Source organism: Rutidosis leptorrhynchoides, chromosome 11 (assembly GCF_046630445.1).
Source record: "Rutidosis leptorrhynchoides isolate AG116_Rl617_1_P2 chromosome 11, CSIRO_AGI_Rlap_v1, whole genome shotgun sequence".
Lineage (NCBI taxonomy): Eukaryota > Viridiplantae > Streptophyta > Magnoliopsida > Asterales > Asteraceae > Rutidosis > Rutidosis leptorrhynchoides.
This window is the reverse complement of record NC_092343.1, coordinates 81,190,988-81,263,076: the sequence shown is the minus strand read 5'-3', so window position 1 is coordinate 81,263,076 and position 72,089 is coordinate 81,190,988. Positions and strand designations below refer to the sequence as shown.

At 34.2% G+C, this 72,089-nt stretch overlaps 2 protein-coding genes and 1 non-coding gene across 3 annotated transcripts; 2 read left to right on the top strand and 1 right to left on the bottom strand.

Moving 5' to 3' along the window:
* Nucleotides 1-25,853: 25,853 nt before the first annotated feature.
* LOC139876470 (DNA mismatch repair protein PMS1) lies at nucleotides 25,854-37,655 on the bottom strand. The gene is made up of 11 exons (XM_071863786.1): nucleotides 37,344-37,655; nucleotides 36,934-37,257; nucleotides 35,296-36,714; nucleotides 34,458-34,711; nucleotides 34,238-34,364; nucleotides 28,208-28,276; nucleotides 27,985-28,058; nucleotides 27,806-27,871; nucleotides 27,057-27,160; nucleotides 26,740-26,921; nucleotides 25,854-26,287 (listed from the first exon to the last, which is right to left on the bottom strand). Exons 1-11 carry the CDS (start codon nucleotides 37,590-37,592, stop codon nucleotides 26,165-26,167), a joined length of 2,991 nt encoding a protein of 996 aa, XP_071719887.1. The 5' UTR covers nucleotides 37,593-37,655; the 3' UTR covers nucleotides 25,854-26,164.
* Nucleotides 37,656-37,815: 160 nt separating this feature from the next.
* Nucleotides 37,816-37,889, top strand: TRNAV-AAC (transfer RNA valine (anticodon AAC)). The gene has a single exon. It is a non-coding gene; the product is annotated as a tRNA-Val (tRNA).
* Nucleotides 37,890-40,711: 2,822 nt separating this feature from the next.
* Nucleotides 40,712-41,335, top strand: LOC139876290 (translocator protein homolog). Its single transcript, XM_071863594.1, is given in 2 exon segments — nucleotides 40,712-40,988; nucleotides 40,991-41,335. Coding segments are annotated over 2 exon segments (564 nt in total). The 5' UTR covers nucleotide 40,712; the 3' UTR covers nucleotides 41,279-41,335.
* Nucleotides 41,336-72,089: the final 30,754 nt, after the last annotated feature.

Sequence of the window (72,089 nt, the reverse complement as noted above, 5' to 3'; positions counted from 1 at the left end):
TTGCTAAACTTCCACATCCCACCAATGTTAGAGGAGTTAGGAGTTTTCTGGGGCATGCCGGTTTTTACCGACGTTTCATAAAAGATTTTTCTAAAATTGCCACTCCTATGAATAAACTCCTAGAAAAGGATGCTCCATTCATCTTTTCAGATGAGTGTATCAAATCTTTTAATATTCTTAAAGAGAAACTCACTAATGCGCCGATCATGATAACACCAAATTGGAATCTACCATTTGAACTTATTTGCGATGCAAGTGATTTTGCAATGGGAGCCGTTTTAGGACAAAGGATTGAAAAAATATTTCAACCTATATATTATGCTAGTAAGACGTTACAAGGAGCACAAACAAATTACACAACTACTGAAAAAGAACTCCTTGCTATTGTCTTTGCTTTTGACAAATTTCGATCATATCTCGTTCTAGCAAAAACGGTGGTCTATACTGACCATTCTGCTCTTAGATACCTATTTTCGAAACAAGATGCCAAACCAAGATTAATCCGTTGGATCTTACTCTTACAAGAATTCGATATTGAAATCCGAGAAAAAGGAGGAGCATAAAATCTCGCCGCTGATCATCTTTCTCGTCTTGAAAATCCCGAATTAGAAGTTCTAAATGAATCAGCCATACAAGGCAACTTTCCTGATGAATATCTATTGAAGATAGATTATAATGAAATACCATAGTTTGCAGACTATGCAAACTACTTAGTATGTAGATTTCTTGAAAAAGGATTATCGTACCAAAAACGAAAGAAATTCTTCAGTGATATAAAACACTATTTCTGGGAAGACCCACATTTGTTTAAAAGTTGTCCGTATGGAATAATATGCCGATGTGTATTCGGAGATGAAGCTAGTAAAATCTTAAACCATTGTCACACAGGACCAACAGGAGGGCATTATGGGCCTCAACTAACAGCGAGAAAAGTTTATGATGCTGGATTCTATTGGCCTACAATTTACAAAGACGCACACCTTCTTTGCAAATCCTGTAATGCTTGTCAAAGGGCCGGAAAAATAAGTCAACGTGATGAAATGCCACAAAATGTCATTCAAGTATGTGAAGTATTTGACATTTGGGGTATTGAATTTATGGGTCCATTTCCAAAATCTCATAATAATCTCTATATTCTCGTAGCCATTGATTATGTATCTAAATGGGCGGAAGCACAAGCTCTCCCAACTAACGATGCACGAGTTGTAGTCAACTTTTTAAAACGTCTTTTTGCAAGGTTTGGAACACCGAAAGCTTTAATAAGTGATCGGGGAACTCATTTCTGTAATAATCAACTTGAGAAAGTTCTTAAAAGATATGGAGTAACTCATAAAATCTCCATCGCATATCATCCACAAACAAGTGGACAAGTTGAAAATACTAACCGAACTTTAAAACGTATTCTAGAGAAAACCGTAGGATCAAATCCGAAGGAATGGTCCATTAAATTGGAGGATGCACTCTGGGCTTTAGAACAGCCTACAAAACTCCAATTGGAACCACACCTTTTAAACTCGTTTATGGAAAAGCATGTCATCTTCCAGTAGAAATTGAACACAAAGCATTTTGGGCTTTGAAGACATGTAATCTTGATTTACATGAAGCTGGACGTCTACGGTTAAGTCAATTAAACGAATTAGAAGAATTAAGACATGAAGCATATAAAAATTCGTTAATCTATAAGGAAAGAACAAAGAAATGGCATGATAAAAGAATCAGAAGTTCAAAAGAATTCAAAGAAGGAGACAGAGTTCTTCTTTTCAATTCATGATTCAAGCTATTTCCTGGAAAATTGAAATCAAGATGGTCTTGACCATTCATAGTCAAAAGAGTTTTCCCATACGGAACAGTAGAATTAATAAATTCAAATGGGATTGAATTTAAGGTTAATGGTCACAGAGTTAAACACTACATAGATAGTCCAATGGAAGTCGACAACGAAGTTAATCACAATTTCGATACCACAACTAACTAAGTGTGGGGAGAATCAAGTCTTTTAAAGGATAATATGTATTTCTGTTAGAGTTAGATTTTCTGATTTCGTGTAGTTCTCAAAAATGGAACCCGAATGGTCTTTCCCTAGCAGACCCTAAAGAACTAGTCTTCTCCCCTCATTCTGAATTTTTATTTTTTTTAGGTTTTTACGAAATGAAGACTTCATGTGAATTAAACCATGGTCTAATGCTACACGCTTTGATCACTAAACGTAATAATGACACACTTCCGAGTGAAATAGTATCATTAATCAGATGTAAATTGGATGGAGTAAGAAAAGAATCCAGATGCGAAGATAATAAGTTACAATTTGGTAAAGGAAAATCAAAATCCGCAGCGAAAAGAAGAGCACGACACTTTGAAAAATGTCACAAATGCGGAAAATGGTCACATGGAGGTAAATGTTCAAATAATCAAACCTATTCAAACACCGAATTTGCTACTTTATGCAGAGATGGACCGTTCATATGTTTAGAAGAAAAAACACTGAATGCTCGAGGTTACGCCTATGTAGCCATGGAAAATCAATTAAACCGACTATCTTATGAATGAGATAGATCATATCACTAAGAATACTATCTCACAGGTAAGTCTATACAGTTTTTATTTTTATTTTTATTTTTAACCTTTTGATAATAAACGCTAATTTATTCGCTATAAAGTATTAAATTGGTATTGAATAAAATTAGGTTTGGCGACCGAAATTATTGATATCATTCAAAAATTTATTACATCACTGCGAAATTTAATGTTTATTCTTAAGGTATAAATATCTTTAATCAATCAACCCAAAATATTTCAAAAATTCGTCATGAGTTAAATTAGGTCATTGAACCGAAATTACTTTACCGAAAAGAGAGGCATATATTTTTGATAATATTTGATTGATTAAAGTGGGATAAAAGACCAAAAAGATTTTTAATTTTATTTTTACCATTTTTTTAAAATTAATATATAAATATTAAATTAATATTGTAAACTTTTTAAATTAATATATTTAAAATTATAAATATTTGAACAATTGATATTTTTAAGTTTGTATGTATAAAAACAAAAATATAATATAAGTTTGGAGTGAATTTATAATATGAATTTTTAATTAAGTTTGGTGTGAATTTTTAATTTTAAATATGAATTTTGAATTTTATATTTAAGTTGTGTGAATTTAAAAACAAAAATTTACTTTATTTCGCTAAGTTAAAAATATGATTTTTAAAATTCGTCGTAAGTTGAAGACTAGGTCGTTGAACCGAAATTGCTTTACCCGAGGGAGGGACGAGAACTTTTATTATCATTATTTTTAATCTTATTAAATTAAAGTATGCCAAAAACATTAAAAAAAAAAAACCAAAAATCTTATCCTTTAAAACAATCGCTACAAAAAGACAAATTTTAAAATTTTGTCGAGGGACGGACTAGGACATCGTTCCGAAACGACCTCGTCCTAAATAACAAGGGAAACAAAATTTTAAATTAATTAATTGTTTTATAAGTTAAGATTTTTATATAATAAAAAAAAAGGCCGCGACTCGCGGAGTTTGTAAAGGGCAAACACCGCAAGTCGCGGAGCTTGAAAAATCCAGAAAAAAATAAAAACGCTGGATCAGATCAGTTTGCACACCACAACTCAAAAAACTGCGAAAATACACACACAAACACACAACAAAATCGAATTTTTTTCACCATTTTTCATCAAATCTTTCACAAAATCAAGTTGAGAAGGATGCTATCAAGGAATTACTAAAAATAAACGGTAAATTTCTACACCTAAACACCATTTAATCCGAAAATTAGTGTTCTTGAGCAATTTTATACCCAATTCGATTTTGATGCTTTTTAGTGTAATTATGCTTAAATTGTTTATGTATTATGCTTGTATAACCTAGATTGATGCTATTTAACATGATTAGAAGCCTTAAACTTCAAATTTTGAGTAATCTAGGGTTTGTGTTCTTGAGCAAATTTGGGGCTTTTTGATATAAACAGGTTATGGCCGATTTTTGTCATGAATTGTTGCTAAATTAAGTAGTGTAACATGTTTAGGTAGTTAAATGATCCAAACTTTGAGCCTAAATATGATTTTTGAGAATTAAAGTGGACTTTTTCAAGTCTAAAATTCATGAATTTGATTTTTGAGAGATAATGCCATTTGAAACTTGTTTAATTGCTAGTAATGATTATTTTGACATGTTATTTGAGTTGAATGCTTATGAACTTGGCGAACATTTTCGTATATGCTTATTTGAAAAAGTGTAGATTTGATAAAAATATGAAAATAAGCGTAAGTTTGATATAAATTGAACATGTCATTGTAATTATTTTGATTGATGATTTTGCTGACACTAATGCATATTTGGATGCACAAAAATTGTGTTTGATGTGTTTTGCAGACTGAAAGGGGTGAATCTTCATCCCAAGCTCGCAATGCTCCTCCTGAGAATGCGGAACAATAGGATGTTGATAGCTATTATAAACATGATATACCTCATCCAGTTATGACATTTTCAGATATGCACTTGGAAGATTTGCACCCGAACTTGAGATTTGACAGACGTTGGATAGATTATCCAAAATACCAAAGGGGCTTGCATACTCTTCATTCTAAAGTTGTTGAAGTACCTAGGGTAATAGAATGGGCACCGTTAGAAGCTGTAGAATTAGCCGAGCCAATTAGGGAATTACTTGCACAGAGGTATGGTAATTCTACTTTTAACGATTGGGTACGTTTATTCAACATGCGTAGACCTGTATATAAAGTATGGTGTGAAGAATTATTGTGTAGTATAGAAATAAATGATCGGGTAGCTAGTTTAACCGATCGATCTTTTATTAGATTTTTGTTAGGAGGTTCGATGCGCCACATGTCTTTACTAGACATGGCTCAGGCCTTACGTATATATACGCCTGAGGAGTTAGCATCTGCCGACTGTAGAGGGTTGATATTGAATGGTAGGAAAATTGATGAAAATTTTGATACGCATGGTGTATGGAGTCAAATGACTAGCCATCACCGATTTAAAGGGGGAAATTACTCTTATTTGGATATAGATAGAGCAGAGTTAAGAGTAATTCATAGGTTTTTAGCTAACTCGATTACACAAAGAGGTAAGAATAAGGAAAAGGTAAATGAACAGGATTTGTTTTACCACATGTGTATTCGAGACCCACAAAGCGCTGTAAGTATATCTTATTGTGTGGGTTATTATTTATCAGCTATGGTTAGGGGGATGAGACCGCACAGTATAATAGGAGGTGGTATATTTATTACACTAATTGCCGAGTATCTCAATGTGGATATAAGTCGGGGGGGATTATTAGTCGAAGAACCAGAACCCCACGATACAATTGGTTTAAATGTATACCATGGTGCGAAGGTTTTGAAGAGGTGAAATAACGCCGCAGTACAATACCATGGTAGACATCCACAGGTTGAGAGAAATCAACATCCAGGTAATGTGGGAGGGGGAAATGAAATGACAGAAATGCAAAGGTTTATAGCTTCACAAGAGTATGAAAATGCTAGACATCGAGCATTTGAAGATTGGCAAGTTCATCAAAACCAAATCATAGCTCATTGCCAACATGTAGGTAGAAACTATATTCCTACTCCATCGCCCATATTTCCTCCCTGGTCTATAGAGATGCAACCACCGTATCCTACTTATAACCCAGCTGAAGTATTCTATAACACGTACGGTTATGCATGGAACCCCTACTGGTATCAGTATCATCCCTAGTCTACTTAGTTTTATTTATTTTATTATTTGTAATGTTGATACACTTAATACTTATGTTAATATTGTAATAGTTTTTATAATTTTCTAACTTTTATTTTTAGATTTTAATAATTTTTGAATGTGGGGTAATATACCAAACTTCAAAAATATGTATATATGTTTGCAGTTTATCTTATGTACACAACAGGGTAAAACAACGCATTTTCAAAGACTGGCATTAAGTTCAGCAAAAGCAACTAATTTTGACGACAAGATGCAAAATATATGTGAAATAACAACAAGACGGAATGAACAAATGATGTGCACCATTTATCATTCAACACAAACAACAATATGTTTAGAAACCTTGGTAAAATTTAATCATTTTTCTACACTAATCACCCTCAATAATTTAAAATGTTACTGATTTCTTGCAAATGAGGGCATTGCAAGATCTTAAGTGTGGGAAGGGGTTAAATTCTTTCGGATTTTTAAATTTTTTATCTTAAACACTTAGTTACCATTAAAAATACTAGTAGTAGTTGTATTAGAATCTAGTGCTCTCTGATAATAAAGAACAGCCCTAATCTTATATACTGACTACCCAATTCTAGTAAAATTTTTCAAAATTTTCAATTAAATGAACTCAAAATCATGTTTATACATATTTATGAACGATAAAACTAGGTGTTAACACCGAAATTATTGTTACCTCGGAAAGGACATAAATTGAGAAACAAACCAAAATGTTAGAATTCATTTAAAATGGAATAGAGGACAATAAAAAGGCAAATAAAAGAAAATAAAAGCCAAGTGTGGGAAAATTTACCAAGAAATTTTAAACATATGTCACATATTTCTGTAACAAATAACTGAAGATACTTTTGCTATGGACTAAACTAAACAGTTTTACCCGATTTACTGTAAGAAAGATGGATCTACACGATGAATCAATTCCATCATTTAAAGGAAGTAAAGTCTTCCGAAAAAGAAACGCGCTTCTTGATTTAGGTCATGAAGTTGTCGTCCAGACCAGCTGTAGGTTGACGAAAAATCTAGAAAAGTCATCACTAAAATCAGCAGAAAATCTACGGACCTCAGCATAAAACAGGGTCGCCAAGTGGTCAGATTTATCCTAACCATAAGAAGGATTTATCTCGTACAATGGGGGGGGGCACCATGCAAATTAGCTTGATAAGACTAATGAATCAGATCCCCAGAAAGGATAATCTCCTTAAAGATTAAAAATCAGCTTTTAAGCCTGATATTACTCAATCCTTGAGATTGACCTTAAAGATTGAGAATTACAAACTCATGGAATTCAATGATATCTAAACTCGAGCTTGAACGAGAAAATATTTTGATCAAAAATTACAAACCGATTTGTTTTCTGAAAACCTATTTTCAATGCGTTCATTACCATTGAACGTAAAATCCTAGGAATTCACCTGGAATTCATTAGGTCACCTGAACCAAATCGGGTGTCAACCATAAGAACGGTGGTTGCATAGTATGGTCAAAGACAGGACCTTGTGCCAGACCGGAAAATTATAAGGGTGAGCTTTACTATTGCTCCTACCAAGGATAGTAATTGCGTCCAACACGTTATAGACCATAATTAAAAGCATGTCAGGGGACATTGCCTTAACAGTTGCTTGTTCAACGCTTTCCTTTACAACCGGACGGTAATTTATCGAAAGGTAATATTCGGAGCAAGTAAACTGGACGTGTTGCTTTCCCAATACAAGGTTAGCAAGTGGGTGACACAAAACCTCAAGTTTTGAGCTAAAATTTTCAAATATGAAACCCACCAAACCCACAAAAAGAATTTGCAAACACCGGTGAAGGGTTATTCCGAAAAACTTATCTAGGGTAAAAGCTAGATTTAATTTTCAAAAAGATCAAATGTTTTCATAAAGATCCAATTTCCTTAATGGATCTAAATTTTTATAGTCATGTGAGACTGTAAACCACACCGTTACTACCATTGTTTATACCGCCATAAAGAAATCACTGATGTACAAAGTGTGAAGAATAAAAGTGATTCTAGTATTTCAAGACTATATTGCTTGAGGACAAGCAACGCTCAAGTGTGAGAATATTTGATAATGCTAAAAACGAACATATATTTCATAGCATTATTCCTCAAGAAAGACAAGCTTTTAGTTGCAATTGTTCTATTTACAAGTGATATTCATTTAAATAATAAAAGGTGAAGACAAAAGACAGATTCGACGAATTGAAGACGCAAAGGTCCAAAAAGCTCAAAAGTACAAAATACAATCAAAGTGGTTCCAATTATTGATAAGAAACGTCTCGAAATTACAAGAGTACAAGATTCAAATCGCAAAGTACAAGATATTAAATTGTGCGCAAGGACGTTCGAAAATCCGGGACCGGGACCAGAGTCAACTCTCAACGCTCGACGCAATGGACTAAAAATTACAAGTTAACTATGTATATAAATATAATATAATGTATAATTAATTATATAAATCATATATATTATATTTATATAAAAATCCGTCGGCAAGAAAGGAGCCAAAATGGAGTGAGCTGTAAAATCAAACTCCGCGACTCACGGAGTTTGAAGAGGAAAAGTGCCGCGAGTCGCGGAGATTCCCTAGACTCAAATCCCTATAAAAGGCAACGCAGTTTGATCATTTTTAATATCAATATATCCATCCTCTCTATATCTATACGTAATATTTATATTTATAATTTATATTTTAATTTTAATTTTAATTTTAATTTTAATTCTAATAATAAGGGTATGTTAGCAAATGTTGTAAGGGTGTAAGTCGAAATTATGTCCGTGTAACGCTACGCTATTTTTAATCATTGTAAGTTATGTTCAACCCTTTTAATTTAATGTCTCGTAGCTAAGTTATTATTATGCTTATTTAAAACGAAGTAATCATGATGTTGGGCTAATTACTAAAATTGGGTAATTGGGCTTTGTACCATAATTGGGGTTTGGACAAAAGAACGACACTTGTGGAAATTAGACTATGGGCTATTAATGGGCTTTATATTTATTTAACTAAATGATAGTTTGTTAATTTTAATATAAAGATTTACAATTGAACGTCCCTATAAATAACCATATACACTCAATCGGACACGATGAGCGGGATATTTATATGTACGAATAATCGTTCATTTAACCGAACACGGGAATGGATTAATAGCCACTATAGAATTATTAAAACAGGGGTGAAATTATGTTAACAAAGTATTAAAACCTTGGGTTACACGCAGTCGATAACCTGGTGTAATTATTAAACAAAGTATTAAAATCTTGTTACAGTTTAAGTCCCCAATTAGTTGGAATATTTAACTTCGGGTATAAGGATAATTTGACGAGGACACTCGCACTTTATATTTATGACTGATGGACTGTTATGGACAAAAACCAGACGGACATATTAAATAATCCAGGACAAAGGACAATTAACCCATGGGCATAAAACTAAAATCAACACGTCAAACATCATGATTACGGAAGTTTAAATAAGCATAATTCTTTTATTTCATATTTAATTTCCTTTATTTTATATTTAATTGCACTTCTAATTATCGCACTTTATTTTATTGTTATTGTATTTAATTGCACTTTTAATTATCGTACTTTTTAATTATCGCAATTTTATTTATCGAAATTTCATTATCGTTATTTATTTTACGCTTTAAATTAAGTCTTTTATTTATTTAATATTTTACATTTTGTTTTAACTGCGACTAAAGTTTTAAAAATCGACAAACCGGTCATTAAACGGTAAAAATCCCCCTTTATAATAATAATATTACTTATATATATATATTTGTATTTTTATAAATTAAACTAATATAGCGTTAAACTTTGTTTAAAGATTTTTTTCCCTGTGGAACGAACCGGACTTACTAAAAACTACACTACTGTACGATTAGGTACACTGCCTATAAGTGTTGTAGCAAGGTTTAAGTATATCCATTCTCTAAATAAATAAATATCTTATGTAAAATTGTATCGTATTTAATAGTATTTCCTTGTAAAATTTATAAGCTATTTTATATACGCCTTGTATAACACCAATTTCTATAGATCCTGATTCCTAGAATATACTTAGCTTCTCCAAGATCTTTCATGACAAAACATTTTCCAAGCCAAGATTTGACATCTTGCATAGTTAGAATGTCATTTTCAATAAGTAGTATGTCATCAACATACAAGATCAAGAAGACAACTTTGCTTCCACTAGCTCTAATGTAAACACAGGGCTCATCTTGGTTTTGAGAAAAACCAAACTCTTTGATTTTCTGATCAAACTTAAGATTTCAGCTCCTAGATGCTTGCTTTAATCCATAAATGGATTTTAGAAGCTTGCATACTTTAGTAGGATGCTTAGGATTCACAATCTCTTCCGGCTGAACCATATATACGTCCTCGCTTAGGTCGCCATTTAGGAAAGCGGTTTTGACATCCATTTGCCATATTTCATAATCATGAAAAGCAGCTATGGCAATAAGTATCCTAATTGATTTAATGCTCGCGACTGGTGAAAAAGTTTCCTCATAATCAATTCCTTGAGTTTGAGTATAACTTTTTGCCACCAACTGAGCCTTAAAAGTATTTACATTAGCGTCCATGTCAGCCTTCTTCTTAAAGACCCATTTACACCCCACTGTCTTGCAATTGGGTGGAAGATCAATCAAGTCCCATACTTAATTATCTTTCATGGACTGCATCTCTGCCTTCATAGCATCTCCCCATTTGTCAGATTGTGGATCTGACATGGCTTCACCATAGTTAGAGGGTTCATCATAATCCCCTAGATGAGGTTCATTTGAATTAATCAGAAGATTTAATCTCTCGGGTTGATGAAGAGTTCTACTAGATCTACGAAGTATAAGTGCAACACGTTCTGGCTCACCAACAGTGTGTTCAGCTTCAACGTGTGGTTGGCTAGTGCCTTCAGAAGGTATGTTACTTTGTGATTCTTGAATTTCTTCAAGATCTACTTTACTCCCACTGACTTCTTGTAAGAGAAGATCTCTTTCAAAGAATTCAGCAAATCGAGCAGTAAACACTTTGTTTTCAGCTTGGTAGTAAAAGTAGTAACCCATTGTTTCCTTTGGGTATCCCACAAAGTGACATTTGATACCTCTAGGTTCTAACTTGTTTGAAGTGTCACGTTTTACATACGCTTCACAACCCCAGACTTTCAAATAAGACAACTTAGGACTCTTTCCATGCCATAATTCATATTGAGTATGCGTGCAGCAGACTCTAATGCATAACCCCAAAAAGACATCGGCAGAGTAGTTAGATTCATCATAGATCGAACCATATCAAGTAAAGTTCGATTCCTCTGCTCCGACACACCATTGTGTTGTGGTGTGTAAGGTGGAGTGAACTGTGAGACAATCCCACGATTCTTCAGGTGGTCCAAAAACTCTTGACTCATATATTCCCCTCCCCGATCAGAGCGGAGGGCTTTAATAGTCTTTCCAAGTTGATTCTCTACTTCATTTTGGAAGATTTTGAATGTTTCAAAAATTTCATGTTTATATTTCAGCAAGTAAACATAACCATATCTACTATAATCATCAGTAAATGTAACGAAGTATGATTCACCATTTCTAGACATAGTTCTAAAAGGGCCACATACATCAGTATGTATTAGTCCTAAAAGATCTTTAGCTCTTTCACCTAAACCGGAAAAAGGAAGCTTTGTCATCCTTCCACATAAACATGACTCGCATACATCAAATGACTCAGAGCCAGTTGATTCCAAAATCCCATCAAATTGGAGTTTCGAAATGCGTTGTTGATTTATATGACCAAGACGACATTGCCATAGATAGGTCTTGTTCAAGTCTTGCTTGAATCATTTGGCAGTACAGGTATATACAGAATTATTATTTGAAATCACACCATGCATATCAATTTCAAAAATACCATCACGTGGAATAGCATTAAAATAAAATACATTATTCTTAGAAACTGAAATACCAAAGTGCGTAAATGTAAGTTCAAAACCAACATCTTTCAAAAGAGAAACTGAAATTACATTGCTCGTAATACTAGGAGCATAATGACATTGTTCCAACAAAACAATAAGACCACTAGGTAGAGTAAGCTCATAGGTGCCAATAGCTTCAACAGCAGCTCGAGCCCCATTGCCCACTCTTAAGTCTAGTGTGTCTTTCTTCAGTCTCTTACTTCTTCTCATTCCCTGCATATTGTTACAGATGTGAGTACCACAACCAGTATCAAAAATTCAGGAATCACTAGAAAAAGTATATAACTGTATATGAAATATACCTGATTTGCTGGTCTGGCCAGCTTTGACTTTTCTCAACTCAGATAGGTAGGAAGGACAATTCCTCCTCCAGTGGCCAACTTTTCCACAGTGGAAACATTCGGCGTCTTTCGCTGGGTTTTCTTTCTTGGGAGGTGGTGAAATTTTCTTCTTAGCAATTGACTTGCTTTTTCCTTTTTCTCAAGTTTTCGGCTTATTCTTTTTCACCTTACCATCCCTAATCATCAGGACAACTGGATTGGAAACCTTATATGGAATATCTTGTTCAGCAGTTTTGAGCATCGAGTGCACCTCTGCCAGAGATTTCTCCCAACCTTGCATATTGTAATTCATTACAAATTGGTGATACGATTTTGGTAGTGAAACCAAAACTGTGTTCACATCCAAGTTAGGCGGCAAGGTAGTTCCAAGTTTTTCCAATCGGTCAATGTAGCTTTTCATTTTCAAGACATGAGAGCTCACTGATTGACCCTCCTCCATTTTACATGTTTGAAGAAGCTTATAAGTTTCATATAACTCTTGACTAGCCTGTTTTTGAAACATATTTTTCAGCTCAATCATCATATCATATGCTGTACGATCTTCTATTTCCTTTTGGAGGTCAGAAGTCATACTAGCAAGCATGATTAAAGCTATCTTCTCTTGCTCATCAAACAACTTCTGATAAGCATTCTTTTGAGCAGCAGTAGCTATCTCAGGAGGAGCTTCGGGTAAGGGTTCTTCAATTTAATTCAACTTTCCTTCATATTTGAGAACAATTCTCAGGTTGCGGTACCAATCGAGGAAGTTTGAACCATTGAGTTTCTCCTTCTCCAACAAAGAACGAAGGGTGTTTTAGTTTACGTTTTGATTGTTTGACATATACAAAAGAACAAGGTTCAATTTTAGTATTTTCGATATAATACTTTAATAAATTAATTACCCAAGTTTTAATATATTTAAAAACAATTAATTTACGAAAGCCTAAGATCCACATAGAGGTTCCATAACTACATCTGTTGATCATCTAGCAGTTATAGAGTCTACTGGTAGGTAGCGAGTACCAATTGCATCACAGGTGCAACTCTTAGATCTTTATGAGACCTTGAGATATGTGTAGTCTAACAAACCACTATTATCTATTAGCATGTTTGTCCCATCCTTGCCTCGAACTCAGGTCTCACCGTGAATACGATTAAGTCGTCCAATTTAAAAACAGTGGAAATTCAGCCTAGTCTCACTCGTAACTGAAAATCCACCTCGTGGCTATAATTCGATTAGGTCTCACCGTAATCAAAAAATAACGAGGAGTGTTTGCAAGCTCATTGGATGGCATGACTTAAATTTGACGGGTATTTTTAAAAGAGTTTGTGTTAACGAATAATGCATGCACACAAGATTCGCTACACTATTTGTTAAAAATCATTTTAACCAGTTTTATATATGTCGATCATGTTTATGCGTCTAGTTTGTTATTTTATTTTATATATAAAAGTAACAAATACACAAACGTGTATCGTTTTAAAATAGTTTTAAAAGATGTCGCCCATATATATATATTATTTGAGTTTCAAAAAAAAAATATTTAACTTTAAACTCATTAGAGTTTAACTTTTTAAAATCATCAATTTTAACCTTTGAAACTCGTTACTAGTTTTATTTGATGTTTTCATCAAAAACATTTAGCATATATTATAATCAACAATTAAATATAAATGCGTAAAAATAAAACACAACCATACCATGCATCACACACACATAGCCTAGTCCAAAAATCATATGCTTGATCCCATGAGCCGACATGGGATCAAGAGGTCAAACTAAGGGTAATATCGTAGCTCCCACTTGATTCAAGAATCAAGTGAAAACTTGACAAACGCCATCGTTGTCAACTTGACCTGTTCGCCATCTTCTAAGCCAAAAGCATGTTGTATTTTATCTTCAATCTTCATCTTGTTACATTTATTCAAATTTGAAAATATAACTAAACTAGTACTTTTATAAATTGAAATAAACTTAAATACAATACTATGAAAATAAAAAATAAATATAATACAACTTTGGCTTCAAAATGGCCTTTCTAATAATACAAATAATCAACATGACATAATATTGCTGTAACCAATAATCACAACAATCATACATAGGTCGGGGCATTATGAGCTATGTGTGCAATCACAATTTTAATAACTACATTATCAAAACTTAAATATGGCTTGTCCATGGTTACAATGCATGTGTATAACCATGGAATAAAACAATCAACAATTATAATAAATATTCAAGCCATAACAAATAAATTCAAAATTTATAACAGTGATTTTTTTTTCCAGATCTTATTCGTGCGTCATGAGGTAATCAACAAAGTTGACTTTCAAAACCATAAAGGTTTTGACTGTTACCAATTCACCACAAAGCTAAATCTAAAGAAAATCACGCGACAATTAAGATGGTGTAAAAGCGGCTCGGATACCACTGTTGGAAAACCGTGTGTACTTTTACCAAAACAGATTAACGCAGCGGATAGTTAAAATAATAATCTTTTATTATTTTATGAACAAAATTTAACAAGATTAAATTTTCACTTATTTAATGAAATATGCACACGATTAATCTTTCCCAATGATCTAGTTACATCATTGATAATGCTAAAAACGAACATATATTTCATAGCATTATTCCTCAAGAAAGACAAGCTTTTAGTTGCAATTGTTCTATTTACAAGTGATATTCGTTTAAATAATAAAAGGTGAAGACAAAAGACAGATTCGACGAATTGAAGACGCAAACGACCAAAAAGCTCAAAAGTACAAAAGACAATCAAAGAGGTTCCAATTATTGATAAGAAACGTCTCGAAATTACAAAAGTACAAGATTCAAAACGCAAAGTACAAAATATAAAATTGTACGCAAGGACGTTCGAAAATCCGGAACCGGGACCAGAGTCAACTCTCAACGCTCGACGCAACGGACTAAAAATTACAAGTTAACTATGTATATAAATATAATATAATATATAATTAATTATATTAATTATATATATATTATATTTATAAATAAAAACCGTCGGCAGAGAAAGACTCCAAAGTTGTGAGCTGGAATTTCAAACTCCGCGACTCGCGGAGTTTGAAGGCAAAATATGCCGCGAGTCGCGGAGCCCCAAAATGAAAAACTCCCTATAAAGCAAACCGAAATCTGATCATTTTCATAATCTTTTTTCTCCTCATTCATACGATATATATATATTTATAATTTATATTTTAATTTTAATTTTAATTATAATTCTAATAATAAGGGTATGTTAGCGAATGTTGTAAGGGTGTAAGTCGAAATTCTGTCCGTGTAACGCTACGCTATTTTTAATCATTGTAAGTTATGTTCAACCTTTTTACATTAATGTCTCGTAGCTAAGTTATTATTATGCTTATTTAAAACGAAGTAATCATGATGTTGGGCTAATTACTAAAATTGGGTAATTGGGCTTTGTACCATAATTGGGGTTTGGACAAAAGAACGACACTTGTGAAAATTAGACTATGGGCTATTAATGGGCTTTATATTTGTTTAACTAAATGATAGTTTGTTAATGTTAATATAAAGATTTACAATTGGGCGTCCTTATAAATTACCATATACACTCGATCGGACACGATGGGCGGGGTATTTATATGTACGAATAATCGTTCATTTAACCGGACACGAGAATGGATTAATAGCCACTAGAATAATTAAAACAGGGGTGAAATTACATTCAAGGGTTATTGGTGTAATTGTTAACAAAGTAGTAAAACCTTGGTTTACACGCAGTCGATAACCTGGTGTATTCATTAAACAAAGTATTAAAACCTTGTTACAATTCGAATCCCCAATTAGTTGGAATATTTAACTTCAGGTATAAGAATAATTTGACGAGGACACTCGCACTTTATATTTATGACTGATGGACTGTTATGGACAAAAACCAGACGGACATATTAAATAATCCAGGACAAAGGACAATTAACCCATGGGCATAAAACTAAAATCAACACGTCAAACATCATGATTACGGGAGTTTAAATAAGCATAATTCTTTTATTTCATATTTAATTTCCTTTATTTCATATTTAATTGCACTTCTAATTATCGCACTTTTATTTATTGTTATTTAATCGCACTTTTAATTATCGTACTTTTTAATTATCGCAATTTTATTTTATCGCACTTTTATTGCAATTTCATTATCGTTATTTATTTTACGCTTTAAATTAAGTCTTTTATTTATTTAATATTTTACATTAAGTTTTAACTGCGATTAAAGTTTTAAAATCGACAAACCGGTCATTAAACGGTAAAAACCCCCCTTTATAATAATAATATTACTTATATATATGTATTTGTATTTTTATAAAAGTAAACTAATATAGCGTTAAGCTTTGTTTAAAGATTTCCCTGTGGAACGAACCGGACTTACTAAAAACTACACTACTGTACGATTAGGTACACTGCCTATAAGTGTTGTAGCAAGGTTTAAGTATATCCATTCTCTAAATAAATAAATATCTTGTGTAAAACTGTATCGTATTTAATAGTGTTTCGTTGTAAACTTCAATAGTATTTTATACCCCTTAGCTTTGACATCAATCATAATATTTGTCATGAATATAAAACAAAAGAGGAGTTAACGATATACCTTTCTTGAAGAATTGATGAGACGGAGAGAAACTTACGATCAAAAGTATGACCGTCTCTTTGGATAGTCCACATTACACTTTAAACGACCGTCAATGGATGCTAGTCCAAACCCAAGTAATAATAATCAACCTTTGGTTAATATTATGAAATCAAAATATGTAATATGTGTTTTTAGTTCACCGAAAGAAATACGATATGAATTAATTTGGTGCAATATATAAAGATATTTTTTCAAAACACCCGTGAACCTTTTTGAAAAATCCGTGAATCTAAATTAAAACGAATATATATCATAAAGTCGTATTTCTCAAATACTTCAGGGTATGTTATGTAACTTATAATTAATAATTTCTATCATGTCGCTTTCATGTGAATAGTAAATTAATTAATTTCGATTAATTTACTATTCATATGAATAGTAAATGAATTAATTTCGATTTACTATTTTGTTACTTGAGTAATATATATACATCATATATATATATATATATATATATATATATATATATATATATATATATATATATATATATATATATATTTTATTTGACTTCTCGGTGTATATGTGTGTGGCCCCGAAGGCTCAAATGAGGTTGGCCATATAGTTATATGTTGTACCTTGCACATTAATCCTACATGAAAACACTAACATAAAGATTGTAGGTGTGAGGAAATGGATGGTTTGTATAAAAATAATGTGTTGAATAGGATATATGAGCTATAATGAATAAATGAGATGAATTTTGGTTATCTAAGATTTGATTATTAATTTGGATCATGATATATAGCACCATTTATTATTATATCTAATCTACCAGACATATTTATTTTAAAGTAGTGAGTTTTTAATGATGTAGGAGTGGAATGGTTGTGATTCATTCATCAGAATTATGAATGATACGGGTCTTCTTATAACCCAAACTACTAACGTTAAATAAAGTTTATATGTGCAGTTTGACTGACTATAACGTTTGCGTTTTTTTTTAATGTAGGTGGAAGGATTGACATTTGTTCTTTACACAAAGTGATACAACTAACTTGATTAAGTTACCTGGGTTTAAAGTTGCATTTGGGTTCCTTTCTTAAACTTGATAGTGCTAAAATTCAGAGATGGTCATTTGCATCTCCATTTAAGGTTAATTATTTTCACTTTATACATAATAATATTAACTAATATTATATGTGATTTGTATTGAAATGCACTAAAAATAAAGAGGTTGAACCATATTACTCATATTAAGTACTTTAATGAGTTATAGATTGTTTTTGAATTTTATTTGCCTTGAATTGTTCGAATTTTTCTTATGATTCGTTTGGTTATGGCATGAGCTTAGTGTGTATACTAATTAACCGTTAACGTATTGGATGCTTAATGAACTTGAGGGTCAAAACTCCTAGTGCTATGTGTCTATGAATGGTACATTATGATGATACTTGTGATTATATATAGCTTTAAGTTCATATTTGCTTTTATGTGAACTAGATGATGTTAAATGCCGTGAATTTATCAAATTGGTAAATCATTTTGCAGCTAGCACAATACATTGGGCAAAAATGAGTTTCCAGCAAGCTATAAATGCATGTGGATTAATCCCTATTTAGCTTATTGTGAGTCGGATTTTCTTAAGTTTTTTTTATTTATTATTTTTGTTATAATTCAGTAGGCTTATAACTACCTTTAGTGGCCTGATTCTCCGATTTATTCATATTTCAAACATGAATGTGTTTGTGTGTTTCATGTGTGTGTGAGAGAGAGAGAGAAAAAGAATGTGTGTGTTAAGTTTGAGAAAAAGATGTGTATTAAGATGTATATATGTGTTTTTGTAACTTACATTACACATATATATATAGTACAAATTTTACTATCCATATTTGACTAATTACCATCCATATTTTACTACTAAATTTACAACACTCCCCCTTGGATGGTAATTTTTTTTTTTAAAGAGCAATTAATACTGCCTCGTTAAAAATCTTGCTAAAGAAAACCCAGTGGGATAAAACTTTAGCTAAGGGAAAAAGAGTGCAGCATAGAGTTGACTCCCCCTCAAGTAGACAATGCTGAGTCGTCACATCTTTTGAACTTGCCTCATGCCAATATTGTGAACGTATGTTTTGAAAACAGCGATTGACAGTGCTTTGGTATAAAGATCAGCAGAGTTGTTGATTGAACGTATCTCATTTTAATCTGGTTGTCTTTTACGAGCTCTTGAGTATATGAGAAGAATCTGAGGTTTTCATCTGAAACTGTATCATCTGAATCTTTTATGTACAAGTTTGGCCCATGTGATTTGTCTACAGTCTCCTTCATGGTTTGCTCAAACTGTTGTTTCAATTCCTATTCCCTTTCAGTCTTTTTCTGAGCCTTACCAATATACCATTCTTTTCCATCAAACTTATGACCGTTAAGACCGTTTATAGCTTTAGCGCCTCGTCAGCATTTACGTTTTGTTCTGTCATTTTTGATACTCTTCTTTCATTTGTACTATGTAAGCTGTATTATCTTCACAGATAGTTGTTGGGCTTTTATAGCGTTCTAGTCCACAAGAATCAATAATGATTTGTATCATTGATCTTAACTAAAATCATTCCCGAGTAGTTTCATGTAATGCAATCACTTCGGCATGATTTGATTATGTTTCAACAAGTGTTTGTTTTGAGAACGTCATGATATTGTGGTGCCTCCATTTAGGAATACATATCCAGTTTGAGATTTAGCTTTATGTAGATCAGATAAATAATCTGCATCTGTATAACCAAACAAATCTTGTTTCGAGTTGTTAGAATAAAATAATTATAAATCAGTAGTTCCCCGAAGGTATCAAACTATTTGTTTGATCCCATTCCAATGTCTTTTGGTAGGGGCTGAGCTGAACCTTGTCAATAAATTAACTGCAAAAGAAAAGTCAGATCTTGTATAATTTGTAAAATACATAATAACCCCAATTGCACTAAGATATGGGACTTCTGATCCGTAAAGATCTTTATGATCTTCTCGGGGATGAAATGGATCAGTGTCAATATTGAGCGATCTAACAACCAATGGTTTTGACTTTAAAAAAATTTAAAAATCTTTTCGGTATAAGTTGTTTGATGTACAAGTAAACAATTAGGCATATGTTCAATTTGCAATCCAAGGTAATACTTGGTTTTTTTTCAAAATCTTTCATTTCAAATTAATTCTTTAGAAGTTGAATGATTTCATAGATCTCTTTATTTGTTCATATGATGTTAAGACCATTGACATAAATAACTACGATATATATATATCTGGTCATTGTTTTCATAATTAAAACATATGTGCAAATAAGTTTATATGTATACACTTTTCTTATCAAGTAATCACTTAATCCGTTATACTATTGAATCAATGGAACACATTTCTTTAGGTTTTGTATTAGATGTTTCTGATACCTTAAACCCTTTAGGTATATTCATATATATCACTATCAAGTGATCCATATAGATAAGTAGTAACAACATCCATGAGATGCATTTAAGTAACTACCAGGTTGATTAAGTATCTAATAAGTAATTGTATCCATTACATAAAGATAAGTTTTTCTCATAATTCATTTCTGGTCTTTGTGAGAAATCTTGAGTTACAAGTCTAGTTTTGCCTTGTAACTTCATTTGCATATTTCTTTTCGGATAAAAATTCATTTGTATCCCATTATTTCACATCTTTAAAAGTGATAACGATTGATTCAAAAACTTTTCTTTTATTGAGCGATTCTAATTCAGTTCGTATTGCTCCTTTCCGTTGAGCTCAATCACGTCTATTTTGATATTCAATGACAGATTTTGGTTCCAGATCATCATCTTTATTCATGATGTCATTGTAACATTATATGAAAATATCTCATCAAGATTTTTCATTTCATTTCAGTTCCATAATATTGCATAATTTATTGCAATTTATGTATTTACATTTATCAATATCCTCTGCAGAAGGAGTATTGATTTGTGGTTCTTCTTGAACACTTTCTTTTACCTCATTATCAGCTGATTTTCTTTTTCGAGGATTTTTATCTTCGGAACCAATTGATCTTCCACGTTTGATGCGTGGCAAAGACTCAACAGTGACATTATTGCCAGCTTTTGGAATTTCAGTTCGAGCTGGAGCATTTATCGCTGGTATATATGATTTAGTCACCTTTTTTTATATCTGTAAATGCATCAGGAAATTTATTCGCAAGTTCTTGCATATGCATTATTTATTGAACTTCGATCTCGCACTCTTTTGTGCGAGGATCAAGATACATTAATTGAGGTTCACACCATGAAACATCATTTTCTTTATATATTTTTTATTTCTCCCCCTAATCTAGGGATCAATGTTTCATTAAAGTGACAATCGACAAAACTTGATGTAAAAACATCACCCGTCATGGGTTCAATATATCTTATGATTGAAGATGTTTAATATCTAACATATATTTCAATCCTTCTTTGAGGAACCATTTGTTGTGGTTGTTCAATTAAAAATACACTGCACAACCAAATGTTCTAAGATGGAAAATATTTGGTCTCCACCAAAATTAAGTTGGTAATGGAGAATATTTATAACTTGCACTTGATTTAATGCGAATTAATGTCACATCATGTAAATTTACATGTCCCCATATAAATATTGAGAGTTTTGTACTCATTTTCAATTGTCTAGTTATTAGCTGCAAGCGTTTATCTATTGATTCAGCTAAACCAATTTTGTGTATGCACATGAGCAACTGGATGTTCAACAACAATCCTTGTAGACATATAATAATCATTAAATGCTTGAGATGTTAACTCACCAGCATTATCAAGTCTCATCCTTTTAATGGTGTAATCAGAATAATGTGTTCTTAATTTAATAATTTGTGCAAGAAACTTTGTAAATGCCATATTACGGCTTGATAACACACAAACATGAGACCATCTGATAGATGCGTCTATTAGAACCATTAAATATCAAAATGGTCCACGTGATGGATGAATTGGTCCATATATATATAACCTTGAATTCTTTCAAGAAACATTGGTGATTTTTTCTCAATATTCTTTTCACCATATACGCTTTTAATCATATGCGCTGTGTTTTTCACCATATGCGTTCTTCATCATATGCGCTTTTATAATATGCGCCTTTTATGTGAATAGTAAATTAATTAATTTCGTTTTACTATTCATATGAATTAATTTCGATTTACTATTTTGTTAATTGAGTAATATATATACATCATATACTTGTGACTCCGAAGGCTCAAATGAATTTGACCATATAGTTATATGTTGTACCTTGCACATTAATTTTCAGTAGAAGCTTTAGATGCATTTTTTTTATGAACTATTTGTTTCATATCTAGCTTAGGCAATTATTGTGAACATTTGGTCCCTATAAGAGCATTTATCTTTTAGACTTTTAGTTGATTTGTACTTGTCACAATTAGGGATAGCACCCGCGGTCGTGGATGCGAATTCATTGGATCCATCACCCGTACCCGCGAATTTTTTTTTCTTTAAAAAAAAATCAAATAACTGAAAATTTGGATTTTTTTTTTTTTAAGAAACATCCAATTGAACCCTTGTTCGTTGTAACAATTTGACTATCTTTTTAACTTCCCATTATTAAACGTAAACCCTCTACAAATCAATTACCATGTTGTTTCTAAAATTTCAAGGTTTTTTTATTTTTACTTGATTGTATATAAGATAAGATAATAAAAATAAAATATACTCGTAATATATATTTTAATCAAATACGGAGTATATAAAGCTCTTTGTCCTGCTCACCATAATCCTATTTTTACTTTATCATCTCAACAAATAATTCACTAACCCCTCCCACTATGTTGGCTTTATTATCTAGGATCCCACATAATAACGCATATCATTATTATTCATCATATTTAATTTGTGACAATAAGGCCCCAATATACTTTCAAATAATACGGATCTTAATTGTTGGGTGACTGGACGTCCGAAACAGATACAAGGATTTTAATCGTGATCTCCACATCATCGTTCATCTATTTTATTTCTTCATGTTAAATAAATCTGTAGTATAAGACTCGTTGGCTTAGAAGTCCCTTTAGCAAACTAGTTGGCCGAGTGGCCCAATTTATTTGTTCACTTTTAGCTACAAACTTTCTGTACTTTTTGTTCAAAAAATATGTTGATATTTTAATTTTTCTTCATGTACTTGGTATCTAAAATCAAAATCACGAATTCTTTAATTTTATGGAAACACCTTATTTTAGTTGTTTTGAAAGTGGATATTTAAAGTTACTAGACCACATGTTCCTTTACTGAAAATGGGTAGTTGGGTTAGTGGCCCACGTGTTGCTTTCCCCATTTTTTTTTAACTGGTAAACAAATTATATGGAGTAAAAATAATCAAGATCCATAAAACAAAACAAACCCTTACCTACAATTTATTTTTGAAGCTTACTTTCTGGAGCAGACACCATAAATGATCAACCAAAATAAGAAATTATACATAAATAATAAATTTTAAGAATAAATATTAGTATGCATGAAATAAATAATGATTAATTGCATAAGCAATCATAAATGTTAGATAACATATAAAGACCCCATCGTATTCGTATTGATCGGAATTAATCTCGACCCATGGTACCGTGTTGTCAAATGACGTGTTGCGTACATAAAGTACCGTGTTGTCAAATGACGTGTTGCGTACAATCATGAGGTCTTATTAACATAAATATAAATGTTAGTGAAGTTAATAAGAGTTAGATTACAGAAAAAATAATTCAGGCGGTATAACCGACCATATATAACTTAAATAACATAAATATAAATGTTAGTGAAGTTAATAAAAGTTAGATTACATAAATATAATTCAGGTGGTATAACCGACCATATATAACTTAAATAACATAAATATAAATGTTAGTGAAGTTAATAAAAGTTAGTAAACATAAATGATAGTTAGGCGACAGTGTCGACCATATATAATTTAGGTGGCAGAGCCAACCATATAATAAGAACAATACAAATGCACTAAGAACTTAATAAAAAAAAAATTTGGTAGTCCAAAATTTGATATGTCTGAGTCTGAAAATTATTAATAATTTCATACCTTGATTAGTGACTCGTGATCGTTTGAGATATCCTTTGATTACACTAAGCTCTTCGTGCTGATAACGTGTTATAATTCAGTAGGCTTATAACTACCTTTAGTGGCCTGATTCTCCGATTTATTCATATTTCAAACATGAATGTGTTTGTGTGTTTCATGTGTGTGTGAGAGAGAGAGAGAAAAAGAATGTGTGTGTTAAGTTTGAGAGAAAGATGTGTATTAAGATGTATATATGTGTTTTTGTAACTTACATTACACATATATATATATATAGTACAAATCTTACTATCCATATTTGACTAATTACCATCCATATTTTACTACTAAATTTACAACAATTTTTTTATTTTTTATTTTTATTTTAAGTTTTTTTGATTTTTAACTTGAATACAAGTGGTCTAACCAAAGTATCCACATGATCTTTTCCGGTCTTTTTCTTGAAGCATATAAAGAACCTAACTTAAATACATACTAAGCATCTAATAGAAGGTGATAAAGGTGGATGTTTGTAGGATTATTTTAGAATTGTGATGAGTGATCATAGGATTAATTTAAAAGCTTTAATAATTAAATATGTTTTTATAACCATAATTTCCTTACTCTTTCCTTTTGATTACTTATTTTAGCAAACTCGTGAATTCACGGGTCATTAAATTAGTTAATAGAATATATTCTTCTAAAATTGGCATAAAAAGTAAAGTTTTCAATATTAAAAAAATATTATTCATTTATTTTATGTAATTTGCATCTATACATGTTCACGATTCTTTTAGCAAACAATCATTACTTAAATACACAAAGTTATGACCCATTATCTACACACGAGAGTGCCGAATATAGCATATATCATCTTATAAAAATTTAGCTAACTTTGTCTCCTTATTTCTATTTAGCGCTATTTTCGTGAATTCAAATAAGTTCTTCCGGCCCATTTTTTTTCCAACTCCGGCCATCAGCATCTCATTAGTAATTGGGAATCTAGTGAGTTATCGTTTTTTTTCCTTTTTTCTTTTTTGACACCCCTTTTCTTCCCTTCTCCTGTAACTGTGTGTTTTAAGTTTGGCTAACGTTTCAGCCACCACCACTGATCTCAGGTGATGAACATGGTGGTGGCACCCGTGTTATGATATTTAGTGGTGGTTTCGTTCGGTTGTGGCTAGGCTCTCTCCTTTCACGGATCACTACTCTCCTCTTGTCCCTTATTTTCGATTTTTCAGTGTTGTCAACCGTGATCGTCTCATGCGGTGTTTCTTCGTTTTAAGGAAGTGATGCTGTCGGTGGGGTGGTATATGTGCGAATCCTAGGTGTTTCGTGACGTGAATTTTCCTCTGATGACTCTTGTTCGCCGGAATTATAATTTTTTAGCCGTCAGTGTGTTACGCTAGAGTTTTTATTTAGCCTGGACATTGTAGTTTGGTTTTTTATGGTGCCCTTGCAGTGTACCACTTTGCGTTTCGCCTCCTACCCCCATCTCCTTCCTCAAGTCTCCACCATCCGTTTCTCTTGCCGTTGTTGCACCATCGTCGAAGCTTTCTCCCCCTAGTTGCGGTCCCATCACTCCCAATCCACCTCCAGTTGATGGGCCTCCATTATCGAGTGGGTTTTGGGGGATGTTTTAGCCACTGTTTTTATATGGGGTTCAGAAAGCTACTTTTATCCGTCGATCGTTCAAATGGTTCTCACCCCATCAGGTATGACTTCCGGTGGCTCGAGGTTTGGTTTGGATCTTCGTGTTTTCCGGTGGTAGATTTTTGTTTGTGTAGAATTTGGTTTCCAGTGATGTTGGATTGCGCGCATAAGTAGCGGCTTTTGGTTAATTCCTTTCGGGAGTCTTAATTGCAGTTTCTTGAAAGCTTCGTGGTTTGGTTCTGCTTGTTTAAGCAGTTTTAGGAGTTTCAGTGGTTGCTTGGTCATTAGCGTTGGTTGGGGTGTGGTGGAGTATGTGGTTCAAATGGAATTTGATTTGTAGTAGAACTCTTTGTACAAGTTTATGTGTAAATGTGTAACCAACAAGAAACTTTGTAGTTCTCCTTAATACAATACAACGAAATATATTTACTCAATTGTACGAAACCTAAAAAGATATTCGGCCACCCAAGATATACAATTTTAAACGTAACACATGTAATTTCAAGCACGGGACAATTCAAATAAACTTTTTTTCCCTAAAATGAGAGCCGATAATTCAATAGAGCTGCAAAATTTGGCCAACAAATTAGATAATTTTACGTACTTGCTTAATCCTGTCCTGGTGTAATCTATGGCTGCTGGTGAGCCAAAAATCGTTTAATTACAAAACACAAGTACAAGGGCAAAAACCATACGAATCAACCCTTCGTGAACTCATTAGCAACTAAGAATGTACAGGGGTGACAAAAGGGAATATGTGCGCGTTACATCATCTGTGACTAGGCTGAATCGTCTTCATTGGACCTTTTACACACACTAGTTAAATCCACCAAGTGTCGCATAGTTGGTCTACCATGTGGACAATTCCATGGTGACCTTAGATCCATCAAGCGTTTAATTATCTACAATCATATACATCAGACAAAGAGATCGTAACGTTTATGACTTTCATAAACAGAATATTTCAAGACAGATCCTAAAGGTGGAAACTTCAACTTATATAAGGATCCATGATAGGATACTTAGATATCTCTAGTGGGTCAATAGTTTAAAAAAGTAAATTGTTTCCAAAACTGTATTTTTAACAGACAAAAATCTAGTTAACTACTTCATTCATAGAGAAAGTTTAAACAATATTTGACATATTAGCTATTTACGGGAGGGAAAGAAGTGTGAACACTGTTTCGGGTCACCCAGACAGACTAATACCCATTTTGACCGGTTACCCATTTGACCTAACCCGCTCATTTTGCAACCTCTTGACAAATCATGTAATGTTAGATTAGAAGGTTGCTAAAAGGATGATAAAGGGAGTTCGACTTTTGAATAAATGAACAAAAAAAGATGATGGTACCTTTTGCATCTCGTTTCTACCAAGTGGATCTCCGATCATAACCGATGACCTGCAGGCACGTGATGCTAACATTGCACGTACTCTTGGAGGACACACTGAGTCAGCAGTGTCCATCTTATACGTACCCATCATTAAGCATTCTCCTTGACTGTCAGCTAAAATAGATATCAACTCCTTCACATCTGATTATGTAACAAAAAGGTAAACAACACACGCAGATTATCAGATTATGTAAGATAGTGTTTATGGCACTTTTTCGCTAAAAACAATGTAAGCAACAATCTAATGTATGGGGCACACGGAATTCAAGGTGCTACCTGCAACACCAAAAGTGATGTCTTTACTAAAGGGAACAGCTTTTAATCTATATCGGTGCCCAGGAGGAGCATCGACATCTTCTTCCAATGAAAACCCATTCTTCCTGGATGTTAATGGGAAAGATACATATTTACATATTAATATTGACAATAAAAAGATAAGTGACTCTCAAGTAGTGACCACTTTTGTAAAAGTCGGCTGACGCGTTGGTTTCAGGACTAGCCCGTCTCGACTCGCCCAAAAACGCCTTAAAATTCGGATAACACTAAAAAGTTGGGTCAAATTCGGGGCCAAGTCAGGTATGATTTGGTCAAAGTCGAAGTTAGGTAAAAATATTTATAATTTTTAATAGTTGATTTTGTGTCATATATTTATGTTTGAAATACTTATGTTTTATGTTTGATATATTTATGCTTAATTTATTTATTACTAAAAGTCAGTGTTAGTCAACACCCGACTCATCCCTGTCTATACGAATTGTTCCTCCAAGGTCCCGACCGACTTGCGACTTTTATAACCTTGATAATGATTTGACAAAACTTGTGAAAATCAAGACATTTTGTAAATGAATACTAGAAAAGCCATGTAAGTATGTCAAGAAGTGAAATTAAACGCTTAAATAGATTGAACCCTCTTTGGGAAACAATTATAATTCAACAAACTTGGTATCTACAAAATCAAAATAAAATGAGCGAAATGAAAAAAGAGAAACTATAAATGAAAAAATGGAAATAGCTTGAAAGCTCACCTGATAGTATCCATGTGCATCGAGACGATTATTTCTTCCACAGGAGATAACTCTACCATAATTGGCCTGTACACAATATAAAAGAATATGAATCAAAAACAATCTTTACGGAAGAAATATATACAAGCACAAGTAGAACTACTGTTTTTAATAAATAAATAAAAAAACAAAATCCCCACCTCAGCAAAGGTTGTTGGTTCAAGACGGTGAACTGTGACAAATGCTCATAATTGTATTTCTCATCCGCAGCATGCTGATAAGAAAGAAAAGACATTAAATTTATTAACTACAAATTATAATTATACCCTAAAAAAGCTAGAATCTATGGATGAATTTTTTTTGAAATAAGATATGTATTTTAGGTTAATGAAAAGAGAAAGTAAAGGTGGTAAAAAGCAAGACCTGATCAACTATAAAGAGGTCTTGTTCAAGCTTGCCAATGATAAATCCAAGGTTGAACTGCCCAATAACCTACACAAAACAAATATAACATTAAATTACTTGTTATAATTTCCATCCTGCTTGATGTTGAGATGTAGGCTTCGGTATTTAAGCCCAATAAGAACCGGCCTGGAGATTACTTGGTGACCAAGTCAGGGTCTGGCCAACCCTAATTGGTTGGGCCGACTTTTATTGTTCTTTCTTAGTCTATATATAGTCTCTCATTGTACTTGTAAATCATCACCTCCAAATTAATAATAATACTCTCTAGTTCCAAAGTGGATGTAGGTTTCACCTAGAAACCGAACCACTATAATTCTCGTGTTGTTTTTATTCTGTGTTTATTATTCGGCTTGCTCGTTTGTGATTGTTAATCGATTAGGGTTCTACTCTGATAGAAGGCAGATTCTAGCCTTAACAACTGGTATCAGAGCTCAGGTTTAATCCTAGCCGATCACAAGCTGCTACAGAAACCCTAGCAAATCACAAGCTGCCCCACAAGCTGCCCCAGCTCAGATCTGCTGCAGATTACAGGTCTGCTGCTACTGTTACTGTTTCCAGATTGCAGGTTGCTGTTGTTTTACAGATCAGATCAGATCTGTTGTTTCTGTTACAAGTCTGCTGCTGCAGATTACAGTTTCTAACAGCCGCTGCTGTTATAGGAACCCTAGCTGATCATCACAGCTGTTTGCAGGTCAAACCCTAGCCGTCACTTACTCCTGCTGCTCTTAATATTAAGATCAGAAAGCCTTTACAATGGCAGAAGAAGGAAGGATTAAAATCGATAAGTTTGATGGGCAAGATTTTGGGTGGTGGAAGATGCAGGTTGAAGACTTGTTATGTCAGAAGGATCTGATCGATGCCTTGAATGAGAATAAACCAGAAGGAATGAAAGACGACGAGTGGAAAACACTTGACAGGAAAGCCCTAGCAGTTGTCAGACTCACGTTGACAAAAAGTGTTGCCTTTAATATTGTGAACGAAACCACGACACATGGTTTGATGAAGACCTTAGCAAATATGTATGAGAAGCCGTCTGCTTCTAACAAGGTGTTTTTGATCAGACAGTTGGTAAATACCAGGTTGAAAGAAGGTGCTTCAGTAACAAATCATGTTAATAACTTCAACAATATTATCTCTCGGTTACTGTCAGTTGATATCAAGTTCGATGATGAAGTCAAAGCTCTTCTATTATTATCTTCGTTATCTGAAAGCTGGTCAGGTTCAGTCACAGCTATCAGTGGATCCACAGAGTCCTCAAAGCTAAAGTTTGAGAGCATTCGTGATTTCATTCTTGGAGAAGATATAAGAAGAAAGAGTTCAGGAGAACCATCAGGAAACTTGCTGAGCACAGAAGAGAGGGGTAGGAGAAAAGGCAGAAGTAACACCACCAGGGGCAGGTCAAAGTCAAGAAGGAGGAGTGTGTCGAGAACGAGGAATGATATTAAATGTTGGAATTGTCAGATTGTGAACGAAACCACGACACATGGTTTGATGAAGACCTTAGCAAATATGTATGAGAAGCCGTCTGCTTCTAACAAGGTGTTTTTGATCAGACAGTTGGTAAATACCAGGTTGAAAGAAGGTGCTTCAGTAACAAATCATGTTAATAACTTCAACAATATTATCTCTCGGTTACTGTCAGTTGATATCAAGTTCGATGACGAAGTCAAAGCTCTTCTATTATTATCTTCGTTATCTGAAAGCTGGTCAGGTTCAGTCACAGCTATCAGTGGATCCACAGAGTCCTCAAAGCTAAAGTTTGAGAGCATTCGTGATTTCATTCTTGGAGAAAATATAAGAAGAAAGAGTTCAGGAGAACCATCAGGAAACTTGCTGAGCACAGAAGAGAGGGGTAGGAGAAAAGGCAGAAGTAACACCACCAGGGGCAGGTCAAAGTCAAGAAGGAGGAGTGTGTCGAGAACGAGGAATGATATTAAATGTTGGAATTGTCAGGAGACTGGACACTTCCGAAACCAGTGCACTAAGCCAGTAACATCATCAAAGCCAAAGGAAGTTAATGTTGCAGTTGCAACAGATGATTATGATAACGTCCTTGTTTGCTGCATTGAGAATACAATTGATGCATGGGTTATGGATTCAGGAGCATCGTTTCATGCTACTCCAAGTCCACATTTGATGAAGAATCTACGAACAGGTAATCTTGGTAAAGTTCGTTTGGCTAATGATCATTGTCTTGACATTACAGGGATTGGAGACTTAGAGCTGAAGACCTCTTTGGGTACTAATTGGACCTTGGAAAATGTCCGAGTTATTCCTGGCCTAAAGAAGAAACTAATCTCTGTTGGACAGCTTGATGATCAAGGATATAGTGTGCTATTTGGTGAAGGTCAGTGGAAAATAATAAAGGGGAACTTAGTAATAGCCAAGGGTAAGAAGAGAGGCACTCTTTATATGGCAGAAGTTCCAGCTAATGAAGTAAATACAGTTTTCAATGATCGTAGCTTAACCAGTCAGTGGCACCAACGTTTAGGTCACATGAGTGACAAAGGAATGAAAATGCTAGTGTCTAATGGTAAAATTCCTGGTCTTAAGAGAGTTGAATCAGACTTTTGCGAGTCATGTGTTCTAGGAAAGAAGAAGAAGGTCACCTTTGCAAAAGCAGGCCGAACTTTAAAGGCTCAGAAGTTGGAGCTAGTACACACGGATGTGTTCGGGCCTACTCCTGTTTCTTCATTGGGAGGAGCACGCTATTATGTTACTTTCATCGATGATTCAACACGCAAGGTATGGGTTTACTTTCTTAAAAATAAATCTGATGTATTTGAAGCTTTTAAGAAATGGAAATCTGCTGTTGAATTATCTTGTGATTTGAAGGTAAAATGCTTGAAGTCGGATAATGGAGGAGAATACATCAGCACCGAGTTCGTTAACTATTGTGCTGATCATGGCATTCGGATGATCAAGACGGTTCCAGGTACTCCACAACAAAACGGAGTTGCAGAAAGAATGAATCGTACTTTAAATGAGAGAGCACGTAGCATGAGACTTAATTGTGGGCTACCAAAGACTCTATGGGCCGATGCAGTAAGCACTGCCGCTTATTTGATCAACCGTTCTCCATCAGCTCCGCTTGATTTCAAAATACCCGAAGAAGAATGGAGAGGTAAAGCATTCAGTTATGAGCATCTAAAAATCTTTGGGTGCAGTGCATATGATATTAATAAAGATGGTGACAAACTTGATGCAAAAGCAAAGAAGTACGTGTTCATTAGTTATGGGGGAGATGACATGGGTTACAGGTTATGGGATAACAAGGGAAAACATGTTATCAGAAGTAAACATGCCACCTTCAATGAAGCAGAATTGTACAAGGATTTCAACTCAACACCAAAACAAAAAGAATCAGTTGAATTTGAGGTTGACACAGAGACAACTAGAGAAGATGAAAGGGAAACTCCAGAGTGTGGAACTGAAGTTCCAGTGGGAGTTCCTAACAGTGAAAGCTCGGAGTCTGATCACGAGCAGACTTCAGATAGTGGGAGCTCAGACTCTGATGATGAGCAGACCCCACAGCCCCCATCACAATCTGACCAGTCCAATTGGGTCAGAAGATCTACACGAGTTACAAGACAGCCAGAAAGGTTTAGTCCAACAGTTAACTATCTTCTTTTGACAGAAAATGGGGAACCAGAAAGTTATTCTGAGGCAATGAAGGTGAAAGATTCGTTCCAGTGGGAGCAGGCTATGAAAAGCGAGATGGAATCTTTATTGAAAAATCAAACTTGGAGGTTAACCAGGTTACCACCAGGAAAAAGAGTCTTACAGAATAAATGGGTTTTCAGAGTCAAAGATGAAGCGGATGGTTCTAAACGATACAAAGCAAGATTAGTTGTCAAAGGATTTCAACAAAAGAAAGGAGTCGACTATGCTGAAATCTTTTCTCCAGTAGTGAAGATGACGACTATCAGATTGGTTCTAAGTATGGTGGAAACCGAGAAGTTACACTTAGAACAGTTGGATGTTAAAACAGCCTTCCTGCATGGCGACATTGAAGAAGACATTTACATGTCTCAACCAGAGGGGTTTCGTGTCAAAGGAAAGGAGAGTCTTGTGTGTAATCTAAAGAGAAGCTTGTATGGTTTGAAACAAGCTCCCAGACAGTGGTACTTGAAATTTGATAATTTCATGGAGAAGACAGGATTCGTGAGAAGTTCTACAGATCATTGCTGTTATTTGAAGAAGTTCAAGAGCTCCTATATTATATTGCTTCTTTATGTCGATGATATGTTAATTGCAGGTTCTGATATGGTTGAAATACGCAATTTGAAGAAGCAATTATCTAGAGAATTTGAAATGAAGGATCTCGGGCCAGCTAAGCAGATTCTCGGTATGAGTATATGCAGGAATAAAGATGGGTCAGTTTCTTTATCTCAAGAAAAGTATATTCGGAAGGTTCTTGAAAAGTTCAGAATGAATGGTGAGTCTACAAAGCCAAGAAACACACCGTTGGGAAGTCATCTAAAGCTTTCTAAACATCAGTCTCCTAAAACTGAAGTAGAAAAAGCAGAAATGGCTAAGGTTCCTTATGCATCCGCAGTGGGTAGTCTAATGTACGCTATGGTGTGTACAAGACCTGATATAGCACATGCAGTTGGGATGGTTAGTCGCTTTATGTCAGCTCCGGGGAAAGAACATTGGGAAGCAGTGAAGTGGATACTGCGGTATTTAAAGGGTACTCCTAAAGTTGGGTTATGTTTCAAGGGCAGGGATACTACTCTCAGGGGTTATTCTGATGCAGATTTGGGTAGATGCAATAATACCTTCAAGAGCACCACCGGGTATGCATTCACTATAGGAGGAACAACAGTGAGTTGGATGTCTAGGCTTCAAAAGAGCGTGGCTCTATCTACTACTGAAGCAGAATACATGGCCTTGACTGAAGCCAGTAAAGAACTAGTGTGGTTGAAGACATTCATGAAAGAACTGGGCAGCAAACAGACAGAATTTGTCTTATATTGTGATAATGAGAGTGCAATCAAGTTAGCAAAGAATCCAGTCTATCATGCTAAGACGAAGCACATTGGCATGAAGTATCACTTTATCAGAGAACGGATAAGCAATGGAACATTTAATCTGGAAAGCATTCCAGGTTCAAAGAATCCGGCAGATATGTTCACCAAACCAGTAACGCTGGATAAGTTGAAGCTGTGCATAGCTTCAACTGGCCTTCAGGAACATTGAAGAGAAGGCAGGAACTAGAGAGAGAAGAGATGAGCTGAGTCTTGCAATGCAGAAGTACAAGAGTGCAGATCGATGTTATTCGAAGCCTCCAAGTGGGAGATTGTTGAGGTGTAGGCTTCGGTATTTAAGCCCAATAAGAACCGGCCTGGAGATTACTTGGTGACCAAGTCAGGGTCTGGCCAACCCTAATTGGTTGGGCCGACTTTTATTATTCTTTCTTAGTCTATATATAGTCTCTCATTGTACTTGTAAATCATCACCTCCAAATTAATAATAATACTCTCTAGTTCCAAAGTGGATGTAGGTTTCACCTAGAGACCGAACCACTATAATTCTCGTGTTGTTTTTATTCTGTGTTCATTATTCGGCTTGCTCGTTTGTGATTGTTAATCGATTAGGGTTCTACTCTGATAGAAGGCAGGTTCTAGCCTTAACACTTGATAACCATGATCAAGGTTGCAAAAATCACTACTCAAGGAGTACTCAAATTTGACCAAGTTTGACTTTGACCATTTTGACTGAGTTTTGCCCGATTTTCTTAGTAATCCTGAGTTTTGTCCCGAGTATTCACAGATTTTCAGACTAATCCCGAGTTTGACTGAGTTTGACCAAGTTTGACTAGATTTGACTGAGTTTGACCAAGTTTGACCAAGTTTGACCGAGTACTTTCTGAGTACTTTCTGCAACACTGACCATGATGAATTAAATTGGGCAAAAAAGATGGTCAGAGACATCTTTGTTTATCTTTTCAGTACAAAAAGTATTTTAGCAGAAACCATCAACAACCTTCATACGGCCAAAATCTTCTTTCTTGAAAAGCTTTTCCAGTTCACTTGTTGCCGCAGATAACGCTCTCGCCTTAGCATCCTCTTTGACTACATGAGAAACCTCCAATGTTGCATCAGTATAGCATCTGTAGGTAAGTAACAAGAAACAGTTAAAAAAAACAAAACTTTGCGGTTAATTAAAGTTTACCACTAAAATTTTACAGTTTCTGTTTTCAGACCCTTTGGTCTTCGACATTCTTGATGCATTTTTGCTTGCTTGAGATGCTGAAAGCTTTTGTTGCCTCATCTTTTTAAATGCCTCAAAGCTGAACTGCATGCTATAACACATTTTTGAACTTGAAGAAGACATTGGTTCATCTAATGCCGGCTGAGTAAGATCTACTGCTTCTGAGGCATCATTGATTGTTTTGGGAGATGAAGGATTTAGCACGAATTCTGAAATAGGTGAAGGTTTATCTATTGTTATTATGCCCTAGATAAGAAGCAAGATATTACATTATTAGTAAAATGATAGATAAAGAAAACTGTATTTGAAATTTATAATTATCATGTTAACTTCTTACATTATCTTTAAATTTGATAATCAACTGATATCTTATACGGTAACTTAATATGTTGCAGTTAACAATATACAAGTATATTGTTTGGAATGCAGTTATGAATCTGAATAAAATTAAACTGGTGAGCAAAGATAAAATCATTCTCTTATTTGAGTTGGTTTCAGTTAAAACTGTGATGTACTATCTAATCAAACAAATATCACTTTCAACAGGTTTACATGCTACATATAGATACCTGTACAACTTCAGTTCTAGTTGATGCATTGTCGTAAGTTATTTAAAATTACCTACACACTGCTTGACCAATAAACTAGCGAGTAAGAATGCTAAAATAATAAATTAATGGTTTTTTTTAAGGCAATGAAAAACAATTTAATTGGAGTTTTAAATACAATAATGTGAACACAACTATGGAAAGATAACCGCCAACATGAATATCATAATCATTCAAAAACGTGTCATTAAATTTCTTTCACACAGTAACAAATTGACATACCTCATCAAGTTGCCCAGAGTTTTCATTGACTTTAACAGGAGACACGTCTAGTTCACAGTCTTCGTCCGTACGACTGGAACTTTTGGACTCATTCTTGCCAACTTCATCAGAATCATCAACCACATGATCAATATCTGAAGCTTTTGCAAATGTATAATGGGAAATATTACTTCGATTAACTGATTTGCAAAGGGTAGGACCATTTCTAAGAATAGGAACTTCAGACAAAGTATTGCTAATGCTTTCATGCTTCCTCTTGTTTACAGTAACAAATGTTGTAAGCAGAGATTGCACAGGACCTGTATCTTTGGTCAACTTTGAGTCATATGATGATCGCCTCTGATTATAAGTAGTGTTGTTGCTTATTTCTGAATGGTTCTTACTGTAACTTGCATAAAAGGTATCAACTTTCTTCATGCCATGAGATTTAAGTGTAAAGTCTCTCTTTGATAAACTATAATCATCAACATCGATCGCATTAACATCGGTTTCTGCAACTTTCTTCCCACCGTATGCTTCTTTTTTTACATCACTATCATCTGAAGATAGTTGATTTAGTGAAAACTGTGAAATAGAGTTATCATGTTGAGAACACAACTTGAATTTGTTAACATCCTGACTGATCTTCTCAGGTTTCTGCAGTGAAAAGCTATCAAGATTTGGGGACCCACCACTAAAGTCTGCAACTTTCTTCTCATTGTATACTTCTTTTTTCATATCCTGACTGATCTTTTCAAATTTCTGTAGTGAAAAGCTATCAAGATTTGGGGACCCACAGCTAAAGTCTGCAACTTTCTTCTCATTGTATGCTTCTTCTTTTGTATCAGATACTTGTTTTAGTGAAAATTGTGAAAAAGAGTTGTCATGTTGCGAACACAACTTCGATTTGGTTGCATCACTATTGAGCTCATCAGATTTTTGTACTGAAAAGCTAGCAAGATTCGGGGAATAGATCTTCACTAAAGCTTCTTTCAATGACTTCAAAACCGAGCCTTCATCAGTTAAAAAGACTTTTCTTTTATCCGGGGTCACATTAACATCACAAACACCAGTCGGAACAACAAAATTCATGATAGCGATTGGATATTGTTTTGAGTTTGCGCTTCTGTACAATTCATTAACAAGCTTGCTGACTTTTGGCATGTCAACAGGTCGACCATTTACGAAAAAATATTGTCGATCACCTAAATTTCGTCCACTACCAAAGCCAGACTTGGAAAGAAACCCGTCCACCTGGCAAGTATCTGATATACATAAACTCATGGGCTCTAAGCAGTTGAAAGTGTTCATGCCAAACACTGTAATAATATTATCCTTGAGGGACCCACTTCCCTGTGTTTTAAGTACTACAGAGCTTTTATTGTTCCCAGTCGTGTTTGTACAAATCAATCGAACTCCTTTTGCAGTTAGAGCATAAGCCTGGATTAGAAACAATAACTATCATATATACATAACATCATTAATCATCATTAATAAAAGCAATAACAAATCATATATACATAACATTCAAATGTACTGCACAATTAAGATAAAACTGCAAATGTAGCAATATGTATTGAAAGCAACAACAGATCATATATTCATAACATCATTAAACATTAATAAGCTACAAATGAAGATTTAGAAAAAATAACTCACATTCAATAAAGAGATCAACTTCCCATACTCCTTACGAATGTTGCGATGAAACTCTTTACATCTCACAGGCAAATTAGAAAACAGCTGCTTCACAGTAACAGTAGTACCAACTTGCCGTGCCGTTTTTCTCTCATCGGTAAGCAAACCAGACCGATCAAACGTCAAATGCGACGCAACTTTCTCATTTTTCGTTCTCGTCTCCACCGTTAAATCCCCTAAATTACACAAAGCACTAAGAGCTTCACCTCTAAATCCAAAAGTTGTCAATGATTGAAGATCAGTAAAATCGCTTAATTTCGACGTGTGATGCTTCAGTGCTAAAACCTAATAACAAAATTATTAACAGTTCAAACCTTCAAAACATCAACAAGCTTTATTAACTAAGTGAATGATAAAAAAATTGATAATACCTTGAAGTTGTTCGATGAAATGCCGCAGCCATTATCGGCGACTTGAAACGAGTCTTGACCGAATTCTTTTAAGAAGATTTCGATGGTGGTGGCGCCGGCGTCTAAGCTGTTTTCGACTAATTCTTTAATGGCGGAACGGAGGTCTAAAATTACTTGACCTGAACAGATTCTGTGGATTGCGTTCTTGTTTATTGGTTTAATAATTGATGGAGATGGAGATGGAGATGGAGATGCATCACTGCTTGCCATTGAAACAATTATTGAATTGATTGTAGATAATTACGGTATATACTTACATGGATTACTATTAACTGTCAACCGTGAAGCTGAAATGAACTGAATAATGGAAGAGATTGGGGAGAGGGAAAGGGCTTGATTATTGGAGCCCTAGTTTTTTTTTTTTTTTTTTTTTGCCGCCAAAATGATGTTTTTATTCAATGATATGTAATGCTGAAGGAAAACAACAACAATTGGTTTCGTGGTGTAGCTGGTTATCACGTCAGTCTAACACACTGAAGGTCTCCGGTTCGAACCCGGGCGAAGCCACTTAACCTTTTTTATCTTATAGCATATGTAATAAGCTTGTTAACTTTAGAAATCACATATTTAAAGCACAACAAATAAGCTTAGAAATCACATATTCATTACAAATTTACATTTACAATTAATATTAACTTGCAAGGCTAACTCCATTTCTTTATTAAATTTGTAAGATTTTCAAACTCTCTTTTAGTAACTACTACTATATTTCCTTACAAGCACTCATCATCCATTTCCTCCGGTATAAAATGCAACTCCTTCAATTCAATGTTCTTTATCTTAATACTCCGTACAACTCAAGCTCACATACATACACTTACACTGATTTCATAAATGAAATCTCAAATAATGTGTCAAACATCACAACGTAACAGCAATGCGAAAAAATTTCTTCTGCCATGATGTAAATTTGTAATCCACCGTCCTTGACCAGCTTTGCCACCGCAACCACTTTCGACAATAAGTTGGACTCATGTTAATTTACGATAACATCGAGACAATGAGATACTGAAACGATACATTGATCTTTCACGATATTGTGCATATTTTGGGGTGCTTGGAATTAAATTGTTATATGTTTATAATGTTATTTTTTAAGGGTTTTATATGATAACTTTACGTGTTCAAAATGAACATATATAATAATATTTTTTTAGCTGGGTAAATATGTTACTTTTAGAAGTTGAAATGGACATATATGATATTATCCCTCTTAGGTGAGTAAATATGTGATTTTAAAAGTTAAGAGAGGTATATATGATAAAAACCCTTTGCAAAATGCCACATATTCTTTTTAATATTCTTGTGTTGTGTAGAGTAAGCTTTCTACCGAAGGAATTACCAATGTAACTACGTAGTAACCTCTTTCAAGGCGACAAAGTCGAGGATCTCGAGACGAAGACGTTGAATTCAAGGTGCCGAGATGGAGAAGTTTGGAGAATTCATCAAGAACGCTTGAGTTCTCTTCTTCCATATTTTTGGTCGAATGGTTTTGATGAAGATGGTTGTTAATCGTTTGATTGACCACCCTCTTTAGTTTGGCTACTTTCTTGTTATTTATTGTATTCTTCGTTATTTTTGTCCGATGCGAGCTTAGTTAGTTTTAAGTTTTAGTCTGAGCTCGGTTTTTTTATGTTGTATGTTTGCTCGGAGCTTCAATTTTTGTTGAAGTTCTTTGTTTAATCGAGTTTTATGGTTTTTCGCCGAAAAAAAGTTTTCTATATTGTCAAACGTGTATTCTTATAAACTCATAAACGTTCACTTAAAAATTGAAAAAGAATTTTCATACTAAAAGTACTCGAATAAAACCTCACTCAAAATGTACCCCGTCACTTTACCTTATACTCCCTCCGTTCCATTAAATTTAAATATTTTTATTTGTTTTGTATAATATTTAATGAAAATTATATGATTTTGATTGGTTTTGAATGCATTTGGTATAACTTTTATCAATTATTATATAACATTTATAATGAAACGGATGGAAACATTAGCCTGTCATTTTTTCTTTGATTTATAAAAGTTTTCAACTTGTTTTGTAAACTGACTAATAATATGACGACTGCTCGTTTTGCAGGCAGTCGGAACCATTGCAAGTGAATCTCGTAACCTTGATAGGTTTTTTGATGCTTACCGGACTTAAACTTGAAACCTCTTGGAACTTTAGTTTTATGTTAAATGTCAAGTTATAGTTACTCTGCTACCACCTACGTGATTAAAATCAAATTAGTTAGACCTACTTTGCTTCTTTTCTTTATATTTATAATTAATAATTAATAATCTATAGTTAATATTAAAATACTATAATGATTACATTATAAATAGGCATTTTCCTTCATTGAAAAAAAATCAAAAAGAAAATAGAAAAAAATCTAACCCACTTGTATGACATCATAAATCAATTTAATTTACAATTAAAATTTAATTTTGACAATTAATTATAATTTAATTATTATGATTAAGATATAATTTAATCTTTACTATTTTAAACTAAAACAAATTTCAAAAGGTATTTGTTATTAGTAATAATTATTATTAAAAATATAACAACTCAATTATTAGCAAACTTTTATCATTATTATTATTAATTATTGTTATTATAATTATAAAAATTATTATTTTATTATTAATATTCAAATATGGATTATCTTTACGGGATTAATTACGTTAGATATATATGCGAAAATACATGTCTCTATATGTTTGTAAAAACAACGACAAAGTTTCTTAGTTAGAATCCGTGGTTTTACAGGTCATTAAAGTAAACGACTTTAGCATTTACATTTATTTAATTCCTAAAACATATCATTAAACTGTTTCGTTTAATCAAACCCGTGGTTCCACGGGTCATTTCACTAGTAAAATATAAAATATATAACATTATAGTTCACAGATAATAATTCAATCAGTTGATTAAATATGTTAAGGGGAAGTTTAATTTTTTAATGTATACGTACATTTAAGTGTTGAAACACATATTGGAGATGTTAAGACCTACCAAAAGCGTTACACAATGTAAACAAATTATTAATAGAACTGCTCTATTTTATTGGTCATAGAACTGTAGAAGAATAGTAGATAGATAAATGTTATTGGATCTTTGACTTAATCTTTAAGCAAATGGATAACATCATACAAATACACCCTTCCACGTGGCACTGCATTTTACAACGTGTCACCCCTAATTCTCAATGTCCACTCCTCACCACCTTCTTCAGCCACGTGTCCTTCACCTTTCATACACATCTTCCCGCGAAAACCACTATAAAGTCACAAATTTCCACTTCTAAACGTAAATTTTTCATACTCATTAACACAAAATAAAAAAAAATGGAATCCACAACTCAAGAACTAAAACACCGAACTAAAGACCAACAAGATCAAGATCATGACTTGAAAACAACTCAAAAGAATCAAAGGCGAACCATGCCGCCACGTGGCATCCGATCACTCGCTATAGGAATCGCGATCCCACTAGTACTAACCTTAGCCAACATCTCAATGTTTGGGTGGAACCGAAGTTACCGGGTCACCCAAAAGCCCTTTTGGATACCACCATTATGGGCTTTACATTTCACTTGTTTATCTTCAGCTTTTGTTATGGCCTTATGGGCTTATCGGCTTGGCTTGTTTGGGCTGAAGGAGGGTTTCATCAAAACCCGAATGCGATATTGGCTTATTTGGGTCAGCTCGGTTTCAGTCTGGCTTGGGACCCGGTGTTTTTTAAGATGGGTGCTAATAGGGTCGGGTTGTTGGTTTGTTTGGGTCAGATGGCGAGTATGTTTTATTGTTATCAGTTGTTTGGGCGGGTGAACCGGACCGCGGGTGATTTGGTGAAGCTTTGTTTGATTTGGTCCGGGTTTTTAACGCTTGTGAATATGTATTTTGTGGTTTGAATTATAATGCATCAATGCATGTATACAAAGAGTTTGTATATAGATGTTAAGTTAAATCATTATGAAGTTTATGTGTTGTATGTGTGTTTTTTTATTTATGTTTTTGTAATCTAAATGGAGGGCCAATGTTTGTTCGGTTTTGATTTGTGTGTTCTTCAACAATTTGTTGTCCAAATCAACGGAAGTGACATGGAATTAAATACAAGTGGATCACATATATGGATTCATACTATATAAATGTGAATGTTGGTATATGTATCTTTGAGTGGCGAATATACACCACAATGATTTTACCATACACCACTTATTCATATATGTGATAGTTATATGGGAGATTTTTTTTTACTGATACTTAAGTTGTATGTTTTCAAAGTGGTATAAATACATTTAGAATCCACAAGCACTGGGAATATGAGAATTTTAATTTTTGTAATGCACAAGTGTTTAAACTTACAAGTTTAAGTAGTTATGTATATAATGTGATTTTAAATATATGTGATCCAAATGGTTTTGAAGTCTTTAAAGAACATAAAACATAAGAAACCTTGTGTATATTCTTACTTGGTTACCTTTATTAGTTACATTTATCTGTGTAATGCATGTTGAACTCATTGCAGGACTTTCTGCTGCTGTTGGTGTACCCCCACCAGTTATGGGCGTTGGCTCTGTTGTTGCAATTCAAGCTGCTGCGAAGGGTGCCAGATTTCAAGTGGATGACATTGATCTTTTTGAGATTAACGAGGTGTCAATTCACTGCGAAATCTAGTTAGTTTATATCCCTACTGTCAAAGTGGATGATGGAGATCTTTATGAAATTAGTTTTCCAAGAGCATCTTGAAATCGAGTCACAAAAAATTAATTTGAATAGAGGTGCACTGGTCATTGGTCATCCTTTGGGCACAACAAGTAATTAATGAACAATTTCACTAGTAGCATATCTTAAACTGTTATGAGATATCATTCAATCTAGAGATGTCACTCAATTTATTTCATCATATTGTAACATTAGGTTTCAATCTATTTCATCATATTGTAACATTAGGTTTCAGTATTTAAGTTCATATGTTTTTAAGATGGTAACTTAACTTTTTAGGGGATGGTGCTATTTAATTGTTTTTGAAGACATTTTTATAAATTAATTATCAATTTTTGATTAGAGCACTATAAGTTTAAATTTTTTTAGAAAAATCGATAGATTATAGGGGTATTGATTGTAATTTGGAGTTAGTTGTTTGGTGTTTTTATAAGAGGGTGTTTATATTGTGCTCTTGTATTTGAGGTCGAGAATGTGGGCTTCTAGGTGGATTCTTCTTTGGCTAATTTGGAGATGGAGGAACAATTTAGTTCATGGTTTCGATAAACAAAGACAATCGATAATGAATGAAGATCTTATGATTGGCCTACGAGTACTTTCACATGTACTGTTGACAAACAGGAAGAAGGTGATAGCTGGTGATTTTGAAATGTGAAAATTGGACCCGAGAAGCAGGGGCGGAAATGACATGGAGCAAATGGGGTCACCCGACCCCAGTGAAATTTTTTTTTTAGTGAAAAAAATTTTAGATTTTTTCGTTTCGAACCCAGTGAAATTTTGTTTGGTTAAAAGTCTTCATATTTTGTCCCCAAAGTCTCAAGATTTTGCCCCAAATCCTTCAATGTTTGCTCAAAAGCCTTCAAATTTTGCAAAAAAAAACTTCAAATTTTGCCTAAAAACCTTCGTATTTTGTCAAAAAAAATTGATACGCTTTTAAAAAAATTTCGCCCCAGTGAAAAAAGTGTCTATTTCCGCCACTGCCGAGAAGCATAATTCTGTAAAGGCGTAGTGCGCTTGAAAATTCGGAGTTAGTTGTTTGGTGCTTGCGCTTGAAAATTCGGAGTTAGTTGTTTGGTGTTTTTAAAAGTATAAGAGGGTGTTCATATTGTGCTCTTGTTTTTGAGGTCCAGTATACGGGCTAATTGTGGTTTTCTGGTAGCGGAGTAGGTACATTTTTCACGCACCTTGCGTATTTTATTTAATATATTTTGTATTTAAAAAAATTTGATTGTAATTTGCATAATTCAATAATTGAAAATCAATTCTAAATTAAATAATTGTTAATTAATTTTTTTCTTTTAATATAGATAGAGATAGAGATAGAAAAGATAGAGATAAAGAATAGACAATAGACACATGGGCGATAATATGAAGGGGCAAGCGTGGGCGGCTGTCTTCAGTGAATTTGCAATTTTTAGTGTAAAAATTTTAAATTTTTTGATTTTGCTCTCGGGTGGAATTTTTTTTTTTTTGCCCCAAAGCATTCATATTTTGCCTCAAAACTTTCATATTTTGCTCCAAAACATTCATATTTTACTCAAAAATCTCCAAATTTGTCCATAAAAGATTTAAATTTTACCCAAAAACGTCTATATTTTGCACCAAAAAATTGCTACCTTTTTAAAAAAAAATTGCTCTCGGTGAAAATTTTTTTTGCCTCCGCCACTGTATAGAGATGGAGATGAAGATGAAGATTATTAATGGTAAAATAGTTATAATTAGCTTATTATATTTATGATACAATAATAATAATAATATAATAATAATAATAATAATAATAATAATAATAATAATAATAATAATAAGAGGAGGATGAATATTCAAATGAAATCAACTTTTAAGTTGAGATTCAAGGGATCAATCAGAGTGCGACACGAGGCGCGATAATCACATGTGATTGGAAAAAAAAAGTAAAAAAAAAAAATTCGAAATTTTTTTTATTCTCGAAAAAAAAATTCATTTTTTTTCAATCACATGTGATTGAATTTGACATGCAGTAGATCACATGTGATTCTGCATGCCAATCACATGTGATTGTAAAACCCAATCACATGTGATTTTGCATGTCAAATCCAATCACATGTGATTGAAAAAAAAATTCAATAAAATGACGAATTTCTGTAAGTTTTGTGCTAAAACCTTCAAACACCAAGTTTTTGATCAAAACTTGATCAAATCACCGAATTAAAGTTTCAAAATTTGAAAATATGATCACGAAACGCTAACAAACTTGATCAAATCACCGTATTAAAACCTGTTTCCGGTTGAAATTTTTTTTTTTTAAAAATTGAAATCTTTTTTTTTTCCAATCATATGAGATTGGATTTGACATTTAGAATCACATGTGATTGGGTTTTACAATCACATGTGTAGGGGGTGTGCATGGTACGAGAAGAACCGAAGACCGAACCGGACCTAACCGATTTCGAACCGAACCGAAGTTTTTCGGTCCGGTCCTTGGTCCATAGTTTTACGGATTTTCGGTCTTCGGTCCGGACCGAACCGGATCAAAACCGAAAAACACTAAAAATACCCGAACCGTACCGTACCGAACCGGTAATATTTGGTCCGGTCCTCGGTCCATGTTTTTGATTCAAATTGGGATCCGGGACGGAACCGAACCGAACAAGTTTGGTCCGGAACCGTACCACGTACACCCCTACACATGTGATTGGATTTGACATGGTAAATTTAAAAAAAAAAAAAATTAGAAAAAAAGTTTCAAAAAAAAATAAATTTAGAAAACAAAATTTTTTAATTCTTTTTTTTAATCACATGTGATTGTCGCGCCACATGTCGCGCTCTAATTGATCTTTTGAAAATCAACCAAATTATTGGATTAAAGAGATTACAACTAATAATAATAATAATAATAATAATAATAATAATAATAATAATAATAATAATAATAGTGTTTTTTTTTAATAGAGTCTATGCAAATCTTATAAAATCAGGAATAGGACACAAAACATCAACGCAATTCTAAATTCGATTTGCAATGTCAAAACAACCAAATAATTGGCTAAATAACACACATTTCTATCAACATTATGAATCACAAAAAAGGTGATTAAATCATTGGATAAACAACGATTATAATTATAAGTATAATTAAAAGTAGCTTTATGTCAAAATCAACATGCCTAGATTAGATTACTAGATTAGCTCGGATTATATTTTATTTTAATGAAGGGAAAGATTCGTATTGTTAATTTTTATTCTACACTACTAGGTATTTTTATTTAGGGGAGGTGATTCGTACACCACCTTATTTTGGCCATACATCACCAAAACAATTATTTGGACATTTTTACCCTTCCTTTTATTCACCACCAACTCCCCTTAACTTCTCAAATGAAGGGTAGAAATGTTCAAATAATTGTTTTGGTGGTGTATGGCAAAAATAAGGCTGTGTACGGATTAACTCCCTTTATTTAGACACTACAACATATGTTTTCATAAGCTTAATTTTCAATTTTAAATAATATATAAATCACCAAGTTTTTCATATAAAAAATGAATAAATGAATTTTGTGTTATAAAGAAAATTTTTCATTTTCATTTATTCACTAATGATTATTCTCTAAACTTTAGGGGTTAAGTTTAGACAATATTACGCGGTTGATTCATAATGTTTGGTGAATATTTCACTGATAAGCCACAGTTTTTTTACTTGGATGACCCTAATATTCACACTTGTTACACGGTTGGTATCCAATTCTAACGGTCATTAACTGAATTCTGTTAAGTACTATAAAGTGTGTGACATATGAGGGTATTTTCGTCTATTCATCACTCCCCTTCCTTTCACCTACCATTTTCATCAATTTCATCTCACCTCTCCTTTTCATTTCATCTTGAGACAAAATCGAATGCAACCCCAGATTAGTACATGAACAATGGAGATGATGTCAGTACTTCAAATTCTTGTCATTGCTTCACTTATTTTTTTTTAGATCTGAAGTTGAGTTTAGTTTTAAACCCTAACCCTATAAATTTTGTTTTGGAAAAATAGAAGAACATGAGTTGGAATTAATAGCGGTTACATTTGTAGTTAAAGCAGCAGCAACGAATTAGCTGGTGGTTATTAATGAGTTTGTTGCAAACATGCTTACTTGCTCTCTTTTAGATTTATAATTGAATTAAACGTGGACTCGACTATGTAACAAACTCTCGAGAAACAATGACTCGGTAGTTGTAATTAGTAAGTTTTCTGTTTAAGATTCGTCCCAAGAGAGCGGTAATTGCTAGTTGAATCGATGAAAACTCATAATCATTCTAAAGTTTGTTTGGTTGGGGGGTTTGTATTTTGAAACGTATTAAGAAAACTATTGTAAACTTGACTAACAACTAAAAATGATTAAGTAGTTATCAATAATAAAAGCATGCACACTTGACTATTCCACTTGAAGCATTCGAATTGTTCTTTTGTTCTTCTTAAGATCTAATCGTGTTCAAACTTATATGTTCTAGTATCCCTACTAGATGTTCTAATGATCAAATTAACACTTGCAAATTTCCATATGCTTATATCAATTGATCTAGTTGATTCATGTGAATGTCATTAGTACTTAACTTGGATTAAAGTCCCCTAAAACCCTTTGGTAATCAAAATCCCTTAAGAAAACTAAACTCCACTATTTTGACTAAGGACCAATTTAAAACCAATCCAAACCAAGAACCCAATCCCTTGAAATCCCCAATTTGATTGTCTAGATCACCTAAGTGTTGAAGTACAAGTTGCTTCACTAATCAAATCCCTAAGAGAAGCTACACAACTCATATAATCAAAGTAACGTCCAAAACAAAGATAGCAAAGGATCTCTTAATTAATTCTAACAACAAATCACAATCATACCTCATAGATTCATCCAAATACAATCATAAACATAAATAAGAACAATCCTTAGCTTACAAGCTTCATAATCAAGTGTACATAACAAAATCTAGCCAATCATGGCTAGAACAATCACAATACAAGTAATAAAAGTAGAATCAAACATCATTATTCAATAATAAAGATAAGATTATACCAAACTATGAAAATTACAAATTTAACTAGATAAGGAAGATGAAGATGATAAGGAACAAGCCCTAGATCTTGAGCCAATTTCTAATCCTTGATGTAGATGTTGAAAATTGATAGAAACTTGATGAAAACCTTAATTATCTAGCTATCAAACCTTAATTACCTCAGCCATCAGCTACTTAATGATGTGTTATGTGATGTTATGAGAAAAACCCTCATCTTATTCTATTTATACCTCTTCACAAAACTGCCAGATTTTCCTCAGGAACGTCGTTCCTTTGTCAGGAACGTAGTTCTTGAGCCCGTTCAGATGGAACGCCGTGCTAAATAATAGGAACGTCGTTCCCAATTCGGCCTCTAAATGCTCAAATGTTCTGTTTCCATTTCCTTTCTAATGGGACGTCGTTCTTGGCTTGCAACGCCCTTTTTCTCCAGGTGGAACGTCGTTCCATGAATTGGAACGCCGTTCTTGTAAATGGAACGCCGTTCCTAATAACAGGAACGTCGTTCTTCGGCTATTTCCAAGACTTTGCAGTTTTCTTGATTTTTTTCACACACTTTGGTCAATTTTACACCAAATTCATAACCAAAACTGCAGTAGCACTCGGAACGCGACTAATCTCAATTTCTTCACTTTTGGAGCACAATGGACATAAAAACCGAATAAAACGAGGTAGATATTGCATGAAAAACGTAGTGTAAATGAGCAATATCAGTTATCGACTTCAATTTTGTCTAAGATTAATCAGAATGGAATGTACCCATTATTTGGGTATAATTTTCTTGAAAACTAGTTACAATCTTTCAAAAAATTTCAATGGAATGTACATATCTAGTGACTAAGATTTTTTCTATATAACTCCTAACTGTATAATTAATTTTTATTTGTAGGTTTCATAATTTGATATGATTCAAATTTTTAAGTTTTTAATGTGTTGGGTATGGTTGATTTGATTTGGGTTTAAGTTGATAAAATTATTTGAAGATTATAAATTAGGGTTTGTCAATTTGGAATAATGATGTAGATGAAAGTGACGAAAGAGGTGGACTAGAATGATGAAAAGACAAAATTACCCTCATGTGCAGCACACATGATGTAACGACCCGACAAAAACGTCATTGACGGCATCGTTAACTTAGGTCCCGTTACATGGTCATAGTCCCTAAATTAGACGCGTTTGACCAAAATTATGTCGCATTCATTTGAAACGTACAAGACTTACAAAGTGTAGTTTACCCAACGGTTCGGCAACAAGTTTAAGTTTACAAAAGTATAAAGGTTTATTGAAATAACTTGCGACATAATTAGTTGAAAATCACAGTTGCTATAAATAGCGTACGTAGGTATGCTTTAAGTTTAAATCCAAAGGTGCTATTCCTAGCATATGCATGCATGGTTGACCCCAAGCAAGTAATCAAAGTGTGCGGAAGCATGTATCAAGTAGCCAATCAAGAACCTGAGAAACATATAGAAAACTGTCAACGAAAAACGTTGGTGAAATCATAGGTGTATTTGTAAACGTTGTTTTTAAATCACAAGATTTTGTATTTTCATAAAGTTGATTATCCAAATCATTTACATTCCAAAAGTTGTTGTTATTCGCGAGCACCCAATTATCAAGACTTAACTGTACACGAACCCCATAAACATAGTGTTAGAACCTACACTTATCCTCGAAAATACATTTCATCCGCAAACGGTCGCACCGTCCGAATGAGGGTTTGTCAAACCCGTATGGCCACACAGCGTAAGTTCTCGCTTACACCCTGCAAGTGTAACTAATGATAATCGAATTGAGGCTTTTTGTTCTAACTCGCACGTGGAATGTTTGTTTTCGTACTTGTGTTCAAAGCATAAAAGTAAGTAGTATAAAATGTATATGTTTCTCATCCCATGATTTAAAAGAGTAAAAGTTATTGAAAAGATGGGACTATGATCTCACCGTAGTCGCACACCAAAGTATTTGAAATTAAACGTTGTGCAAATGAAAGTTGTTTAGCCTTGACCTAAACAATTAAGTTATATCAATTAACGGTTACGACATAAGGTCGGGCGAAATGTGTTCAATTAGTCCTATGACTCGTTACGACTCGATTATATATAGCATGTGAATCACGTTGTCAAGTTTGATGCAAGATATAAGTATAAAAGCATGTTAGAATGATCGCATACGCATTTGGTTAAGTTTGACTAAAAGTCAAACTTCGGTCAAGTCAAAGTCAACGAAAAAGTCAACACGTTCGGGTCGGGTCTCGGACAATTTTTTTAAGTTATATAATCATATATGAACATGTTAGAATAAGTTACATGTTAATCGGAGATGCGTAGCATAGTTAGAATTAAACGAAAAATGACAATTTTGGACAGCCCAAAATGTTACGCCCGCAATGGCATGGGTCACGGCCGCAATGTCCTGGGTTACTGCCGCAATGGCCTGGGTTACGGCCGCAACTTGGGTCCTCCAGGTGCTGAAATGCTGAATTTTTCTAAGTGTCGAGCCAAACTTCTTTCATTCATAACTAATGATCTGAAAACGCTAAAAACGCATATCATACATAGTTGGAAAGGTATTTTGACAAGAAATACAACTAAACACATATCATAAATCAAGTTCATCATTTACAATAACAAAAACCTCGTCGAAAGATTGTTAAAAGTCCATTATCAAAGTTTCAAGTTCATAAAATGCATTTCATGATTCGGGAAATTAATTTACACATACGACATGCCGTTTCGTAGGTAATTAAACATACAATACAACTAAACACTTACCAACAACATCTCATGGCATTCAAGGCGTCAAAAGTTCATTTTAAATGCTACCAAACCCTAACCAAGAATCAAGAATTCAACATTTTTGTAAATGAAGTTTTTCTAAATCAACCTACATACCAAAACGAAGCTAATGATGCTAGTAACACATTTAATACATGAGCTTTAACATCTAACAAAATTAAATCCCCCAAAACTCAAGATTAAACAAATCCTTTTTCAAGTTCATGATAGTTTATGCAAAATAACAAGATCGAGTAAATAAATCACATATTCATGCTAGACTCAAGCCATAGAGACTAATTAATACATTTTAAGTTTAAAGGTCTAATTTATAAAAATTAGAGATTTTGAAAAGCTTACCCCAAGCTATGAAATTGGTACCAAATTGAAGAGGATAATGCAGGGATCACAAATATGTAGTTTGTTTTGATGTTTGATTGCTAGATCGGATTTAGATGATGAATTAGTGAATTGGGTGTTTGAGAGTAAAAATGAAAGTAGTAGAGAAAGAGGAGGTGAATGAATGAGTGTAGGATGAGGGACTTGACTAGTTGACCTAGTCACTAGTTTGGTCCCTTGACAATTTTGGTCCCTCGAGTTTGGAAGCGGGTGCGTGAATTAACCAAACGAAATATTTCAAATACGCAAGAGTAAACGGGAGATGTTATAATTAGATAGCGGGAAATATTGAAACGCTAATTAATGGAAGATACGAATTTAGATAATGAAAGATATTATCTAAAAAAAAGAGACGGGCGTTAAAATAAATTAACGAAAAAAGTCGGGTTGTGTCATAACCCGTCCTTAACCATAAGAATGAGTTAGATAACGTATGATTTCATTGCGAGGTATTGACCTCTATATGCGACATTTTTAAAAGAACAACTGCATTTATTTTACATTACAAACCATAACTCTTATATTAATACAAGCTTTAGACAATATAAAGATGATTATCGTTTAGCGATAATCTTAGACTTATAAACTTTACATGTGATGATAACAATACAATTTCTAGCATATTTTACATTACAATTCCTCGGATATGCAGTTTTATTTTTGACACAAATATGCATACTCAAGATCTTGCTTAAATTCAACATGTTGCAGCGGAAGCTTTTAGTTATCACCTGAGAATAGACATGCTTAAAACGTCAACATAAAGTTGGTGAGATATAGGTTTAATGCCGGCAGCGGTATAAATATAGACCACAAGATTTCATATGTAAATATTTTAATAAAAATATTCTAAGTGGTTGAGCACTTGGTAACCATACTTAACATTTAATCACGTCGCATATTCCCTTTATTATGAAATCTTACTACACCGTACCAAGTGTAGTCACGAAACGAAGTACTGTGCAACCGTTGAATACTGGTCGTCCAGTCCGGTTGGGGTTGTCAGGCCCGATAGATCTATCAACAGGATTCGCGTTTACAATACCGCTGTAAATATTAGTTACCAAGCTACAGGGAAGTATGCCAGTGGTACAACTCAACGTAGAATATATTTTTCAGTTACTTGTGTCCATAACGTAAAACATAAAATACATGTATTCTCATCCCGAAATACTTAGAGTTTAAAAGTGGGACTATATACTCACTTTCGTCTTGAAGATATGTAATTTTGACTTGGTCTCCGATTGATATCACGAACCTATCCATATATAGTTTATCAATATATTTCCATTTTAAACAATCGTCACATATATATACTTATTATACTTTTAATAGTTTTAATAATTTCTTAGTCCGTAGTTAGCAGTCCGATGTTAGTAATTCAATTTTAATGGTTCATATTTAGGTGTTTAATAAATAAAACCCCCATCGAAATAAATAAAACCCCATCGTATTTGTATTGGTCGGGATTAATCTTGACCCACGGTACCGGTGTTGTCAAATGACGTGTTGCGTACATAAAGTACCGGTGTTGTCAAATGACGTGTTGCGTACATTCATGGGATCTTATGATTAATCTTCTCGTATTGTTTACGGGTGGTCCTGAAATATATAAAATTAAATTATGAGTACATATATATATAAAATATCATGTTATTTTAGAAAGATGTGATTCATTTAATTTTTCTCCAATTATTTTCGTGGCTAAACTAGTTTTGGATATCCGATCTTGTTTTGGTCATAGTTTCTTCGTTACAACTCCGTTTTCGTTGATTCAACTTGCCACTTCCTTGGATCGAGTCCCTCTTTAAGACTATGAACTGTAAATACCTTAGTTTGTATTCGAAATCACAGGTCATAGGTCAAACTTTAGTGAAACTTATGAAGTTAATCATTTTCCATCATGTAAACAACCTTAAATGATTATTTTTCTAAAAATACTTATACTTTGAGTTAAATCATGAAATTTTTATGTGTTATCATATTTATAGTAAAAATCATTTTTCCAGAAAATAAACCTCCAATTCAAGGTTCAAAATAGTTTTTAATTATCCAACCCAAAACCGCCCCCGGTTGCACTCCGACGTCGTAAAAACAGTTTTTAAGGTGTTCTTTGAAAAACCAAGTTATACCTTGTTAAATTAGCATATATTTATGATATATTACAGGTCTTGAAGTATTTTAAAAGTTAAGTGAGAAGGATCTATTTAGTTTGCAAACAAGTTTGAAAACATTCAAACTATGTTCTTGTTGTTAAAATTTTATACCACAAAATAAGATAGCTATATATATATGAATCGAATAAGGTTATGAACAAAGTTACTACCTCAAGTTACTTGGACAAGATTGCTGTAAAAGAGAAGTAAAAATCTAGAACCAAAAGAGTGATGGAGTTGGATGAAAGATTGGAAGTAAACTTGTGTTCTTGGAAGGATTCTTGAAGTGTTTTTGTAAGGTTTTTCTTATGGTGTTTAAGTGAGGTTTTTATGGCTAGATCTTCATGGATACTAGCTGAATGGTTATGGAGTTTCTTAAGAGTGTGTTTTTGGTTAAAGAAATGAGGTAATAAAATTTGAAAATGGAAGATGTATTTAAGGCCATAAAAACATGATTAATGGAAAAACATGGACAAAATTTCATGTTGTATTTTTATGTAATTAGTCATACTAAACATCAAAAGTAGTTACCTTATACATAAGGCATGAACAAGAGAGTTACCTTATACATAAGGCATGAACAAGGGCTGGTTGGTGGTGATTTGATGTGTATATACCAATAGTAAATACGTATAGAAGCTAGGTATGATACGAGTACATATACTCTAGATATACGTATAGAAAATCTTGTGAAAAATGGAATGAGAATTCAAATATAGCTATCTTTTGTGAATATACTTATATTGTTTTATGTATTTAAGTCTTTAAAAGTGATTAAATACATTACATATACGATATATGTATAAACATTATATGTTATAAGTATTTATGTCAAATAACGTTACGTATGGTTATCGTTTTGAAAACTTAAGTTAGTAGTTTCAAAATATACTTATAACTTATTGTTATTAATACAAAATGAGATATTAAAACATCCTTAGATCATGTTAAATATGTATATATACATATATATACACAAACGTATAATTATCATATGTTATATAGTTCGTGATATCATCGGTCAAACTAGACGGTCAAACGTTGTGTAAAACTCATTTAAAAAACATAAGTCTCAACAATTTGGATTGCTTATCATGTTGGTAAGGTTTAATTTATGTAAATATTAATCTTATAAGTATAGAACGATCGAAAAAATGCGGGTCATTACAGTACCTACCCGTTAAATAAATTTCGTCCTGAAATTTTAAAATTGTACCTATTTTGCGTCATCGGGAAACAAGTGTGGATACTTTTGTTTCATTTGATCCTCTCGTTCCCAAGTAAACTCGGGACCCCTTCGAGCATTCCAACGAACCTTAACGATCGGTATGTTGCTCTGCTTGAGCCGTTTAACTTCACGATCCATGATTTCGATTGGTTCTTCGATGAATTGTAGTTTCTCGTCGACATGGATTTCTTCAAGAGGAATGGTGAGGTCTTCCTTTGCAAGACACTTCTTAAGGTTTGAGACGTGAAAGGTATTATGTACTCCGGCGAGTTGTTGCGGTAACTCGAGTCGATAAGCTACCGGTCCAATGCGTTCGATGATCTTGAACGGGCCTACATATCTTGGGTTCAGTTTACCCCCTTTTCCAAAACGTATTACACCTTTCCATGGTGACACCTTTAACATAACCATGTCACCGATCTGAAACTCTAATGGTTTCCTTCGGACATCGGCGTAGCTCTTTTGGCGACTACGGGCTGTTTTCAATCTCTCCTTGACTTGTACTATCTTTTCAGTAGTTTCATGTATGATCTCGGGACCAGTTAATTGTCGATCTCCTACTTCATTCCAACAGATAGGAGATCTACACTTCCTTCCGTACAATGCTTCAAATGGTGCAGCTTTAATGCTCGCATGATAACTATTATTATACGAGAATTCTGCTAATGGTAGATACTTATCCCATCCGTTTCCAAAATCGATCACACATGCCCTGAGCATGTCTTCAAGAGTCTGAATTGTTCTTTCACTCTGCCCGTCCGTTTGCAGATGATATGCGGTACTCATATCCAAACGAGTTCCTAGTGCCTCCTGTAGTGATTGCCAGAACTTTGAGGTAAATCTACTATCACGATCAGATATAATGGAAATAGGTATTCCATGCCTTGAAACTATTTCCTTTATATATAATCGTAATAATTTCTCCATTCTATCTGTTTCCTTTATAGGCAAGAAATGTGCAGATTTGGTAAGACGATCAACAATTACCCAAATGGTGTCGTATCCCCAGGCAGTCTTTGGTAACTTCGTTATGAAATCCATGGTAATACCGTCCCATTTCCATTCTGGAATTTCTGGTTGTTGAAGTAACCCTGACGGCTTCTGGTGTTCTGCTTTGACTTTGGAACAAGTTAAACACTCCCCAACATATGTTGCAACGTCTGTCTTTAAATTAGGCCACCAATAATGTGTCTTAAGATCTTGGTACATCTTTCCAACTCCAGGATGTATCGAATATCTTGTCTTATGTGCCTCGTTCAATATCAACTTCCTTAATCCACCCAACTTCGGTACCCAAATACGATTTGCAAAATATCGAATTCCATCTTCCCGCATAACGAGTTGCTTCTCATACTTCTTCATTATTTCATTTCCTATATTTTCTTTAGTAAGTGCTTCTCGTTGAACTTCTTTGATTTGTGAGTTGAGATTCATGCGAATTTTTATGTTCATCGCTCGTACTAGAATTGGTTCTCGTTCCTTTCTGCTTAGAGCGTCGGCCACCACGTTTGCTTTCCCGGGATGATAACGAATTTCACAATCATAGTCATTTATTAACTCAACCCACCTACGTTGCCTCATGTTCAGCTGTTTTTGATCAAAAATATGTTGAAGGCTTTTATGATCAGTAAACACAGTGCATTTAACCCCATACAAGTAGTGGTCTCCATATCTTCAATGCAAACACGACTGCTCCCAGTTCTAGATCATGCGTCGTATAATTCCGCTCGTGAATCTTTAATTGTCGGGATGCGTATGCAATAACTTTCTTCCGTTGCATAAGAACGCAACCAAAACCTCGTCGCGAAGCGTCACAATATATTTCAAAATCATCGTTCCCTTCTGGTAACGATAAAATAGGCGCCGTAGTCAACTTCTTTTTCAGTAATTGAAATGCACTCTCCTGCTCAGAAGTCCATTCATATTTCTTCCCTTTTTGCGTTAACGCTGTCAACGGCTTAGCTATTCGGGAAAAATCTTGAATAAACCTTCTGTAATAACCGGCTAAACCCAAAAATTGGCGTATCTGCATTGGTGTCTTAGGAGTCTCCCATTTTTCAATGGCTTCAATTTTTGCTGGATTAACCTGAATTCCTTTGCTACTAACAACGTGGCCAAGAAATTGCACTTCTTTCAACCAGAAAGCACATTTAGAAAATTTAGCATATAACTGTTCTTTTCTCAACAACTCTAATATCAACCTTAAATGCTGTTCATGCTCTTGCTCACTCTTGGAATAGATAAGAATATCATCAATGAAAACGATAACAAACTTATCTAAATATGGACTACAAACTCGATTCATGAGGTCCATGAATACAGCTGGCGCATTCGTCAATCCAAACGGCATGACCAAAAATTCGTAATGACCATAACGTGTCCGAAAAGCAGTTTTCGGAATGTCCTCTTCTTTGACACGTAATTGATGATAACCCGATCTTAGGTCGATTTTCGAATAAACACATGATCCTTGCAGTTGATCAAATAAGTCATCAATTCTCGGTAGTGGATACCGATTCTTGATAGTTAACTTATTTAATTCACGATAATATATACACATCCTAAAAGATCCATCTTTCTTCTTAACAAACAAAATTGGAGCTCCCCACGGTGAAGTGCTTGGTCGTATGAATCCACGGTCTAGTAATTCTTTTAACTGACTTTGAAGTTCTTTTAATTCGGACGGTGCAAGTCTATATGGAGCACGAGCCACTGGTGCAGCTCCTGGTACTAAATCTATTTGAAATTCTACAGATCTAAATGGAGGTAATCCCGGCAACTCTTCCGGAAATACTTCAGGAAAATATCTTGCCACAGGCACGTCATTGATGCACTTCTCTTTTTCTTTCTTTTCGACTTTATTAACATGTGCTAAGATAGCATAGCACCCTTTCTTCAAGCACTTTTGAGCTTTCAAATAACTAATGAGTTTTAGCTTTGAGTTACCCTTCTCTCCATAAATCATTACTGGCGTTTTATTCTTACGAGGAATGCGAATTGCCTTCTTGGCGCACACAACTTCAGCTCCTATTTTGGACATCCAGTCCATGCCGACTATTACATCAAAACTTCCTAATTCTACGGGTATCAAATCAATCTTAAATGTTTCTCCGGCTAAATTTATTTTACAATCACGGCAAATTTTATCGGCTTTAATTAGTTTACCATTAGCTAACTCAATCATGTACTTAGCATCTAGAGGTAATGATGAACAATTCAATTTAGCGTGAAAGTCTCTACACACGTAACTTCTATCAGCACCAGTATCAAATATAATAGATGCGGATAAGTTATTAATGGTAAACGTACCCGTAACAAGCTCCGGGTCTTCACACGCCTCTCTAGCATTAATAACAAATGCTCTCCCTCGTGCAGGTCCGATATTCTTCTCTGGATTCGGGCACTGGCTCTTATAATGACCCTGTTTCCCACATCCATAACAAGTAACAGTAGCCAAAGCAGTTCTATTTGCATTAGTGGCAGGAGTCTTGGTACCATTTGTATTTGTAACGAGAGCCCTACAATCTTCAGCAAGATGACCCTTTCGATTACATTTGTTGCATACCACATTACAGTAACCAGAGTGATGTTTGTGGCATCGGTTGCATAAAGGATTTTGTCCTTTATAACCAAAGCTTAAACCACTACCCGCACCTTGCGTGATTTCTTGTTTCTTAAAAGATTGTTGTTGGTTACCTCGATCATAATTTCCATTCCACTTTCTTTTGTTACCTGATACCTTCACATCAGTATTGGATACTTTCTTATCCATGATGACCTGATCCATTAGCTCGTTTGCCATGGTTATAGCTTCATGAATTGTCTTAGGTTTCGATGCTGTAACATTTGCCTTGACCTTTTTGGGCAAACCATCTTTGTACATTTCAATCTTCCGTTCTTCGGTTGGAACCAATTCAGGACATAGCAAAACTAATTCCATGAATCGCTGATTGTAGTTGGTGATTTCAGTACCAACAACCTTCAGGCTTCGTAATTCATCTTCCAACTTCCTAACCTCGTTCCTTGGACAATACTCGTTGATTAACATTGTTTTGAATTCTTCCCAAGGAGTATCATAAGCTACATCTCCTCCTACAGCCTTCACATAATTTTTCCACCACGTGAGTGCACTATCTTGTAAAGTGCACGATGCATACTTGGTCATGTCCTTTTCAACACATAAACACAGTATCCATCTTTTCTATCCACCGGGTTAAACCGATCGGTCCTTCTGTTCCACTGAATGATGAGGGCTTGCAAGCTTGAAAAGTTTTGTAAGTGCACCCCACACGAGGATTTGGGTTAACTGTAGCACCTCTTGCAGCCTCGACCCATAACATTCTGTCGTTCACTCGCTGATTGATGAGTTCCTGGATTTCTTGTTCCGTCATTCGGTTCAATCGCGCCATATTCTTCTATAAGAATGAAAAGAAAATAATTATTCACATGGAATATTATAGATGTAGTGTATATTTACAGTACATTATAGCTTATTAATAATATGAACTAGGTATTATTATAAAAGCCTTTTCTTCTTATTAGCGTTTTATAATTATATCTAGGGTAGTACCTACCCGTTAATGTCCATACTTAATAGCTTAGTACAGAATCAATTACTACCATCTAAATAATACTTAACCATGGAAAATTATTGCATTTCACACTTCACTATTTTACATATGCTTATCTTACATCGAACATTAAGCAAACCACACTAATAATATTATACAAAACATTATATGATCCCATGGTTTAATACGGCAGCGCATCGTTTGGTCTATTTTCTAAGATGTTTAGGTTCAATGAATCGCCTAACGCTTATCCTAGCTGTCTGCCTATATTTTGACTGTGGGACTGAAGAACTAGATGCCGGGATAGAACGAATAGGAATAGCGGGAATAGGGGTGGTAGTGTCTAGTGGAGTTGGTGCCACATCATCCTTACTAAACTCGGGATTTGAATTTTCTAATTCATTAGCCTTTCGTTTCTTTCCTAATTCGAACTTGTCTTTCGTAATTTCCTGTATTTCTTCCTCGGGTTCACTTTCCTCCTCGGGTTCACTTTCCTCCTCGGGTTCACTTTCCGGGTTCCCTATAGTTGGTTCATCCGGAATTTGTGAGTCTTCCCCAAAGATATTATTTTCGTCATCGGATAGGTTAATGACTGAAATGCCATCTGAAGATTCTGATTCGGAGTCGCTGAATGTGATAATAAGTTTCGAGCCCGACATCTATCACATAACAACTAACCCATTAGTACTACATAATATTTACATATAAATTTTAACCAACAATGATAAGCAATGGTTTTTAAATCAGACCCGGTCAAAGTCCAGACTTACTAATGTATCCTAACGACTTATCAGTTAGACACACTAATGCAAACCTGGTTCGCTAAGACCACCGCTCTGATACCACATGTCATAACCCGTCCTTAACCATAAGAACGAGTTAGATAACGTATGATTTCATTGCGAGGTATTGACCTCTATATGCGACATTTTTAAAAGAACAACTGCATTTATTTTACATTACAAACCATAACTCTTATATTAATACAAGCTTTAGACAATATAAAGATGATTATCGTTTAGCGATAATCTTAGACTTACAAACTTTACATGTGATGATAACAATACGATTTCTAGCATATTTTACATTACAATTCCTCGGATATGCAGTTTTATTTTTGACACAAATATGCATACTCAAGATCTTGCTTAAATTCAACATGTTGCAGCGAAAGCTTTTAGTTATCACCTGAGAATAGACATGCTTAAAACGTCAACATAAAGTTGGTGAGATATAGGTTTAATGCCGGCAGCGGTATAAATATAGACCACAAGATTTCATATGTAAATATTTTAATAAAAATATTCTAAGTGGTTGAGCACTTGGTAACCATACTTAACATTTAATCATGTCGCATATTCCCTTTATTATGAAATCTTACTACACCGTACCAAGTGTAGTCACGAAACGAAGTACTGTGCAACCGTTGAATACTGGTCGTCCAGTCCGGTTGGGGTTGTCAGGCCCGATAGATCTATCAACAGGATTCGCGTTTACAATACCGCTGTAAATATTAGTTACCAAGCTACAGGGAAGTATGCCAGTGGTACAACTCAACGTAGAATATATTTTTCAGTTACTTGTGTCCATAACGTAAAACATAAAATACATGTATTCTCATCCCGAAATACTTAGAGTTTAAAAGTGGGACTATATACTCACTTTCGTCTTGAAGATATGTAATTTTGACTTGGTCTCCGATTGATATCACGAACCTATCCATATATAGTTTATCAATATATTTCCATTTTAAACAATCGTCACATATATATACTTATTATACTTTTAATAGTTTTAATAATTTCTTAGTCCGTAGTTAGCAGTCCGATGTTAGTAATTCAATTTTAATGGTTCATATTTAGGTGTTTAATAAATAAAACCCCCATCGAAATAAATAAAACCCCATCGTATTTGTATTGGTCGGGATTAATCTTGACCCACGGTACCGGTGTTGTCAAATGACGTGTTGCGTACATAAAGTACCGGTGTTGTCAAATGACGTGTTGCGTACAATCATGGGATCTTATGATTAATCTTCTCGTATTGTTTACGGGTGGTCCTGAAATATATAAAATTAAATTATGAGTACATATATATAAAATATCATGTTATTTTAGAAAGATGTGATTCATTTAATTTTTCTCCAATTATTTTCGTGGCTAAACTAGTTTTGGATATCCGATCTTGTTTTGGTCATAGTTTCTTCGTTACAACTCCGTTTTCGTTGATTCAACTTGCCACTTCCTTGGATCGAGTCCCTCTTTAAGACTATGAACTGTAAATACCTTAGTTTGTATTCGAAATCACAGGTCATAGGTCAAACTTTAGTGAAACTTATGAAGTTAATCATTTTCCATCATGTAAACAACCTTAAATGATTATTTTTCTAAAAATACTTATACTTTGAGTTAAATCATGAAATTTTTATGTGTTATCATATTTATAGTAAAAATCATTTTTCCAGAAAATAAACCTCCAATTCAAGGTTCAAAATAGTTTTTAATTATCCAACCCAAAACCGCCCCCGGTTGCACTCCGACGTCGTAAAAACAGTTTTTAAGGTGTTCTTTGAAAAACCAAGTTATACCTTGTTAAATTAGCATATATTTATGATATATTACAGGTCTTGAAGTATTTTAAAAGTTAAGTGAGAAGGATCTATTTAGTTTGCAAACAAGTTTGAAAACATTCAAACTATGTTCTTGTTGTTAAAATTTTATACCACAAAATAAGATAGCTATATATATATGAATCGAATAAGGTTATGAACAAAGTTACTACCTCAAGTTACTTGGACAAGATTGCTGTAAAAGAGAAGTAAAAATCTAGAACCAAAAGAGTGATGGAGTTGGATGAAAGATTGGAAGTAAACTTGTGTTCTTGGAAGGATTCTTGAAGTGTTTTTGTAAGGTTTTTCTTATGGTGTTTAAGTGAGGTTTTTATGGCTAGATCTTCATGGATACTAGCTGAATGGTTATGGAGTTTCTTAAGAGTGTGTTTTTGGTTAAAGAAATGAGGTAATAAAATTTGAAAATGGAAGATGTATTTAAGGCCATAAAAACATGATTAATGGAAAAACATGGACAAAATTTCATGTTGTATTTTTATGTAATTAGTCATACTAAACATCAAAAGTAGTTACCTTATACATAAGGCATGAACAAGAGAGTTACCTTATACATAAGGCATGAACAAGGGCTGGTTGGTGGTGATTTGATGTGTATATACCAATAGTAAATACGTATAGAAGCTAGGTATGATACGAGTACATATACTCTAGATATACGTATAGAAAATCTTGTGAAAAATGGAATGAGAATTCAAATATAGCTATCTTTTGTGAATATACTTATATTGTTTTATGTATTTAAGTCTTTAAAAGTGATTAAATACATTACATATACGATATATGTATAAACATTATATGTTATAAGTATTTATGTCAAATAACGTTACGTATGGTTATCGTTTTGAAAACTTAAGTTAGTAGTTTCAAAATATACTTATAACTTATTGTTATTAATACAAAATGAGATATTAAAACATCCTTAGATCATGTTAAATATGTATATATACATATATATACACAAACGTATAATTATCATATGTTATATAGTTCGTGATATCATCGGTCAAACTAGACGGTCAAACGTTGTGTAAAACTCATTTCAAAAACATAAGTCTCAACAATTTGGATTGATTATCATGTTGGTAAGGTTTAATTTATGTAAATATTAATCTTATAAGTATAGAACGATCGAAAAAGTGCGGGTCATTACAGTACCTACCCGTTAAATAAATTTCGTCCTGAAATTTTAAAATTGTACCTATTTTGCGTCATCGGGAAACAAGTGTGGATACTTTTGTTTCATTTGATCCTCTCGTTCCCAAGTAAACTCGGGACCCCTTCGAGCATTCCAACGAACCTTAACGATCGGTATGTTGCTATGCTTGAGCCGTTTAACTTCACGATCCATGATTTCGATTGGTTCTTCGATGAATTGTAGTTTCTCGTCGACATGGATTTCTTCAAGAGGAATGGTGAGGTCTTCCTTTGCAAGACACTTCTTAAGGTTTGAGACGTGAAAGGTATTATGTACTCCGGCGAGTTGTTGCGGTAACTCGAGTCGATAAGCTACCGGTCCAATGCGTAGTTCTTAACCGAGACTCAGGTTAAGCTCCGTCTCGGAACCTTGTGGGGTTAGGAGTAAAGCATCCCGAGGTTGGCGCATCTCGTTGAGCGTGGGCCTACATATCTTGGGTTCAGTTTACCCCTTTTTCCAAAACGTATTACACCTTTCCATGGTGACACCTTTAACATAACCATGTCACCGATCTGAAACTCTAATGGTTTCCTTCGGACATCGGCGTAGCTCTTTTGGCGACTACGGGCTGTTTTCAATCTCTCCTTGACTTGTACTATCTTTTCAGTAGTTTCATGTATGATCTCGGGACCAGTTAATTGTCGATCTCCTACTTCATTCCAACAGATAGGAGATCTACACTTCCTTCCGTACAATGCTTCAAATGGTGCAGCTTTAATGCTCGCATGATAACTATTATTATACGAGAATTCTGCTAATGGTAGATACTTATCCCATCCGTTTCCAAAATCGATCACACATGCCCTGAGCATGTCTTCAAGAGTCTGAATTGTTCTTTCACTCTGCCCGTCCGTTTGCAGATGATATGCGGTACTCATATCCAAACGAGTTCCTAGTGCCTCCTGTAGTGATTGCCAGAACTTTGAGGTAAATCTACTATCACGATCAGATATAATGGAAATAGGTATTCCATGCCTTGAAACTATTTCCTTTATATATAATCGTAATAATTTCTCCATTCTATCTGTTTCCTTTATAGGCAAGAAATGTGCAGATTTAGTAAGACGATCAACAATTACCCAAATGGTGTCGTATCCCCAGGCAGTCTTTGGTAACTTCGTTATGAAATCCATGGTAATACCGTCCCATTTCCATTCTGGAATTTCTGGTTGTTGAAGTAACCCTGACGGCTTCTGGTGTTCTGCTTTGACTTTGGAACAAGTTAAACACTCCCCAACATATGTTGCAACGTCTGTCTTTAAATTAGGCCACCAATAATGTGTCTTAAGATCTTGGTACATCTTTCCAACTCCAGGATGTATCGAATATCTTGTCTTATGTGCCTTGTTCAATATCAACTTCCTTAATCCACCCAACTTCGGTACCCAAATACGATTTGCAAAATATCGAATTCCATCTTCCCGCATAACGAGTTGCTTCTCATACTTCTTCATTATTTCATTTCCTATATTTTCTTTAGTAAGTGCTTCTCGTTGAACTTCTTTGATTTGTGAGTTGAGATTCATGCGAATTTTTATGTTCATCGCTCGTACTCGAATTGGTTCTCGTTCCTTTCTGCTTAGAGCGTCGGCCACCACGTTCGCTTTCCCGGGATGATAACGAATTTCACAATCATAGTCATTTATTAACTCAACCCACCTACGTTGCCTCATGTTCAGCTGTTTTTGATCGAAAATATGTTGAAGGCTTTTATGATCAGTAAACACAGTGCATTTAACCCCATACAAGTAGTGTCTCCATATCTTCAATGCAAACACGACTGCTCCCAGTTCTAGATCATGCGTCGTATAATTCCGCTCGTGAATCTTTAATTGTCGGGATGCGTATGCAATAACTTTCTTCCGTTGCATAAGAACGCAACCAAAACCTCGTCGCGAAGCCTCACAATATATTTCAAAATCATCGTTCCCTTCTGGTAACGATAAAATAGGCGCCGTAGTCAACTTCTTTTTCAGTAATTGAAATGCACTCTCCTGCTCAGAAGTCCATTCATATTTCTTCCCTTTTTGCGTTAACGCTGTCAACGGCTTAGCTATTCGGGAAAAATCTTGAATAAACCTTCTGTAATAACCGGCTAAACCCAAAAATTGGCGTATCTGCATTGGTGTCTTAGGAGTCTCCCATTTTTCAATGGCTTCAATTTTTGCTGGATTAACCTGAATTCCTTTGCTACTAACAACGTGGCCAAGAAATTGCACTTCTTTCAACCAGAAAGCACATTTAGAAAATTTAGCATATAGCTGTTCTTTTCTCAACAACTCTAATATCAACCTTAAATGCTGTTCATGCTCTTGCTCACTCTTGGAATAGATAAGAATATCATCAATGAAAACGATAACAAACTTATCTAAATATGGACTACAAACTCGATTCATGAGGTCCATGAATACAGCTGGCGCATTCGTCAATCCAAACGGCATGACCAAAAATTCGTAATGACCATAACGTGTCCGAAAAGCAGTTTTCGGAATGTCCTCTTCTTTGACACGTAATTGATGATAACCCGATCTTAGGTCGATTTTCGAATAAACACATGATCCTTGCAGTTGATCAAATAAGTCATCAATTCTCGGTAGTGGATACCGATTCTTGATAGTTAACTTATTTAATTCACGATAATCTATACACATCCTAAAAGATCCATCTTTCTTCTTAACAAACAAAATTGGAGCTCCCCACGGTGAAGTGCTTGGTCGTATGAATCCACGGTCTAGTAATTCTTTTAACTGACTTTGAAGTTCTTTTAATTCGGACGGTGCAAGTCTATATGGAGCACGAGCCACTGGTGCAGCTCCTGGTACTAAATCTATTTGAAATTCTACAGATCTAAATGGAGGTAATCCCGGCAACTCTTCCGGAAATACTTCAGGAAAATCTCTTGCCACAGGCACGTCATTGATGCACTTCTCTTTTTCTTTCTTTTCGACTTTATTAACATGTGCTAAGATAGCATAGCACCCTTTCTTCAAGCACTTTTGAGCTTTCAAATAACTAATGAGTTTTAGCTTTGAGTTCCCCATCTTGTAGGTTTCTGAAAAACGTTTATTGGGACAAGTTTCTTATCGGTTTATGAAAATGTTTGTTAGGACTATTTGAAATGTCCCGTTCATATTGATTATAAACGTTTCATATTAATTAATTTCGTTGCGAGGTTTTGACCTCTATATGAGACGTTTTTCAAAGACCGCATTTGTTTTTAAAACAAACCATAACCTTTATTTTATCGATAAAGGTTTAAAAACCATAACGTAGATTATCAAGTAATGATAATCTAAAAGATAACGTTTTACACACGAACATTCCATATTAGTTTACAATAATATTATACATCGATTTAAATCTCCGAATGCAGTTTTTAAACAATATATTACAAGCATGCTGACTTCAATTCTTGTCCTTAAATTAGCATGCAACAGCGGAAGCTCTTAATAATCACCTGAGAATAAACATGCTTAAAACGTCAACAAATATGTTGGTGAGTTATAGGTTTAACTTATATATTTATCAAATTATATTAATAGACCACAAGATTTCATATTTTCATTTCTCATAAACAACATGTATGCATAATAGCAATCTTCATAAAAATCATTCATATGGTGAACACCTGGTAACCGACATTAACAAGATGCATATAGAATATCCCCATCATTCCGGGACATCCTTCGGACATGATAATTTCGAAGTACTAAAGTATCCGCTACAACGGATGGGGTTTGTTGGGCCCAATAGATCTATCTTTAGGATTCGCGTCAATTAGTAGACTGGTTTACTAATTCTTAGGCTACCAAGCAAAAAGGGGCATATTCGGCTTCGATCATTCAACCATAGAAATTAGTTTCACGTACTTGTGTCTATTTTGTAAAACATTTATAAAACTGCATGTATTCTCATCCCAAAAATATTAGATTTTAAAAGTGGGACTATAACTCACTTTCACAGATTTTTCCTTCGTCAGAAAATAAGACTTGGCCACGGGTCGATTCACGAACATATAACAAATATGTACATATATATCAAAGTATGATCGAAATATATTCACAACATTTTTTTATTACGTTTTAATGATTTAAGTTTATTAAGTTAGCTATCCAACATTAGTAGCCTACAACTAGTTGTCCACAGTTAGCAGTACAAAAATAAATTAATATAAATTATCTTGGATCAATCCATGACCCAGTGTATACAAGCCTCAGGCTAGATCACAACTCAAAGTATATATATTTTTAGAATCAACCTCAACCCTGTATAGCGAACTCGAGCATTACAGCATATAGAGTGTCTATGGTTGTTCCAAATAATATATATAGATGGGTCGATATGATATGTCAAAACATTGTATACGTGTCTATGGTATCTCAAGATTACATAATATATGTTAGAATACATGTATAATACAATATAAGTTAGCTAGTATATGATTAGTATAGATTTGTTACAATTTTCACGTAGCTAAAACTAGTAAAAAATATCCAATTTTGTTTTACATATAACTTCTTCGTTTTAAATCCGTTTTGAGTGATTCAAATTTCTATGGTTTCATAATGAACTGAAATTTATGAAATTAAACATAAAAAATATAAGTTTATAGTCAAAAATACAGGTTACAAGTCACTCTTGAAAGAGGTAGTCATTTTCGTCGAAAGAACGACATCTTGATGACCATTTTGAAAAACATACTTTCACTTTGAGTTTAACCATGATTTTTGGATATAGTTTCATATTCATAAAAAAATTTATTTTCCCAGAAGAAAAACTTTTAAATCAAAGTTTATCATAGTTTTTAATTATCTAACCCAAAACAGCCCGCGGTGTTACTACGACGGCGTATGTCCGGTTTTACGGTGTTTTTTCGTGTTTCCAGGTTTTAAATCATTAAGTTAGCATATCATATATGTAACAACCCAACCCGTTAACCAACCAATAACGCAGAAAAAAAAAAATATTTTGCTGGCACAGCACATGGCGCGGCGCGCCATATGGCCGCGCGGCGCGCCAAAGTGGCCTGTCCAAAAAGTCATGAAATGCGAAAATGTTTGACCACTTCCCGACGTATTTAGACAAAACGCTTTTAACCATACATTAATATATGTAGAACTAACATGTTCCATTAATAAAATTAGTTTTACGAAGACCGGGCCCACATTGGCCGTTTTACGACTTTCGTACGAAAATACAAGTTTTCAACCACATGATTTGTAATACAAAATTAAGGTCAAGCATGGCGATTGGGGATACGCTACCCAATCCTAATCAATCCAAAAGCAAGCCTTCTAAAGCAACTACGCGAGTCCACTAGTCCCCGCTTACCCGAGCCTCCGCATCCATGCAATCTATAAAAAAGTCAACAACGAGAGGGTAAGCTAACGCTTAGTGAGTGAAAATATACTACATACATATATATGTATAAAATGGACACGCCACAATAATAATCAAATAGCGCATACCGAAGCATCCAAGTATAAGGCAAGCTAAACCTAGCATACCATACGTTCAATAAGCACAAGCTAACAACACCAACAATATAGTAAGTTCGCAAACAACGTTGCGAACAATGCCAATAAGCTACAACCAGAAGGTTAGCTACATCACGTCAATACAACATTATACGTATACAATATATATATAACAACGCGTAAAACTCCCAAGGTTAACCATAACGCTATGGTGCTACCGGCTCGTGGTTCACACCATACGCAATTGAGTCATACTCTTTTATAGTGCTACCGGCTCGTGGTTCACACTCGATGCTACCGGCTCGTGGTTCACATCAATTATTTTATAGTGCTACCGGCTCGTGGTTCACACTCGATGCTACCGGCTCGTGGTTCACATCAATTATTTTATAGTGCTACCGGCTCATGGTTCACACTCGATGCTACTGGCTCGTAGTTCACATCAATTATTTTATAGTGCTACCGGCTCGTGGTTCACACTCGATGCTACCGGCTCGTGGTTCACATCCTATCACACACACACATTATGGCACTACCGGCTCGATGGTTCATACCATAACATTCACAAATAAATACGCCATATACACATACGTATAATTATTCCACTCACAATACTACCCTTCGCCATTGGGGTTATATCTAAGTCCGCATCACAATATTAACCCTTCGCCATTGGGGTTATATAATCCACATCATACCGCGTGTGATAATGTACACACAAATTGTGTACCCCGCCAAAGGTGGCCAACCAAAACGCACAACCGTGCCAATTGGACCTATACACAAGTCCATCAAATCCACCTATATGTGAAGTGAGCTCTATAACCAAGAAACACTTCAACCCGACCCGCACCCATCCTACACATACATATGCACATAGGATATTAACACTCACCTTGTCGCCTTGATGAATGCTTCCAAATAAACCGCCATGCGCCAATGGAAAGTACCTATTCCATTATCACAAATACAATAACACGATTAGGGTTGACTTACAAACCAACCCATATGACACTTAGTGCAATTTCGACCCAAATGCACCTCCAAGTACAAATCGCGCCCAAAATTAACCAATAATCACTAACACAAGTGAAAATGGTCTTAATACGCCAATTAAACCCGATCATAGGTGTTAAACACCTATCTTGCCCAAAAAGACACTTAAACCCTAATTTGACCCATAAGAAGTCAATATCACGCCATTAGCAAGTTTTGACACCAAAACATATTTAACTCGGTTCTATGCTTCAACTTAATCCATTTTAAGTTTATAAACCTTATTAAATCGACAATTGGGTCATAACCGTCACCAAACCCTAATTTTGACCCATAGTCAAAATTAGTCAACCAAATAACCCTAAATGGGTTCCAATACTTCCATAATCACTAAACCTAGTGATTAAACCCAATTACAAGTCCTAACCATGGCCAATTAGTTCACCAACACAAAATCCACCAACAATAACAATAAACCCGATTACTAGCATCCACAAACTCAATTCAAGAGTTTGAATGGGTTTATTAACAATTTAAGTTCAAACCCTAACTTGAATATCAAATCACTAAGATGAAATTCGGAGTTAGAACTTACCAATACTGCCAAAATGATGCCGTTGACGAGTAGAACAACTTTAATACCCGAGGTTTGACCCGAAACACCCTTCTTCTTCTCCAATTGGAGCTCTCTCTCTCTAAAGCTCTACTCTCACTCTAGGGTTTGAAGATGAGAGTGTTTGATGAGTGAAAATGTGATCCAAACTGATCAAAGGATCAGTTTTGATGACCCCAAACCGACCCCAAGTGAAAAGACCAAAGTACCCTTCATTTAGACCTTTTAAAAAGGCTGAAAATTGCATCAGACGGGTTCGGCGCGCCGCGCCGAAAGGTGGAGCGCCGCTCCAACCTTCAGGTCAGTTTTCAGTTTCTTGTTTTGGCCATAACTTTTTGACCGTAGCTCCGTTTTCGATGAATCAAATATCGTTGGAAACGTGATAAGATTTCCTTTCCAATGGTAAGGCTTTGGAACATCAACACAAACTTTATTTAGGGTTAAAAGGATACGTACACACCTTGTCACTTCAGACAACGTCCAGTTTCCTTCGGCGTCCGAGCAAGCAACACGTAAACTTCATACACGCATCGTACACCATAAATACATTATGTACAATAAATATTTGGGTCTTACAATATAGATATAGAACATGTGTTTAGTTGATTTTAAAAGTCAAGTTAGAAGGATTAACTTTGTTTACGAACAAGTTTAGAATTAACTAAACTATGTTCTAGTGATTACATGTTCAATTCTTCGAATAAGATAGTTATATATATATATGAATCAAATGATGTTATGAACATCATTACTACCTCAAGTAAAATAGGTAAACCTACTGGAAATGATGAAAAAATAACTTGAGCTTTAAAGGATCTTTGATGGCTTGGAAGTTCTTGAAGTAGAATCATGACACGAAAAACAAGTTCAAGTAAGATTACTACTCGAATTAAGATAGTTATATTTATAGAAATTGAATCAAAGCTTGAATATGAATATTACCTTGATTTAGAAAGATAACCTACTGTAAATAACAAAGGTTTCTTGAGGTTGAGTGATCACTTGAAATGGATTTGCAAGATTGAAAGTAAACTAGCAAACTTGAAAGGATTTTCGAAGTGTTCTTGAAATGTTCTTCCTATGATGATTATAGCTTGATACTTGAAGTAATTTTTGATGAAGATGGATTAGTTTACTAGAAAATTTGTTCTTGAGAGTGTGTGTGTATGTTTAGAGAGAATTAAAAAGAGAATTGGAAGTGAAATGGAGTGGGTGGGGAGTGGGAATGGTGAGTGGGGTTAAAAGGAATTCTTGTTTTTGTTTCCTTACTCATAAGTCATGCTAGTTGTCTAATGATGGTTCTCACATGTCTTGATGACTCACAAGGGCTGCTAAGGAGCTGATGATTGAATGTATATACCAATAGTATATACATCTAGAAGCTGTGTATTGTACGAGTACGAATACGGTTGCATACGAGTAGAATTGTTGATGAAAATGAACGAGAACGCAATTGTAAGCATTTTTTATAAGTAGAAGTACTTTGATATGTGTCTTGAAGTCTTTCAAAAGTATATGAATACATCTTAAAATACTACATGTATATACATTTTAACTGAATCGTTAAGTCATCGTTAGTCGTTACATGTAAGTGTTGTTTTGAAACCTTTAAGTTAACGATCTCATTTAATGTTGTTAACCCATTGTTTATTATATCTAATGAGATGTTAAATTATTACATTATCATTATATTATGATGTATGAATATATCTTAATATGATATATATACATTAAAATGTCGTTACAACGATAATCGTTACATATATGTCTCGTTTCGAAATCCTTAAGTTAGTAGTCTTGTTTTTACATATGTAGTTCATTGTTAATACACTTAATGATATGTTTAATTATAATTTTATCATGTTAAACATAGTGTATCAATATCTTAATATGATTCATATGTATTTAGTAAGACGTTGTTATAACGATAATCGTTATATATATCGTTTCGAGTTTCTTAACTCAATAAACTCATTTTTATGTATATCACTCATTGTTAATATACTTAGTGAGATACTTACTTATCATAATATCATGTTAGCCATATATATATATATATATCCATATATATCATCATGTAGTTTTTATAAATTTTTAACGTTCGTGAATCGCCGATCAACTTGGGTGGTCAATTGTCTATATGAAACTCATTTCAAATAATCAAGTCTTAACAAGTTTGATTGCTTAACATGTTGGAAACATTTAATCATGCAAATATAGTTATCATTTATTATATAATCATGGAAAAGTTCGGGTCACTACAGTACCTACCCGTTAAATAAATTTGGTCCCGAAATTTTAAGCTGTTGAAGGTGTTGACGAATCTTCGGTAAATAGGTGCGGGTATTTCTTCTTCATCTAATCTTCATGCTCCCAGGTGAACTCAGGTCCTCTACGAGCATTCCATCGAACCTTAACAATTGGTATCTTGTTTTGCTTAAGTCTTTTAACCTCACGATCCATTATTTCGACGGGTTCTTCGATGAATTGAAGTCTTTCGTTGATTTGGATTTCGTCTAACGAAATAGTGAGATCTTCTTTAGCAAAATATTTCTTCAAATTCGAGACGTGGAAAGTGTTATGTACCCCAGCGAGTTGTGGAGGTAAGTTAAGCTGGTAAGCTACTGGTCCGACACGATATATAATCTTGAATGGTCCAATGTACCTTGGATTTAGTTTCCCCCGTTTACCAAATCGAACAACTCCCTTCCAAGGTGAAACCTTAAGCATGATCATCTCTCCAATCTCAAATTCTGTATCTTTTCTTTTAATGTCCGCGTAGCTCTTTTGTCAACTTTGGACGGTTTTCAACCGTTGTTGGATTTGGATGATCTTCTCGGTAGTTTCTTGAATTATCTCCGGACCCGTAATCTATCTATCCCCCACTTCACTCCAACAAATTGGAGACCTGCACTTTCTACCATAAAG

Excerpts from the sequence above, each read along its gene's own strand:
- LOC139876470 (XM_071863786.1), bottom strand. The coding sequence starts at position 37,592 with ATGGCAAGCAGTGATGCATCTCCATCTCCATCTCCATCTCCATCAATT. Across the intron at positions 37,258-37,343 it reads TTTCATCGAACAACTTCAAG|GTTTTAGCACTGAAGCATCA; the intron begins GTATTATCAATT and ends TTTTGTTATTAG. Across the intron at positions 28,059-28,207 it reads ACCTCTTTATAGTTGATCAG|CATGCTGCGGATGAGAAATA; the intron begins GTCTTGCTTTTT and ends CTTTCTTATCAG.